The sequence below is a fragment of the Pan paniscus genome, chromosome 1 (assembly GCF_029289425.2).
Source record: "Pan paniscus chromosome 1, NHGRI_mPanPan1-v2.0_pri, whole genome shotgun sequence".
NCBI lineage: Eukaryota > Metazoa > Chordata > Mammalia > Primates > Hominidae > Pan > Pan paniscus.
In genome coordinates this window covers 97889232-97950179 of record NC_073249.2, presented here as the reverse complement: position 1 = coordinate 97950179, position 60948 = coordinate 97889232, and the positions used below count along the sequence as shown (strand labels likewise).

Genomic DNA, 60948 nt, shown 5'->3' with positions numbered 1-60948 from the left:
ACTGGTTTCCTTATAAAAAGAGGAGACTTGGACACAGAGATAGATCTGCACAGAGGGAAGACACTGTGGAGACACACAGAGGGAATGCCATGTGAAGATGGAGGACTGGAATGATGCATCTAGAAGCCAAGGAACACCTGAGGCTCCCAGAAGCCAGGAGGGAGGCATGGACAGCTCCTTCCCTAGCACTTTCAGGAGAATGGCCTTGGTCAACACCTTGATTTTGAACTTCTGGCCTCCAGAACTGAGAGACAATGAGTTTTTGTTGGTTTAAACAATCCAGTTTGTACTACTTTGCTACAGCAGCCCTAGGAAATGAACACAGGCTCCTTCCAGTGATGAAAACCTATGCTGTTGGTAAGAAACAACAGTACAGCCTGGGTTAAAAATGGCACAGTGCTTTAATCTCTAGAATCTCAGACAACAGATTTGAGGTATTCATTCCTATAGGATCTGGCTGTGCTTCCTACACTGACCAAAAAAGATTCATGTGTTCAGATACAACAAAGCTAGCTTTCTAACTTACTAACTTACAATGTATATGCATATGCACATGCCTGTGTGTTTCCCGCCATGTATTTATTCTTCATGCTTGGTTTTCTAGCATTTTCAAGTTTGCAGTAAAAGGTTCAATACACATTTATTTCTCTAGTCTGCAGTGGAGCAGGTAACATATCCTAAGGAGACAAGAGTTTTGTTTGTTTGTTTGTTTGTTTGTTTGTTTGTTTGAGATGGGTTCTTGTTCTGTTGCCCAGGCTGGAGTGATGTGGTATGATCTTGGCTCACTGCAACCTCCTCCTCCTGGGTTCAAGCAATTCTCCTGCCTCAGCCTCCTGAGTAGCTGGGACTACAGGCGTACGCCACCATGCCTGGATAATTTTTTGTATTTTAGTAGAGACGGAGTTTCATCGTGTTGCCCAGACTGATCTTGAACTCCTGAGCTCAGGCAATCCGCCTGCCTCGGCCTCCTAAAGTGCTGGGATTATAGGTGTGAGCCACAGCGCCTGGCCTGAGAGTTGACGATATGCTCGCAGGAAGTGTTTCTGTGTTAAAAAGTTGAGAAGATGGAAACTGAATCCTCTTTGTATTCAGAAGGCTGTTTCGGAAGGTCACTGTTGGCAGGCTTCTCCCTACAGGGATTCAGCAGTGAGCAGAGTATTTGGGGGACAACTGCTTCTTCTGGAGGGGCGAGAATGAGATGGAGTTCACCAGCAGCTCTTTATGTCAGACTTTTAGCAGGATTCAGCTTTATAAATAAGCCTAAACAAACAAAATAACAGCAGATGATTATATGTCAACTGACTTCAATCTGATGGACTACTCTAAATAGAAAGACATATACAAAAGAAGGATTTGATTCACATTTGTAGCTTCAGTCTATCTGTCCACTCTCATTTTTCAGCCAAATTAAGAATCAGCTTTTGACTATCACAATACTGTATTACTTCTCCCTGGGTAACCAGGTCCTCACCACTTGGCCATTTCATGGTTCCTCACTACTTCCATTAGAGATAGCCAGGAAAATGAAAAGAACTAAAATTACAAGTGAGCCATCTGGCACCTTTATGATATTGAAAGGTTTAGTGAGACAGGAAGTACAAACCACAGCCTGGAATGGAGTTCTTAAATTGACTGTGGATTTAAGTTATTATCTTCCACCTGCTCCTTATATCCATCATTCCTGCAAATGCTTCATACTTAAGAGGAAAAATAAATTTCTTAAACAAGATACAAAAAACATTAGCCATAAAGGGAAAAATGTAATAAATGCAACTAAATTGACATTAAAAATTTCTGTTCATAAAGAAGATACCTTAAAGCAAATAAAAGACAACTTACACACTGTAAGGAGGTATGTGCAACTTATACATCCAACAAAAAATTGTTCTAATAGAAAATATATAAAGAACGTCTATAAATCAGTAAGAAAATGAGAACAAATGGAAAAAAAGCTGAACAAACAAAAATTTCACAGAATGGGAAAAAATATGGTCAATAAACATATGAAGAGACACTCAACCACACAGGTAATCAGAGAAATGCAAATCAAGATCACACCGAGAAGTCATTTTATAGTCATTTGACTGGCAAAAATCATGAAGTCTGACTTCACTAATTGCTAGAGAAGATGGGAATCTAAAGAATCTCATATATTGCTGGTGGGAGTTTAATTTGGTACAGGCTTAGAAAACAATTTTGCATTCCTCTGTAAAGCTGAATACTCACAATACTCTACCACCCAGAAATTCTATTCCTAAGTATATGCCAAGCTCTTGCCCATGCACACCACCAGGAGACATGAACAAGAATGTTTATAGCAGCCCCATTTGTAATAGTCAGAGGCCTGTCACTGGAAGAGAGACATTCATTGTGGGATAGTCACATATGGAGTATTACACAGTGGTACAAACAAGTGAACACAGCCAACAACATGGATGAACCTCAGTACTCCAGGGAAGTAACAGGTCATGTGTGTGACTTTCCTGAGACAGTCTACACACACATAAATATAGACATATTTTTCTTATTTATGGTATCACAATATTTCACCATTTTTTAATGGCACACACATACAATATAGTTCATAGGTGAGCTGTAGTACTTTAACCAGTCTCCTATTGATGGATAGCTATGTTTGCTACGTTTTGCCATTTTTCTTGCTATTGCAAATAATGTTGCATGAGTGACACAATCACTGGAACCCGATAGCAATCTAACACATTATAATTTTGCAGTTATTATACCTGTGAGATAAAGTCCTGGAGGTGGGTCAAAGGGCATATCACTTTGTAATTTTTTTTTTTTTTTTTTTGAGACAGGGTCTGGCTCTGTCACCCAGGCTGGAGTGCAGAGGTGCGATCTCAGCTCACTGCAACCTCTGTCTCCTGGGTTCAAGGGAGCCTCCCATCTCAGCCTCCCAAGTAGCTGGGACTACAGGCGCACACTACCATGCCCCGCTAATTTTTTGTATTTTTTGTAGAGATGGGGTCTTGCCATGTTGCCAAGGCTGGTCTCGAACTCCTGGGCTCAAGTGATCCTCCCACCTTAGCCTACCAAAGTGCGGGGACTACAGGCATGAGCTTATGCATTGGGCTGTAATTTTGATAGATGTTGGCAACTTGCCCTTTACTAGCAATGTATAAGAATATCTTTAACTTGTTCTTTGCATGACAGGGAATTAAGAATTTTTTGGCATGTATGGGTTATAATACCAGGGCAAAAAACCAAACCAAACCAAAACACCCCCCTGACCCCCACAAAACCCAAATCAACCAACCAACCAACCAACCAAAACTCCCAACCCAACCCAACTAAACCCCAAGAAAGAGATAAGACCAGCTTCTTACTTGTCGCCTCTGAGTATAGGGTCTTCTCATCAACACTCTGAACATTACAGGAAACAAAAAATTTCCGTCCTTCAACTTTATCAAGTTGGCTATTTATCATAACAACAGAACAAAGAGGGATAGGTCTGCAGAATAAAATGAAAAAGGAAAAATCAGTTTTTATCTGACTTATATAACATTAAGAGATGATCAAGTACATGACAAGGGATAGAAATTTATGACACCTGACAACAATGAGCACTGACTGCCTTAGACAATACATTCCTCAAGGACTCTGACACCAACAGCCTCTCAAGCTCCCCCTCTCCCAAGCACCACTGCTCTCAGGTGGCTCCTGGGCTACAGTCCCTGGATGTCTCTCTGGGCTTGTTTCAAAGGGATTATCAGGAATTCCAGCTCTGTGATGGCAGAGACTATCCCATCTGGATATCCACTGCAAAGTCCTAAGGGAGCTGAAATGCTTTAAAGAAGTGAAAATAGGGCCAACAGATGGTCCCAGGCAGCTTCTCTCATTTCTTCTGTCATAATCAACATTTCTCATTCAATTCTGAGTAATGGTCACTAGAAAGACACCTAATAACAACAAATTGCTGGTAACAGCTTACTGCTCTGTCAGTACTGTCCAATAGAACTTTCTGTGATGATACAAATGTTCCATATCTGAGCTGTCCAACCTGGTAGCCACATGTGCCTAATGAGCACTTGAAATGTGGCTAGCATAACTGAGAAGTTGAGTCCTTAAATTTATTTAATTTGAATTAATTTATACTTAACTTTAAATAGCTACATGTGACTAGTGGCTACAGATGTTTCTGGGAATCCTGGAGATACATATCACAATGAAAAGGATATCTCTTTAAAAGTGAAATTTCAGTTGGTTGAAACAGAAGGTAGAGCACGGAAATGTGTTTCGTGCTCCTATGGTACTACCAAGCAGATGATGGAACTACCCCAGGTAGAAAGGAAGTTATCACTGTGATGATCTCTCTGCCCAGTTTTCCTTTCAATGAACTTTTAATACTTCCACTCTCATTAGCTTTTCCTTTGCTCTTTTGTTGAGTCAATTCAACATTTACTAAGACCCAGGGGATATTAGGTGTTCTCGCCTACCCTTTTCTACTAACATGACTCTCTTCATTTATCCATCCCCTACCCTCCCTTCATTCTCTTCATATCTCTCTCTTTGATATACTCATGTACCCCTTTTGTCAGGGAACCACCTCTCCCTCGTTCTTAGCCCATGTAGGTTGACTGGCATTGAATAATGATCCCTCCACTCCACACACACATAGTGACCAGTTGTGGGGGTGGGCACAGGCTGAAATAGTCAATCCTGGAACTTGTGCTGTAGCCCTTGGGGCTGGGTTCTTTTTCTCTGAGGTGCTAGGCTTACAAGACATAAGCCTGGCTGGCCTGGCTGGTGGCCATTGTGCCACTACACTGGGAAAGGCTACGTAAGGATGAAGCAGATCTAGAAGAAAATGTGGCTGAGATTCCTAATGACATCACTGAATATCTGCACTCAGCCACACCTGACTTCTCAACCATACAAGCCAATATATTCCCTTTTTTGCTTAAGCTAGTGAGAGTTAAAAGTTGCCCTTCTAACAGAAAGTCCTACATTAGTAAAGAGACTAACAGAAAATGTTTCAGAAAATACAAAATAATGCAACAACTATACAGTATAATTTTCTAAATGTAACTAATACTTAGGCACAGATCAGTTTGGTTGGCACAGGAAACTGGCTTTAGCTTGTTTTCCTTCGTTTAGCTAGAACACTTAATTAGATTTGTATTAGAGGCAGAAAAGTGATAACGAAGATAAAAGCAGCATTTAAAAATAAAAAAATTTGTTTTATTATATTTGTATATGTCTATACACACACGTGCGCGTGCGCGCGCACACACACACACACACACACACACACACACACTGGAAAGGCATAACAAAGCCAAAAGATAACTCTTTGAAAAGACTAATAATCTCTGGCAAGACAGATCAAGACAATGAGAGAGAGCATACATAAATACTATTGGGGCCAAAAAGGATATAGATTTAGCTGAAATTTTTTAAAAATTGAGAATATTGTGAATATTATGAATAACTTTATGTCAATACATTTGAAAATGCAGATGAAATAGAAAAAAATTTCAAAAATTTATTAAAACTAAGAAGAAAATGATTAGAAAGCCTGAATAGTTGAATAAAGAAGACACTGAGGCACTAAGCGGAAGGAGGAGTCTCACTCTGAAACGAGACTGGGTCTCTCAATCACTTCATGGGGTTACCCTCACTGACCAGGATAACCACATGGGACTATTAGGTAAACCAAAAAAGCCTATAGGTTTAAAGTAGTGAAATGTAGGAGTTACACTAGCTAATGTTACTCTAATTTACTATAGATTTTTTTTTTAAAGTTCTTTTTTTTTTTTAACCTCAAATTCAATGTGGCCAGAACATTGGCTTGTAAGGTTCTGGTTCTATAAAATCTATTAAGACTTAATTTATAAGCCAATACATGATCAATTTTTGCAAATGTGTGCTGGGAAAAAGAAAGTGTGCTGTTTTCTAATTATTGGATGCAGAGTTCTATGTTTGTCTAATAAACCATACTTGTTATCTTGTGATGTTTAAATTCTCCATTTTCTTTCTTTCTTTTCTTTTCTTTTTTTTTTTTTTTTTTGAGATGGAGTCTTGTTCTGTCGCCCAGGTTGGAGTGCAGTGGCACGATCTTGGTTCACTGCAACCTCCGCCTCCTGGGTTCAAGCGATTCTCCTGCCTCGGCCTCCCAAGTAGCTGGGATTACAGGCACATGCCACCATGCCCAGCTAAGTTTTTGTATTTTTAGTGGAGATGGGGTTTCACCGTGTTAGCCAGGATGGTCTCAATCTCCTGACCTCATGATCCACCCACCTTGGCCTCCCAAGGTGCTGAGATTACAGGCTTGAGCCACCGTGCCTGGCCTAAATCCTCCATTTTCTAATTGTTTTTTCTTTTTTTTGGAGACAGGGTCTCAGTATGTTGCTCAGGCTGCAGTTCAGTGGCTATTCACAGGAGTTATCATAGTGCATTGCAGCCTTGAACCCCTGGACTAAAGCAATCCTCCTGCCTCAGCCTCCCAAATAGCTGGGACTATAGATGTGCACCACCTCACTTGGCTCTGATTTTTTTTTTTTTTTTTTTGTCTGCTTGACCTATCAATAATTGAGAACAGGCTGGGTGCTGTGTCACACCTGTAATCCTAGCACTTTGGGAGTCCGAGGTGGGCGGATCACGAGGTCAGGAATTCGAGAGCAGCCTGGTCAGCATGATGAAACCCTGTCTCTACTAAAAATAGAAAAAAATTAGCCAGGCATGGTGGTGGGTGCCTGTAGTCCCAGCTACTTGGGAGGCTGAGGCAGGAGAATTGCTTGAATCCAGCAGGCGGAGGTTGCCATAAGCTGAGCTCGCGCCACTGCACTCCAGCCTGGGTGACAGAGCGAGACTCTGTCTTGAAAAAAAAAAATTGAGAACAATGTGTTAGAATCTCCCACTATATAAAGGTGGGTTAGTCAACTTCTCCCTATGATTATATCAATTTAATTTATACTCTTTATTAGACGCATATTGATTTAGTTATTATTACCTACTATTGAACTGAATCTTTTATTACTATGAAGTAGCCTTCTCTATCCCCAATATTACTTTTTTGACAGTTCATTATTTTTTCTGATCCCAGTTTTCTTCTGGTTAACTTTTGTGTAGCATATTTTCTCTTCCTTTTAAACTTTTTGGTGTCATTTCAAAAATATGTCTCATACAGTTTCTAGTTTTTTACATTTAAAAATTCAATACTATAATCTGTCTTTGAACTGATGGTTTGGTCTATTTATAGAGAGTCATTACTGATTTATTTAGACGTATTTCTATCATCTTATTTTGGCTTATTATTTGACTCACTTTTTCTTTTTTTTTTTTTTTTTTATTATTATTATTTTTTTTTTGAGACGGAGTCTCGCTCTGTCGCCCAGGCTGGAGGGCAGTGGCGCGATCTCGGCTCACTGCAAGCTCCGCCTCCCGGGTTCACGCCATTCTCCTGCCTCAGCCTCCCAAGTAGCTGGGACTACAGGCGCCCGTCACCGCGCCCGGCTAATTTTTTGTATTTTTAGTAGAGACGGGGTTTCACCGTGTTAGCCAGGATGGTCTCGATCTCCTGACCTCGTGATCCGCCCGCCTCGGCCTCCCAAAGTGCTGGGATTACAGGCGTGAGCCACCGCGCCCGGCCTTGACTCACTTTTTCTAACCCTCTTTTTTTCCTTGCCTTTTTAAAAATTGAGTTTTACTACTTGTTTGATCTTGTATTGTTTTAGATATTAGTTATACACTCATTTTCTCTTATTTTAATCATTCTCTCCACTGAAAAATATGAGGATGTATCAACATTAACTCTGTTCATCTCCTCCCAAACTACATGCTATTGTTATCCAGTATTTTAGCTGTCCTTTTGTTAATCACTATAATTTATTTATTGTAAATTTTTATTTTTATTATTTTTAGAGATGGGTTCTCAGTCTGTCCCCCAGGCTGGAGTGCAGTGGCGCAATCACAGCTTACTGCAACCTTGAACTCTTGGGCTCTAGCGATCTTCCTGCATCAACCTCCCAAGTAGCTAGGACCACAGGCATGAGCCACTGCAACACACCAATCCTCAGAATTTAGACATCAATATTACTTATAGACTCTATTTAGATTTTAGTTATCTACATGTTTACCAATTAATTGGCTCATGATTCCTCCTTTCATCCTCCCGCCTGTTGGGATTGCTTTCCTTCTTTCTAAAGTCCACCATTTAGGAGCTCCCTGGGTGTTGTCCTGCTGTTCCATAAATTCTCTCCATTTGTTTGAATGACAGCACCTTCATTTCGCGCTCATTTTTGAACTTTAGCTTTGCTGAGAGCATGATTTTAGATAGACATTTTCTTTTGGCAGATGTTTTATTGTCTTCTGGCTTCTACTGTTGCTATTGAGAGGTTTACTGCCAGTGTAATGGTGCCCTCTTGCTTCTAAAAAGCAAGACTGCTTTGTAATGGCTGCTCTATCTTAGCTCTGCTTTTAAGATCTCTTTGTCTTAAGTATTCTCCAATTTCTCTATAATGTCTCTAGATATACTTTTAAAACCTAGCTTGATATAGATTGCTTTCTATATTGTCAATTCATGATTTTCTTTAGCTCTTGAATATGCTGACCCATTACTTCCTTAAATACTGGATCTCTTCGATTCTCTTTATTCTATTTTTCTAGGACTCTAATTAGAGCATGTTAGATCTTTTTATTTGTCCACTATAGCTTATGCTCTCTATATTTCCCATTTCCTTTTTTCTCTGTGCTGGATTCAGGGTAATTTTTTTTCTCTCTCTCTCTCTGCTAAACATAGATCTGAAAATAATAATTAAAAAGCTTCATTTAGGCCGGGCATGGTGGCTCACGCCTGTAATCCCAGCACTTTGGGAGGCCGAGGCGGATGGATCATGAGGCCAGGAGTTCAAGACCAGCATGACCAACATGGCAAAAACCCATGTCTACTAAAAATACAGAAATTAGCCGGGCATGGTGGCATGTGCCTGTAATGTCAGCGACTCAGGAGGCTGAGGCAGGAGAATCGCTTGAACCCAGGAGGTGGAGGTTGGAATGAGCCAAGATTGCGCCACTGACTCCAGCCTGGGTGACAGAGAGACTCCATCTCAAAAAAAAAAAAAAAAAGCTTCATTTAACATATTAAGCTGCTAGCTCTGAATACATTAACTGTGATCCTCAAAATATCTCTTTAAGAAAAGTATTATTGTCTTTGGTTAATGGATGAGGAAACTGAGGCCCAGAGAGGTTAGGTAATTTGCTAAAGCTGTATGGCTATTTGGTGGCACACATGGGATTCAAATCCCCAACAGTCTGATTCAAAGTTCTGCTTCCCATTTTGCATTTGAGCTTGTTTTATCTGCCAAATGACTTAGTTGAGGTGGGCATGTTGACGTATTTATGGGATATATCTCAATACCGCACTAGAACAATGGAGCTGGTGACTAATTTAGTGTTTTTAGTAATACAACCACCACCACCATCACCGAGCATATGGATCTGACAAATGAACTCTTGATTAAATTTCAATGGAAGGGGAAAATAACTTGTAGGGAGAAATGATTTGAAGGTTTACTGGGCTGTAAGATTATAAAAATCATGAGAGTTTGCATTAGTTTATTTTCATGCTACTATAAAGAACTACCTGAGACTGGGTAATTTATAAAGAAAAGAGGTTTAATTGACTCACAGTTCTGCATGGCTGGGGAGGCTTCAAGAGACTTACAATCACAGCAAAGGTGAAGGGAAAGGGGAAGGGGAAGCAAGGCACGTCTTACATGGTGGCAGGAGAGAGAGAGAGAGAGAGTGCAAGGGGGGATCTGTCAAATGCTTTTATTTATTTATTTCTTTATTTTTGAGATGGAGTCTTGCTCTGTTGCCCAGGCTGGAGTGCACTGGCGCAATCTCGGCTCACTGCAACTCTCAGGTTCAAGCAATTCTCCTGCCTCAGCCTCCTGAGTAGCTAGGATTATAGGCATACACCACCATGCCCAGCTAATTTTTTTTTTGCATTTTCAGTAGAGATGGAGTTTCACCATGTTGATCAGGCTGGCCTTGAACTCCTGATCTCAGGTGATCCACTCACCTTGGCCTCCCAAAATGCTGGGATTACAGGCGTGAGCCACGGTGCCCAGCCTGCCAAACACTTTTAAACCATCAGATTTCATAAGAACTCACTATCACTAGAACAGCATGGGGGAAACTGCCCCCATGATCCAGTCACCTCTCACCAGGTCCCTCCCTTGACACATGGGGATTACAATTCTAGATGAGATTTGGGTGGCGACACAAAGCCAAACCATATCAGAGTTATAAAATGTCTAACTAAATTGTTAGTGAAAATAAAGGATTTAATTGTGCTTTTTTTTTTTTTTTGAGATGGAGTCTCGCTCTGTTGCCCAGGCTGGAGTGCAGTGGCATGATCTCGGCTCATTGCAACCTCCCAGGTTCAAGCGATTCTCCTGCCTCAGCCTCCCAAGTAGCCTGGCCTTAACTGTGCATTTTAAGGAAACAAGCACTGGGCACGATGGCTCACACCTGTAATCTCAGCACTTTGGGAGGCTGAGGTGGGTGGATCACCTGAGGTCAGGAGTTTGAGACCAGCCTGGCCAATATGGTGAAACCTCGTCTCTACTAAAAATACAAAAATTAGCCAGGTATGGTGGCCTATGCCTGTAATCCCAGCTACTTGGGAGGCTAAGGCAGGAGAATCGCTTGAACCCAGGAGGTAGAGGTTGCAGTTAGCTGAGATTGCGCCACTGCACTCCAGCCTGGGTGGCAGAGTGAGACTCTGTCTCAAAATAATAAATAAATAAATAAATAAATAAATAAATAAAGGAAGGAAGAAGCTTCCAGAATGTGTTGGCTACAAATTAGAAACACAGTGCCACAAGATTATTAAAGTGATCTGAGCTTCTGATTAAAAAAAAATACAGAATGAAAAGCAATCGAAACTGTAAAAAGCAAACAAAACCCAGAAGCCTAGGGATTGTCATTTTCCCTTTTCAAGAAAACTATTGAGTGTATTTTTAAAGCTTTCTTTTAAATTCTTGCAGTGGAGTGATATTTAGAAGTAACTCCTGTGTTATCTATCCACAAGAATTCACATTTACCCCTCTTGTTCTTACATCAGTCAGGTATCAAAGAAACCTTTCTATATAGACTGCCCACAAGGCGGGGTAGTTATAATAGGAAAATGGAGAGAAAGAAATGACATTCCACAGCTTTTGAGTTTCTAGCAAATTCAGAGGAAATGTTCTGACCTTTACCAGCATACCTTTTTATCAGGGTAATTTCTTCAGTTCTATATTTCTGTTCACTTTCAGCTGTGTTTAAATAGTCCTTTAACCTAGTCACTGAGGTATTTTTTTGTTTTTAAACAATTACACTTTCATTTCCTTTTTTTTTTTTTTTTTTTTTTTGAGATGGAGTCTCACTCTGTCGCCCAGGCTGGGGTACAATGGTGCAATCTCAGCTCACTGCAACCTCTGCCTCCTGGGTTCAAGTGATTCTCCTGCCTCAGCCTCCCAAGTAGCTGAGATTACAGGTGTGCACCACCACGCCCAGCTAATTTTTGTATTTTCAGGAGAGACGGGGTTTCACCATGTTGGTCAGGCTAGTCTCAAACTCCTGACCTTGTAATCTGCCCATCTCAGCCTCCCAAAATGTTGGGATTACAGGCGTGAGCCACCACGCCCGGCCTACAATCTCATTTCTCAAAGTTTTATTAGGTTCTGTGGCAAACCTGCCTAATAATTTTTATAGTTTATCATTGTTTTCTCTTTTTGTGATTTCATCTTTTATTTATTTATTTATTTATTTATTTTTCTGATGGAGTATCGCTCTGTTGCCCAGGCTGGAGTGCAGTGGCACAATCTTGGCTCACTGCAGCCTCCATCTCCCAGGTTCAAGCGATTCTTCTGCCTCAGCCCCCCAAATAGCTGGGATTACAGGCACGTGCCACCACACCTGGGTAATTTCTGTATTTTTAGTAAAGTCAGGGTTTTGCCATGTTGACCAGGGTGGTCTTGAACTCCTGACCTCAGGTGATCCACCCGCCTTGGCCTCCCAAAGTGCTGGGATTACAGGCGTGAGCCACTGTGCCCAGTCTTATCTTTTATTTCTTGAACATCTCATACTTTATTCATTTATATTGTGTATTTGATTATCATCATATCTTAGATCCCTGAGGTCTAAATCTTATTTATTGTTTCTGTTGACAGTCACCCTTGGTAGTTTCTTTCCTTGTGTATTTGGTACAGGATCTACTTGTTTTGAAGGAGGAATGTCCTTTAGCATTTCTTGTTTGCCATGTTGCATGAAGAAATCGAATCAGGAGCTTCTCAACTCATGTGTCATGAATGGGTCATCGGCATGCTGAGATACTTACCCTTTCAGCTGGCTTGTCATCACTAGTTTGACCTGCTTTGTCTATTTATCTTAATGTGCTAGGCACAAGGAAATAAATCAAGTGGGATATTTGGATCAGAGGGCTGGAAATTATTTGAAATCATTAAGGAATAATCTTGCTTCTTAAAGGAAGTAAGGTAGATTAAGGCATCTGATGATTAATTGACACTGAAAATTATTTTCAATTAAAATATAATCCCAGGTTGTTACCTGTAGCATCTTGAAGGACTGTCAAGTAATCATATTAAATTTAATGTTATTATTACTATTATTATGAACCTAAATAACTGTATACAAAAAAACAGAGAGTGATAAATATTAAATTCTAAACTACTTATAAAATCCAATACTTTATTCTGGTCTTTAGTCATCAACTAACAGAAGACAATGGAGGCTGTGTGTTGTAGTGAAGAGCATCAGATTTGGTGTCATAAGATGTGAGTTCTAATTCTGACTAAATTGCTCTCTATCCATATGACTTCAGGTAAAACTTCTTTTCAGTATGTTTTCCAATTGTGGGGAACAAATGATCAGCAATGCAACTGATTTTTGTGGATGGTTTATTGGGTGGGACAAACACTAAGCATAGAGTTTGGCAGGTTCTGTTTCCCATTTTGCATTTGAGTATGTGCTTAAGACACAAACACTTTTTGAGATAAACAGCAATCTAAATACTTTGTTTCAGCATGTTTTCAAAGTAACCGTTTACATTTATTTTTTAGGAACGATGTTGTACTTCATTATTCAACTTTATTTGAACATGGAAAAATATTTTTAAAAACATGGGACATGGAAAAATATAAAAAATTTAATTTTTAATATATTCTTTATCATGTTAAGAAAACCCAGATTTCTAGAATCTAATTTATAGTTATAACTAATATGAAATATTGACCATCTGTAAATATGTCAACTTTCCCCAAATTAATCTCTAGAATCAATGTAATTGCTATTAAAATCATTAAAAGGAGGTACAATGACAATCTGGGTTTAAAGGTTAAAAATCTAAGGCACAACTAGGAATAGAAAGAAACTCTCTCAACATAATAAAGGCTATTTATGAAAACCCTACAACTAACATCATGCTGAATGGTAAAAGACTGAAACCTTTTCACTTAAGATCAGAAACAAGACAAGGATGCCCACTTTTGCCACTTCTATTCTACATGGTACTAGAAGTCCTAGCCAGAGCAATTAGGCAAGAAAAAGAAATCAAAGGTATTCAAATTGGAAAGGAAGAAGTACAAAGATCTGTTTACAAATGACATGACTTTGTATATAGAAAATCCTAAAGATTCCACAAAAACCTGTTAGAATGAATAAACAAATTCAGCAAAGCTGCAAGATGTAAAATCAACACAGAAAAAGCAGTTGCATTTCTATACACAAACAATGACTAATCCAAAAAGGAAATTAAGAAAACAATTAAGGCCAGGTGCAGTGACTCACATCTGTAATCCCAGCACTTTGGCAGGCCAAGGCAGGTGGATCACTTGAGGCCAGGAGTTTGAGATCAGCCTGGCCAACAAAGTGAAACACTGTCTCTACTGAAAATACAAAAAATTAGCCAGCTGTGGTGGTGCATGCCTGTAATACCAGCTACTTGGCAGGCTGAGGCATGAGAATAGCTTGAACCTGGGAAGTGGATGTTGCAATGAGCTGAGATCATGCCACCACACTCCAGCCTGGGCAATAAAGTGAGACTTTGTCTCAAAATAATAATAATAATAATAATAATAATAAAATTAAAAATAAAAAAATCAAAAAGAATAAAATACACAGGAATAAACTTAACCAAAGAGCAAAAGTCTTATACACTGAAAACTACAAAACATTGATGAAAAAAATTAAAGACACAAATAAATAGAAAGACATCTGTGCCTGTGGACTGAAAGGACTCGGTGTTTTGTGTGTGTGTGTGTGTTTTTGTTGTTGTTGTTTTTTTTACAGTTGGGGTCTTGTTGCCCACCCTGGAGTGCAGTGGCATGATCCTAGCTCACTGTAGCCTTGAACTCCTGGGCTCAAGCAATCCTCTCAAGAAGCTAGGACTACAGACATGCACTGCTGGGCCCAGCTAAATTTTTAAAAAATTAATTTTGTTATGTAGTAGATGTTGGTGCTCCACCCAGAGCCCCTTGGATCCTTTCTTCACTTGTTTTGGTTATTTTCCCTAGAGTCTGCTTTGCTCAAACACAGAGACCCTTAGAAGTACTTGGAAATTTATGGTCCCTGGGATGGCCCTGATCCTATGACCAATACATGCGAGAGTATAAAGACTCTAGCTCCCTCATCTGAGATGGAGAAAATTCTGAGGCATAAATTTCATTCTAGAGCTCCCTTGTATGATCTGGCTAAAGCTATGCTTTGCTGGACTTTTGAGGGTTCAGCCTTGGTTGACTTCTTCATCTTCCCCGTCCTGCTTCTCCCACTCCCTTGCTAGTTTCCTCTGGGAGCACTTCTTTAATAATCACTTGAACACAAATTATGGTGTCAAGATCTGCAACTGGGAACCTGACTTAACAACACCTAAGGATAAATAGAGAATTACTGTGAATTTACCTTTTATAATTGATGTTGAGATTGGCAGTCATGACGATTCCCCCAGCCATCATTGCACACATACCAACAGTAGAATCAATCATGGTTGCAATGGCACCTCCATGAATGAATCTAGTTACAACAGGAGTGGAGGAGAAATGTTTTCAGAAGTTCTGAAGATAGAGAGCCTCTTGAAAGAGAAAAATTATCCAAGCATCTTCACACAATTTACTTATGAAAGGTCCACTTAGCCCATGTTCAGTGTACTGAATGCCAAATACTATCTATGTCCCCAACTTTGTTTTGTTCACAGCATAATAATAAGTCTTAAGTATTTGTAATAAAACCAGAACTTAATAGTAACCAGATCGCAAGCAAGCAAAAAGCTAAAATGTAATTTAGAAAATTTATATTATGTTTTTATTATTAGTCAAGTGTGGTGTCATGTGCCTGTAGTTCTGGCTACTCGGGAGACTGAGGTGAGAGGATTGCTTGAGCCCAGGAGTTCGAGGCTGCAGTGAGCTATGATTATGCCACTGCACTTCAGCCTGGGCAAAAGAGCAAGGCCTTGTCTCACAAAACAAAACAAACTATACATATTCATTGTTTAGAAATGTAGGTAATGCAAATATGAAAAAAAGAAAAAAAATTTAGGACCCATAATACTACCCACCTAGTCAGTGACAAGCCACTGTTAACACATTAATGATATGCTCTCAAATTATACTCTATTGCCCTATGCCCTATAATATTATAATGCTCATATATATAAATATTTAATCAATATTAATAATATAGATAAGATGTCCTTTAATAATGTATTATAAACATCTTTCCATGTCAATAAATATACATCTATGTGACCATTTGAAAATCTTTATTGTAGTCCATGTACAGGACACATGGGGGCAGTGTAAGATAAAAATCTTTTAGATCCACACTTTCAGGCTATCATTCTTACCCAGGTGGTCCTTCCAGGTAAGGGCCTCCTTGAAATAAGCAAACCATCCTTTTCTCAATGTCATTGTAGAACATCACGTATTCAAAGCCCAGGCCATCATCAAAGCTTCTGGTGAAGAGCTGGGCCTGTGACATTTGTTCTTCTTTCATAAGCTTTGGGTCTATAGAAAATGAGGTGGATGGCAAATGAGAAACAAGGGTGAGAGAAATGCCATGGCAGAGCCAAGCACCTGTACCCTGCTAGAATCACATGTCAATAGATGATTGATTCAAATGTCCACAGGGTGCAAAATTGAAAGGAATGGGAGGGTCTCAATGAAACAGAAGATAGGATCTTTGCCCTTGTGGAATTAACAGTCCAACTGGGGACAGAGTAAACAGACATGAAATCAAAACGAAGTACCCACACATGGCAATCAGGAATATAGTATATAAACGCTAACAATATACTGAATAAAATGGTACGGTAAAGACGGAAATCCTTCTTGGAAGAACTGTGGTTTAAATGCAATTTACAGAAAATAAAAAATGTAACAGAAAGGAGGTTTCCCTGGCCGACATGAGTTGAGTCTGAATCAGCAACAGGGTCAGTTCAGCCCAACACTCATGTGATTGTGACTCTAAGCCCCCAAAACTGGCAGTGAGAACCATTAGGGTTCATGAAATCAGATTGTGGGTTGTAACCAGGCTTCCCTTTTTTTTTTTTTTTTTTGACAGAGTTTCGCTCTTATTGCCCAGGCTGTAGTGCAATGGCGTGATCTCAGCTCACCGCAACCTCCGCCTCCCGGGTTCAAGCGATTCTCCTGCCTCAGCCTCCTGAGTAGCTGGGATTATAGGCGCCCACCACCATGCCTGACTAATTCTGTATTTTTAGTAGAGACGGGGTTTCTCCGTGTTGGTCAGGCTGGTCTTGAACTCCCGAACTCAGGGATCCGCCTGCCTTGGCCTCCCAATGTGCTGGGATTATAGGCGTGAGCCACAGCGCCCAGCCATTAACCAGGCTTTAAAAAGAAACAGAACACTTAGTTAACAGAACCATATACTCTGGGTAAGTAATAGTGCACTTGTTTAGACACAGTTTTTTTTCACTTACACAACTGTGAGCAAGTTGGGGGAACTGGATTGAATCAAAATATAGGTCACTTCAAAATAAAGATTGAAAGCCATTGCTCTCAAGAAATAGTGCATTTATCCTTTTGTATCTATTTTAAAATTTAATCCCCCTACTCACCTTTCTTTCATAGCTCATCATGATTTGCCATATATAAAACTGTTTATTTCTATTGAATTTATATTTACAAACGTGGAAAAGGATACAGATGAGAAGATCCAGGAGAAGTGGGGAGAGGGACAGGAAGGATGCATTTGAATTAGGTCATGAGCATCTCAGGGCAGGCAGCCTGTCTTTTAGACTTTGCATACCCAACAAATGGCACAGATGTGCACATACTATATACACTTAAGCAGTTGTTGAGTGAATTGATGGTTTAGAAGGACAGACAAGGAAACTTAAAATTGGGGATCAGTATTATGGTGCAGTGGAAAGAACCTTGGCCCGTGAGTTGGGAAAATTAAATTATTGGCCTACCTCTGGCCTAGAACTCACTCTTTTGCACTACACTTTATCCATACAATGAGGAGATAAAACAAAATGAGCTCTAAGATCTCTTCCAACTCTGACATTCCAGGACTTCAGGATAAGATAGGTGTTAAGCGCTTATAATTGTTTTACTTAGGAGTTCGAGATTTCTGGTCTAGATTGGCAAACCTTGAGCTTATTTCATAAAAATGAGAAAAATAAGGTCTGGGTTGAGTTAAAATGTAGGTCATTTCAAAATAAAGACCAAAAGCTACTACTCTCAAGAGGATGCATTTGTCCTTTGTGATGGTGAAAGAAGTTTGTTGGAAATGCAGAATCTCAGGTTCTACTTCTGACCTTCTGAAGCAGAACTTGCATTTTAACAAGATTCCTAGGTGCTTCATATTCATTTTTAAGTCTGAAAGGCAAGAGTATTTTAAGAAATGGGATAGCACTGAAAATAGCATTGGAATAACATGATGAGATTTGCATTTTGAATCATTCTGACAGTTGAGTGGAAGAAGGGCTTTGAGGAGGATAAGAATGGAGACAGGAGATGAGACTACAAAAATCACAATCACCAAACTTATCTGCTAGATGGGGTGATTTTCTCTAGCAATGCTTAATTATGTGAAAGCCAGTTCAAAGTAAAGATGGCAGATGGTTGGATTCATCCAGGGCTGGGGTTTTCCTAGGTTAGGTGGGCTACAGAAGTTCAGATAGATGAGGGCTAAGGGACCATGAGAAAGTAAAGGATTCAATGAACTCAGAAGGTCTTAATGAAATAACAATTGTTTCTGAGGGGCCTTTGAACAAGTAAGCTGCTGAAAGGAAAAATGCTGTCATCAGAAAACAGGATGTTTAAATGTACGCATTTGGAGGCTGTGTACTGTCTGAAGATAAGGCTCGAGATGTTCATGGGAGTGTGTGGCTGGGGCTGGGGGATAAGAAAAGTTCATAGGTGATGAGGAAGCACATAAACTGAGGAGCCACTGTGTGGATGCTCGAGTTGCTGAGGATGCTGAATGGAGTTGGGTAGACAGCGGACCAGCTGCTGAAATACTCAACACTGAGGGAGAGGTTGACAGATGACAGCAACAAGGAGGAGAAGAAGAGGAGGGTGACAAAGTTAGATGGTATAAACTCAAAGAAACAGAGGTTTTTTGTTTTTGTTTTTTTTTTGAGACAGAATCTTGCTCTGTCACCCAGGCTTGTCTCAAACTCCTGGCCTCAAGTGATCTGCCACTTTGGCCTCCCAAAGTGTTGAGCCACTGTGCCCAGCCCAGAGGGCTTTTTAAGATGAGGGGAAGTAATGGTTTGAAAACAAGTGTGGGTAGCAAAGAGGATCTCAAACTCCTCTTGATTCTGAGAGGGTCAAATTTTAGTCAAGAGCGAATGAGGGTTGGATGAAGAAATGAGCAAAATGTAGGAATGGAACCCTGGAAAACATTGACATTTAAGGAGCAAGTAGAAGGAGGAGGGAAGATTGGTCTGAAAGGTTTATGAAAGCCAAAAGAAAATGTTTCAATGAGAATGAGACAGGGAGGTCTAGTACAGTAAGTGCTGAAGAATGCACACTGAATTTGGCACTTCCGTCACTAGTGGCTTCAATGAAGACATTTCAGTAGAGCTGTGAGGGTAGAAGCCAGATCGTGCTGGGATAAGGACAGTCAGTTGTGTGATGTGCTAACAGTTGGAAGAGAATAAGTAATATAAACTACACATTTTTCCTCTTCATTTATAAAACAGAATAATTCTTCCCTCGAGATATATCAGAGATTCTGCAAAGAAACTTAAGAACTCTATAATTTTTCTTGATTAGTTTTATTTTTGTTTTATTCATTCCTTCAGTAAATACTAAAGTATCTACCATGAGGAAACTGAGGCACAGAAAGGTAAAGTGCCTTGCTCAAAGTTGCACAGCTTTAAATTGTGGAACCAGAATTTGAACCCAGGCACTAAATTTCAACCATTTAATTAAGAAGTTGTCAACTTCTGGATGGTCTCTAAAGCTGAGAGACTGCATGAGATTACCAATGGAGTGTGGAGAAGAGAGGAGTACTAAGGACTGAGACTTGAGGGCACCCCAACATGAAGGGTTTGAGGATGGGGAAGAACCAGCCCAAGAAACTGAAAAGGAGGCACCAGTGAAGTGGAGAATGTGGTGTCCTGGAAGTTATGTTCAAATAGAAAGGAGTCAACAGCTGTGCCAAAAGCTGAGAGGTTAGCGGACTCAGCAACATGAAGGTCACTGGTACCTTTGGCAAGAGCTGTTTTGAGGGAGTGGGTTCAAGATAGGCTGGGCACAGTGGCTCATGCCTGTAATCCCCGCACTTTGGGAGGCTAAGGTGGGGCAGATCACTTGAATTTAGGAGTTCGAGACCAGCCAGGCCAACATTGTGAAACCCTGTCTCTATTAAAAATATAAAAATAAGCCGGGTGTGGTGGCATGCACCTGTAATCCCAGCTACTTGAGAGGTTGAGGTGGGAGAATCACTTGAACCCGGGAGGAGGAGGTTGCAGTGAGCCAAGGTCACGCCACTGCATTCCAGCCTGAGTGACTCAGTGAGACTCATTCTCAAAACCAAAAAAAAAAAAAGACAAAAAAACAACAAAACAAAAAAACCCAAAACAAAAGAGAGAGAGAGAGAGACTGGGAAGAGAGAAATGCAGTTGTGGCATGTTTATATGCTGATACGAAACATCTAGCAGAGATGGATGTCCTTCAGTAGGCCAAAGAAAATGGAATGCAGCGCACCAATGGAAGGCTTGGTCTCCCTAAGAGTGTGGATGGTTCACTCACAGCAGGAAGAAGCAGAACATCAGGCACAGATGCAGGGAGGAGGATATGTGAGGCAATGGGAGACTGGGAGTTCTCTTCTGACTGCTTTTATTTTCTCTTAGTGAGATAGGAAGCGAGACCAACTGAGGGTGAGAAGGGAAAGTATTAGAGGCATAGGAAGAAAGAAAAAGGCAGAAAATACTCATCCAGTAAGGGAGGAGAGTGAATAAACTAGGGAAACATGAAGTATGGTTGTTGGGCAATATTGAGAGCCTTCTTTTTCTCTTTTTTTTTTGTAGGGGGGAGACAGTCTCACTCTGTTGCCCAGGATGGAGTGCAGTGGCGTGATCTCAGCTCACTGCAACCTCTGCCTCCTGGATTCAAATAATTCTTCTGCCTCAGCCTCCCAAGTAGCTGGAATTACAGGTCCTCGCCACGAGGCCCAACTAATTTTTTTTGTATTTTTAGTAGAGACGAGGTTTCACCATGTTGGCCAGGCTGGTCTTAAACCCCTGACCTCAAGTGATCCGCCCGCCTCAGTCTCCCAAAGTGCTGGGATTATAGGCATGAGCCACGGTGCCTGGCCCAAGGGCCTTCTTAAAAGTCAGTTAAAAAAAACCAACCACCACCTAAAGATGTGTTTGGATGATTAAAAGATAATGAGTAACTCAGAAATATCTGTGAATGATTCAAATGTACTATAATGATGGATATCTGTCATTACACAGTTGTTAAAACCCATGGAAAACATAATACGAAGAGTGAACCCTAAAACAAACTATGGACCTTAATTAAGAATAACATATCAATATTGGCTCATCAATTGTAACAAATACACCACAGTAATGTGAGATGTTAATAATAGGAGAAATTAGGGGTGGGGAGGGGATAAAGGGTATATGGGAACTCTCTGTACTTTAGGCTAATTTTTCTATAAAATTATAATGCTAAAAAAGTATATTAGTAAAAAAACACAGAAGGATAGGAATTGCCATGTGTGTGTTTTGGGTGTTGGGTGGGTTGCCCTGGGGATTTAGATACTGGGAGATGTGGGTGTAACCTGAGTGTTCTAAGCTTCTTAGGGTGATATAACCAGATATGGGATAAAGGGTGAAATGAGATTAGATGACAGCCTCAAGACAGAGAGGTGATGAGGTTGTAGGAGGGTGGAAGCTCTCTGGGGCCCTTTCTTCACTCTTGCTAATGGTGATAAGAATGCCAGGGTGGGAGCAGTCTTATTCTTGACAATAGGCTTTATGCTCTCCAATCTGCAAAATTTATTGTGATTTCTGGTCTATAAAATTGGTGACTATAGAACCATAATCCTGCATTATATTCTTTCTTTTTTTCAGGTAGTAACTAGTACTTCAATCTGTTCTTAGCTTTATATTTGATGCTCAGATATATTAATGGGAAAATGGCTGTTTCTACCAAGAAAACGGGTTTTGAAGTCTTGAATCCTTTCAGTAGGTGTACGTTTATATGAAGGCAAACGTTTCCAGGAGCCATCTTCACATTTCTTCATAAACTGGTCAAAGAGCAGTCTTAGGTCCTTGTTCCAGCTGGGGTTGGGGACAGAACAGTCCTTAAGAATGACTTCCTCAGAAGAAAATGACCTCTAAAAGACAGAAGAAAAAGAAAAGTAAGTAATGGGAGGTGCATTCTATTTCATAACATATTCTCCCAATTTCTAAGATTATCTTGCTGCTTTTCTTCTCCCCATAAGCTTGTCACTTCAAAATGGAAGGGAATTTCAGGGATCACCTGGTCCAACCTCCTTGGGAAAATGAGAGACTGAGAGAGGGAAAATGATTTGCTCAACATCATCCAGCGAGCTATTGACAGAGCCAGGATTATGCTCAGGTCTGCTGATTCCATTCTTTTTTTCCAGACTTTAATCAAGCACAGGTAAGCCCAGCACACTAGAAATGGAGGTTAAGAACAGGCATTATCTTCCATGTTGAAAGTGCTTCCAGTGGCTATGCACAGGAAGTTAGGGGATAAGGGAGAAGTACTCATCTAGGATTAGGGGTTCAGGAAGGGGTCCTTTGACTTGAATATTGATTAGATAAGCAGAAATTAGCCAGCTGGAAACAGTATTACAGGCAAAAAAAAAAAAAACACTGGAATATAGTTTGGATGTGTGTTCCCGCTCAAATCTCATATTGAAATGTAATCCCCAAAGTTGGAGGTGGGCCCTGGTGGGAGGTGAATGGATCATGGGGGTGAATTTCTCATGAACGGTTTAGCACCATCCTCCTCGGTACTGTCCTCATGATAGTGAGTTCTCATGAGATCTGGTTGTTTAAAAGTGTATAGTACCTTGTGCCTTGCACTCTTGCTCTTGCTGTGTCCATGTGAAGTGCCTGCTCCTGCTTTGCCTTCTGCCATGACTGTAAGTTTTCTTGCTTCCTTTTTTTGAGACAGAGTCCCACTCTGTTGTCCAGGTTGGAGTGCAGTGGCGCGATCTTGGCTCACTGCAACCTCCACCTCCTGGGTTCAAGTGATTCTCCTGCCTCAGCCTTCTGAGTAGCTGGAGTTACAGGTGCCCCCCCACCACACCCGGCTAATTTTTGTATTTTTAGTAGGGATGAGGTTTCACCATGTTGGACAGGCTGGTCTCGAACTTCTGACCTCAGGTGATCTGCCCACCTCGGCCTCCCCAAGTGCTGGGATTACAGGAGTGAGCCACTGTGCCCGGCTGACTGTAAGTTTTCTGAGCCCTCCCCAGCAGCCAAGCAGATGCCACCATCATGCTTCCTGTATAGCCTGTAGAAATGTGAGTCAATTAAACTTCTTTTCTTTATAAATCACGCAGTCTCAGGTATTTCTTTATAGCAATGTGAGAACAGCCTAATGCAGTGGGCAAAAGAGGCATGAAACAGTTTTGAGGGGCCTTATTACAATCATATGAAGTAGGTACTATTTATTATCCTCATTTTGCAGATGATGAAATTAAGGCCTAAAAGAAGTTTGGCATTATTAGGGTGCAAGAGTAGGGGCAGATGGCTGCAGAAATGCATGTAAAACCTTAACACTAAGCTAACTGGCTTGAATTGTATCTGCAGTGCTCTCTGAGGGATTTTAAATGGGGGGTAACAAGATTAGATCTTTCCATAATATAAAAGATAGTGGGAGTGTCCAAGGTTGAAATCAGAGGGCCCTATTTGGAAGCTACTAGGGTAACTCAGGTGAGAAATCATGAGAGCATGAAGCAGAACTTGGTGACAATTTGGATAAGGAGGGTAAGGGAAAAAGAGAAATACAAGACCCAGTACCAGGATTCTGAATCCTGCAGTGAGGTGAATGACAGAGCCAATTACCAAAAAACATAGGAGAAAGAGGAGTAGGGAGCTCAGGGGACAAGTTTTTGGTGTCACAGTAACCACAACTTCCATCCATCTATTTCTGTAGCACCAAGCACTGCTATTACTCCAATGCCCAGGCAACAAATGGAACATTGCAGGGATCCTAGAGGACCTGGAAGACAAAGTGTGACTTACTCAGGAGCAGAACAAAGTGTATGCCCACAGACACTAGAAAGGAAAACTGGCTTTTTGGACTGCTGCAGTTATCTTGGAACATGTAGGATCACAGAAGCTATTAACTCCATGGCATTCTACTTTCAGCCACCCTTATCAATTCATTCAGATTTAATGTACCTACAATACACACACTGCACCATAAAACCAAAACGGGGAGGTCACAGTATGATGGGAGAACCAGCTTTCTGCTGACAGGGGCTGGCTCCAATGCTGGCTTGGTGGGAAGAATACAGAGAACCTGTCTCAAAAACTCTATGGAAGAAGAGACAGCCTGGCCTCCCAACCTATATCTTTCTTCCATGCTGGATGCTTCCTGCCCTCGAACATCGGACTCCAGGTTCTTCAGTTTTGGGACTCTGACTGGCTCTCCTCGCTCCTCAGCTTGCAGACAGCCTATTGTGGGACCTTGTGATCGTTCTTAATTATTGTAGGAACATAATATGTGTTGGATTGGGCAGAGTGATTCCTCCAACTTTTTTCAAAATCATATTAGCTGAGCATGTGGAGGCTTGCATTGTGAATTTTAGTTCAAGATTGACTGCAAGAACCAGCAATCCCAAGAGGACCCACAGACCCTCTGAAGGAAGCGGACTACTCCTGCAGGACCGGGAGACATCCCAAATACTGTGAGTGCCCCAACTGTGGAATTGGGAAAGAAAGACCCTCCTCACCTGAACACACACCCCTACTGGAGAAGCTGGTCTGTCTGCAGGAGAAATTTCTGACTTTACCTGGAGCTGAGTCAAGTTAGAGAGCTAAGCTGAGCGAAATACAGGGGTAAGGGAAGCAGCAGAAAGGCCCTGGGAGCTCACTGGGTCCCCAAGCAGCCCATATCTGCCTGGCACCACAGGGATTCATCAGGAGGGTGGCCAAAGGAGCAGGGGGTAAAATTCCACAGGGAGAAGAAATTCTGCGGCTGAACTTTGTAACAGTTTGAACTGGGGAGAAGCTTCCTGGCCAGAACTCGGGGAGGGCGTGAACCCGGCTTGCAGACTTCACAGGTCGGGGAAGAACTAAAGCCCTTTTCTTTTGCAGCTGGGAGGTGGAAAGCCTCAGACAAGTTTTCAAGCCCGTCTTGCCCTCCACCTGGAAACAGACACGGGGATGTTGGAAGGGCATGGTGGGAGTGAGACCGGCCCTTCGGTTTGCATGGGAGCTGGGTGAGGCCTGTGACTGCCGGCTTTCCCCAACTTCCCTGACAACCTGTATGACTCAGCAGAGGCAGCCATAATTCTTCTAGGTACACAACTCCAGTGACCCGGGAATCTCACCGCCATCCCCCACAGAAGCTGCAGCAAGATCCCCCCAAGGAGAGTCTGAGCTCAGATGTGCCTAGCCCCAGCCCCAGGTGATGGTCCTTCCCTATCCACCCTGGTAGCAGAAGACAAAGGGCATATAATCTTGGGAGTTCTAGGGCGCCGCCCACCACCGGTCCCTCACCATACTGCTACAGCTGATGCTTTCTGGAAAGTGCCACCTCTTGGCAGGAGGCCAACCAGCACAAAAGTAGAGCATTAAACCAAAGCTAAGAACCCTCACAGAGTCCACTGCACCCTCTGCCACCTCCACCAGAAAAGGCACTGGTATTCATGGCTGGGAGACCCATAGACAGCTCACATCACAAGACTCTGTGCAGACAACTCCTAGTACCAACCCACAGCTGGGCAGACTCACTGGGTGGCTAGACCCAGAAGAGAGATAACAATCACTGTAGTTCGGCTCACAGGAAGCCACATCCACAGGAAAAGGGGGAGAGTACTACATCAGCGGAACACCCTGTGGAACACAAAAATCTGAACAACAGCCTTCAGCCCTAGACCTTCCCTTTGACAGAGTCTACCTACCCAAATGAGAAGGAACCAGAAAACCTACCCAGGTAATATGACAAAACAAGGCTTGTTGACACCCCCCAAAAATCACACTAGTTCACCAGCAATGGATTCAAACCAAGAAGAAATCCCTGATTTATCTGAAAAAGAATTCAGGAGGTTAGCTATTAAGGCAATCAGGGAGATACCAGAGAAAGGCAAAGCCCAGTGCAAGGAAATCCAAAAAATGATACAAGAAGTGAAGGGAGGGCCAGGTGTGGTGACTCACGCCTGTAATCCCAGCACTTTGCGAGGCCAAGGTGGGCCGATCACAAAGTCAAGAGATTGAGACCATCCTGGCCAACATGGTGAAACCCCATCTGTACTAAAAATACAAAAATTAGCTGGGCATGGTGGCACACGCCTGTAGTTCCAGCTACTCGGGAGGCTGAGGCAGGAGAATTGCTTGAACCTGGGAGGTGGAGGTTGCAGTGAGCCAAGATTGTGCCACTGCACTCCAGCCTGGGCGACAGAGTGAGACTTTGTCAAAAAAAAAAAAAAAAAAAAAAGAAGGGAGAAATATTCAAGGAAATAGCTTAAAGAAAAAACAATAAAAAATTCAGGAAATTTTGGACACACTTTTAGAAATGCAAATTAACCTAATCCAACAAAGAGAAAAAGAACAAGAAAATATGAACAAAGCCTCCAAGAAGTCTGGGATTTTGTTAGACTACCAAACCTAAGAATAATTGGTCTTCCTGAGGAAGAGGACAATTCTAAAAGCTTGGAAAACATATTTGGGGGAATAATCGAGGAAAACTTCCCTGGTCTTGCTAGAGATCTAGACATGCAAATACAAGAAGCACAAAGAGCACCTGGGAAATTCATCACAAAAAGATCTGCACCCAGACACATTGTCATCAGGTTATCCAAAGCTAAGACAAAGGAAAGAATCTTAAGAGCTGTGAGAAAGAAGCACCAGGCAACCTATAAAGGAAAATCTATCAGCTTAACAGCAGATTTCTCAGCAGAAACCCTACAAGCCAGAAGGGATTGGGGCCCTATCTTCAGCCTCCTCAAACAAAACAATTATCAGCCAAGAATTCTGTATCCAGTGAAACTAAGTATCATATATGAACGAAGGATACAGTCCTTTTCAGACAAACAAATACTGAGAGAATTCGCCATTATCAAGCCACCATTACAAGAACTGCTAAAAGGAGCTCTAAATCTTGAAACAAATCCCAGAAACCCATCAAAACAGAACCTCTTTAAAGCATAAATCACACAGGACCTATAAAACAAAAATACAAGTTAAAAAGCAAAAACAAAAAATAAAAAAAAACCCCACAGTACACAGGCAACAAAGAGTACAATGAACACAATGGCACCTCACATTTCAATAATAACATTGAATGTAAATGGCCTAAGTGCTCCACTTAAAAGACACAGAACTGCAGAATGGATAAGAACTCACAAACCAACTATATGCTGTCTTCAAGAGACTCACCTAGCACATAAGGACTCAAATAAACTTAAAGAGTGGAAAAAGGCATTTCATGCAAATGGACACCAAAAGCAAGCAGAGATAGGTATCTATTCTTACATCAGACAAAACAAACTTTAAAGCAACAGCAGTCAAAAAAGACAAAGAGGGACATTATACAATGGTAAAAGGCCTTGTCCAAAAGGAAAATATCACAATCCTAAACATATATGCACCTAACACTGGAGCTCCCAAATTTATAAAACAATTACTAACAGACCTAAGAAATGAGATAGACAGCAACAAAATAATAGTGGGGGACTTCAATACTCCACTGACAGCTGCTGGGGATAGGCCCCCAAATCTGGCCATAAACTGGCCCCAAAACTGGCCATAAACAAAATCTCTGCAGCACTGTGACATATTCGTGATGGCCATGATGCCCATGCTGAAGGTTGTGGGTTTACCGGAATAAGGGCAAGGAACACCTGGCCCAACCAGGGCAGAAAACCGCTTAAAGGTGTTCCTAAGCCACAAACAATAGCATGAGCAATCTGTGCCTTAAGGACATGTTCCTGCTGCAGATAACTAGCCAGAGCCCATCCCTTTGTTTTGGCCCATCCCTTTGTTTCCCCTAAGGAATACTTTTAGTAAATCTATAATCTATAGAAACAATGTTTATCACTGGCTTGCTGTCAATAAATATGTGGGTAAATCTCTGTTAGGGGCTCTCAGCTCTGAAGGCTGTGAGACCCCTGATTTCCCACTCTACACCCTATATTTCTGTGTGTCTTTAATTCCTCCAGCACTGCTGGGTTAGGGTCTCCATAACTGAGCTGGTCTTGGCAGATAGCACTAGACAAGTCATCAAGACAGAAAGTCAACAAAGAAACAATGGATTTAAACTATACCTTGGAACAAATGGACTTAACAGATACATACAGAACATTTCATCCAACAACCACAGAATACACATTCTATTCAATAGTGCATGGAACTTTCTCCAAGATAGATCATGATAGGCCATAAACAAGCCTCCATAAATTTAAGAAAATTGAAATTATATCAAGCACTCTCTCAGACCACAGTGGAATAAAACTGGAAATCAACTCCAAAAAGGAACCTTCAAAACCATGCAAATAGGCCAGGCGCTGTGGCTCATGCCTGTAATCCCAGCACTTTGGGAGGCTGAGGTGGGAGGATCACCTGAAGTCAGGAGTTCGAGATCAGCCTGACTAACATGGCAAAACCCAGTCTCTACTAAAAATACAAAAATCAGCCAGGAGTGGTGGCATGCGCCTGTAATCCCAGCTACTCAGGAGACCGAGGCAGGAGAACTGCCTGAACCCAGGAGGCAGAGGTTGCAGTGAGCTGAGATTGTGCCACTGCACTCCAGCCTGGGCAACAAGAGTGAAACTCTGTCTCAGAAAAAAACAAACAAACAAAAAAACCAAAAAAACCGTGCTCCTGAATGAGCACTGGGTCAAAAACGAAATCAAGATGGAAATTTAAAAAATTCTTCAGACTGAATGACAATAATGACACAGCCTATCAAAACCTCTGGGATACAGCTAAGGCAGTGCTAAGAGGAAAGTTCATAGCCCTAAATGCCTACCTCAAAAAGTCTGAAAGAGCACAAACAGACAAAACCAAAATGCGATACCACCTTACTCCTGCAAGAATTGCCATAATAAAAAAACTCAAAAAACAGTAGATGTTGCTGTGGATGCAGTGATCAAGGAACATTTCTACACTGCTGGTGGGAATGTAAACTAGTATAGCTGCTATGGAAAACAGTGTGGAAAATAAGTCATTATTCGAAAAAGATACTTGCACATGCGTGTTTATAGCAGCATCATCCCCAATTGCAAATCATGGAACCAACCCAAATGCCCAACGCAAAATCGTGGAACCAACCCAAATTCCCAGTGACCTGGATGAGACTGGAGACTATTATTCTAAGTGAAGTAACTCAGGAATGGAAAACCAAACATTGTATGTTCTCAATTATATGGGAGAGCTAAGCTATGAGGACGCAAAGGCATAAGAATGATACAATGGACTTTGGGGACTTGGGGGGAAGAATGGGAGGGGGATGAGGGATAAAAGACTATAAATATGGTGCAGTGTATAATGCTCAGGTGATGGATGCACCAATATCTCACAAATCACTAGTGTAAAGAACTTACTCATGTAACCAAATACCACCTGTACCTGAATAACTTATGGAAAAATAAAATTAAAAAATAAAAATTAAACAAAACAGATCAAAACTAAACTCTATGGAAGCTGAGGCGTGGTGGCACACCTGTAGTCCCAGAACTTTGGGGGTGCCAAGGTGGGTGGATCACTTGAGGTCAGGAGTTTGAGACCAGCCTGGCCAACATGGTGAAACCCCATCTCTACAAAAAATACAAAAATTAGCCATGCGTGATGGTGTGTGCCTGTGGTCTCAGCTACTTGGGAGGCTGAGGAACGAGAATTGCTTGAACCGGGGAGGTGGAGGTTGCAGTGAACCAAGACTGCACCACTGCACTCCAGTCCAGGCAACAGAGTGAGATTCTGTCTCAAAAACAAATGAACAAAAAACTCTACAGAATAAAAATGTCCTGGCTGAAAAAAAGGAAGTCCTGACTTTGGAGTATCAGAGGGTTGGGGATACATGATCAGGGTTGAAACCACTTTGCCCTTAGCCCAGGATTTGTAATCTTTTTCCATATATATATATTTTTTAATTGGTTCATCCTTCCAGAACCCAGCTCAGAAAATTTGGGAAAGAAAGAAAAGAAAAAGTTTTAAACCCACCCATCTCTCCCTCTTAATATAATTAATGGCAAATTTTCTTTCCTCCAAATTTTTAAAATATAATTTTTCCTAATATACTTGTAATCTCAGTAAAAACAAAAACAAACAAAAATTTAAAAATCCCACAATTTTGCTTTCTACGTTTACCACTTGAAATTATTTAGTGTTCACTTTCTCCATAATATCAGTTACCACCATTTTCAATAGCAGAAAAATAGTCCATTAAACTGATATACTATATAATTAGCCATTAAGGTAGATATTTAAATTATTTCCAATCTTTTGCTGCTCTAAATGCAAATGTCCACTGGAACATTATGAATATAGCTTTTCCTCTATTTTGGATTATTTCCTTAGAATCCAGTCCTGATTATGTAACTTTTAAAGGACATGAATCTAGAAGTAACCCAACAAGACAATTCATCACAGATTACTATGTATTGACCAAAACATGTCAACTGAGAGGCAGAATAGTATGTATAAGCTTTGGAGTTACGAATTTGAACTCATCTCATTAGCCACTGGTCTCATCTTAAACAAGTAACACTAGGATCCATCAGTTCCACTGTCCTTTTATGGACCAGTGATACAGAGCTAATTAAATACTTTTAGGAATTAGAATGACTCCCTTAACTGTGGGTTCTCCTGATTTTAACTTTTAAAGTCTGGGATTCAGTTAAATCCAAGAAACTTTTTTTGAGTCCTACTACATGCCCTGGTTCTATGTGAGGGACAGGTAAAACAGAGAGAAGACTTAGACCCTGCCTTCAAGTGTTAGCAGCCTTGGATGTGAAAAATACTACAAGAGAAGTAGATACAGGCATAGAACGGATGACTTTCAGGGAAAACTTTGAAATGATGGAGTGATTTCCTACAGATAAAAAGTTCATTAAGGAGAGAATGGGGAGGGGGACCTGCTCCAAGCGAAGGCATAGGAGATTGAAATAACCGTATCACATTGGGGAACTGCTAGGATTTCAGCCTTCATATATGTAAGGTGGAAAGAGAAGAAGAGCAGCAAGATGTGAAGAACTAGAGGGATCACACCATAGGGCTTAGATTTCAACTTCTAGGTCAGTATTTCCAAAGACCAGCATGAAAAATGATTTTAGGTGGCACAAGGACAAAAATATATGTATTTTAAAATATAACAAAATATATTCATATATTATAAAAGGACATAAGTAGAAAACTCACACGTGATTTCACCAATGTTATTACATAGGATTAAGTTAACTAAAGAAGTGGCGTCTTTAAAGAATCATGAAAGCACTTGAATGATACAGCACCTTTTTCATTTATGAGGAGGCTTAAGGAGTTCTAAGCAAGGGAGTAATATGAACATAGGTTTTAGAAAGCTCCATCTGGTGTAACGAATGAATTAAAATGGTGAAATGCAATGGTAGGGAAACCAGTTAAAAGACTGTTGCAAAGGCCCAGGTCAGATATGGTCAGAATCTGAACTAGGTACTGAGTAATGAAAAGTAAAGTTTTAAGATATTTAGGACATTGGGACTGAGGGATGTGGGGAGTTACTGACTGGGAAAGAGAAAGCAGAAGAGTCTTGAATGATTATCTAGAGCTGTGGCTTTGAAAACTAGGGTGAATAGAATGAAAAGAAAGGTTTTTCTTAGTGTGCACATGTGGATCAGGAGAGAGAAAACAGGAGTGTAACTATTAATTTTAGTTTGGCAGGGGTTGAATTTGTTACTCCAGATGGACACTATAATAATGTAGAAATAGAAATAATAAAGGTTTCAGTTCAAGGTGGTGAAAACTAAGAGATACCTGAAGTAAAGACAAAGCATAGATTATAAATGAAGTAGAAATGTTAGGGACAACGATTATATTTTGTTGTCCTGAACAGAGGAAAGGTCTTGCTTGAGCTTTGGTTACACATTTATAAAGTGGTAAGACAGCGAAGTAAAAAGAGCTCCCCAGAGAACCTCCCATCAGCCTTTGACTGGGAGAACAGGGTGGAGCCACAGAAGTTCATGCCATTGGCAGACGCAAGGAGCCTGGCCTCTTGAGTTCCTGTGTGGCAGGGTAGGAGCAGCTCCCTCTTCCTCTGCTGAGGTTTTTCTCTTTTTCCTTTTTTGCCCAATAAATTCCATTATTCTCACCCTTCTATGTGTCCACGAGACTGATCTTTCCTGATTGTGTGACAAGAACTTAGATGAATTGAGAAGAAAGTCCTTTTTTTTTTTTTTTTTTTTGGGACGGAGTCTCACTCTCGCCCTAACTGTGTTTGGCGCTCAAATATGGGGCCTGAGGAAGTGAGGCAGGAAATTGAAGAAAGCAAAATAAAATTTAAAAAGTGAAAAACAAGCTTTCAATATGAGGCTGACTCATCCCAAAGGCAGTAACAGGCAAAGCCCGGACCCGGGTGTAGTCTTGATAACATTCTCAAAGAAACCAGGGCTCAAAGGATGTGCTCTGGAGACTCTTCCAGCACTCCCTCAACAAAAGGATAAGAAAAAGTAAAGTTCCCCCTCGAATCCCATCCCCCTTCCGTGTGATTATACCTTGCTCTGCAAGTTTTATGAGTTTATAGATTCCTGTTTTCTGTAACTAGTAACTTCAAGTATTCTGTTTTATCTAAACAGCACAGTGAAGGTTATAAGACATGCCTAAGTAGGCCTAGGCTGCGGCCGTCTGGGCACCATAGCGAAGATTATGAGATAAGCACTTGCAAGGCTCTTTTGAGCAAGCCTAGATAACAGCCACCTGGGCTGCATAAGCAAGGGTCATAGTGAGAGGTGACAGTGTGCAGGAAGTCCTCACAGCCCTCGCTCCCTCTCGGCGCCTCCTCTGCCTGGGCTCCCACTTTGGCGGCACTTCAGGAGCCCTTCAGCCCACTGCTGCACTGTGGGAGCCCCTTTCTGGGCTGGCCAAGGCCAGAGCCGGCTCCCTCAGCTTGCAGGAAGGTGTGGAGGGAGAGGCGCGAGCGGGAACCAGGGCTGCGCAGGGCGCTTGTGGACCAGCTGGAGTTCCGGGTGGGTGTGGGCTTGGCGGGCCCTGCACTCGGAGCAGCCAGCCGGCCCTGCCGGCCCCAGGCAATAAGGGGCTTAGCACCCGGGCCAGTGGCTGCAGAGGGTGTACTGGGTCCCCCAGCAGTGCTGGCCCACTGGCGCTGCGCTCGATTTCTCACTGGGCCTTACCGGCCTTCTGGCGGGGCAGGGCTCGGGACCTGCAGCCTGCCATGCCTGAGCCTCCCACCCCCTCCGTGGGCTCCTGCACGGCCCGAGCCTCCCTGATGAGTGCTGCCCCCTGCTCCATGGCGCCCAGTCCCATCGACCACCCAAGGGCTGAGGAGTGTGGGCAAACGGCGTGGGACTGGCAGGCAGTTCCACCTGCAGCCCCAGTGCGACATCCACTGGGTGAAGCCAGCTGGGCTCCTGAGTCTAGTGGGAACTTGGAGAACCTTTATGTCTAGCTAAGGGACTGTAAATACACCAATCGGCACTCTGTATCTAGCTCAAGGTTTATAAACACACCAATCAGCACCCTATGTCTAGCTCAGGGGTTGTGAATGCACCAATCAGGGCCCTGTCAAAACAGACCACTAGGCTCTACCAATCAGCAGGATGTGGGTGGGGCCAGATAAGAGAATAAAAGCAGGCTGCCCAAGCCAGCAGTGGCAACCCGCTCGGGTCCCCTTCCACACTGTGGAAGCTTTGTTCTTTCGCTCTTTGCAATAAATCTTGCGGCTGCTCACTCTTTGGGTCCACACTGCCTTTATGAGCTGTAACACTCACCGCGAAGGTCTGCAGCTTCACTCCTGAAGCCAACGAGACCACGAACCCACCGGGAGGAATGAACAACTCCAGACGTGCCACCTTAAGAGCTGTAACACTCACCACGAAGGTCCGCAATTTCACTCTTGAGCCAGCAAGACCATGAACCCACCAGAAGGAAGAAACTCTGAACACATCTGAACATCAGAAGGAACAAACGCCGGACATGCTGCCTTTAAGAACTATAACACTCACCACGAGGGTCCGCGGCTTCTTTCTTGAAGTCAGTGAGACCAAGAACCCATCAATTCCGACACAGTATGTAATCCTGAATTATGCACCTGTCACAATTTGATGAATTAATTGCCTTTTTTCTGCCTCTGTATCCTTGCTTTCACGCCACTATGCTTCACACCACTGTAAGCTTGTTTCAAGCTAGCCCACCCCCTTTTAGAAGTGTGTATTAAAGTCAAGTGCTGTCTTTGTTCTGGGCCCAGTTTTTGGATGTTAGTCCGCTGGGTCTGAGTGCACTCAATAAAGTTCTCCTAGCCGGGCGTGGTGGCTCACGCCTGTAATCCCAGCACTTTGGGAGGCCGAGGCGGGTGGATCACGAGGTCAGGAGATCGAGACCATCCTGGCTAACATGGTGAAACCCCGCCTCTACTAAAAATACAAAAAATTAGCCGGGCGTCGTGGCGGGCGCCTGTAGTCCCAGCTACTCCGCAGGCTGAGGCAGGAGAATGGCATGAACCAAGGAGGCAGAGGTTGCAGTGAGCAGAGATTGCACCACTGAACTCCAGCCCGGGTGACAGAGCGAGACTCTGTCTCAAAAAAAAAAAAATAAATAAATAAAGTTCTCCTGTCTCACCCCATGGCCTCTCCAGTCCTCCTTCATTCCTGCAACAGAAGGATGAGTGAAATGGGGACTCAAAACCTCTCACTTTCATTTCTGAGCCTTTTGGTCTTATGGCATTCCTCTTCTTTTTGGGGGGACAGCAACGGCACCTATTTTTCTTTTTACGATACTGGAGGTGGTCCACACCCACCCCAATGGTCACCAGTGCACTCACAAGACAGTAGGGTGGGGTAGCTCCCTGGCCCCACTTCTTTACTGGCTGGGGTGCATGGTGGTGTCTGCAGCATGTGTGTGTGGTGTCCAATAGCCACACAGGGCAGGAATGAGCCACAGCCACTGCCCAGGCCCCAAGGCGCCGGCATGGCTGGCTGGCGTTCCCTACCAGGTGCCTGCAGTCTCCCCCTCCCCATTCCAGGGAGTCTAGCTCTGTCCCACAGCAATTAAGCTCCTCTCTCTGGTGGAGGAACCATTTGCATAGGAATAAGAGGTTCTTCCCCCAGGCATCCTTATCTCCTCTCCAACCCATCAGCAGTATACTTTTAAAGGAGGTTTTTCTTTTCCTTTTGGAAGACGTTTTGCTCTTTTAGGAATGATGAGGATTACTGTTTATATTTTCTGTAAAGTTTTGTGAGAAAGGATTTGTGAGGTAAGTCTTAAGCTGTAGCCAATCTGTGTGTTTTGCATGTCTTTCTGTATGCTCCACAGCAAACTTCGCTGCAGGCCTCCATCTTGTTTTACGTCCTTGGGGGCGTGGCCTGTAACCCCATTGCATAGCTTCGTTTAGCCTGGCGTGGCCCAGATTCATCCTGGCTTAGGGAATGAGTCCTTTCTGGTTTGGTATCTGTGTGCCCTTTCGCTATTTGTCGATTCCCCTGCCCTCCACCAACCACCTTGGATTTTCCTTTCTCTGAGCCTTTAAGTAAAGTTTGAAAGCCAGAAATATTGGCCGCTTGGTGGAGCTAAAGTTAGATAATAAGGGTGTTAAAAGAATTTTCTTAAGGAGTGCTCAGCTTAATTAAAAGTGGATATCTAAGTTGTAATTATATTTATAAGGCCTTTATGTTTTCCTTTTCTTGGGCCTTATTTTGCTGGAAAAAGTGTTTCTTTTCGGTCGACTGAGTTATTTTTCTCCATTTTGCCTTGCCACTTTTAATGCCTGCATAAGAGGGGCGATCTCTGTTTTCCTCATGGAACCCTAGGAATTAAAAGCAGATAGATCCCTCTCCCTGTGATGAAAGATCTTATGGCAACTGGGTTTTCTTCTGCCTGTCTGTGTAGTTATATATGTGTCGTGTGTGATGTCTATAAAAAGATCTCTAATTAACTGACCTAAAGGAAGATAAGCGTTTGGATCAAATATTTTTTTAAAGGGAAGATAAAAGCTGTGGTATCTTTTAGTTCACGTCACTTTAATCTTTGAAAAATAAAAACAGCCTCAAATATTATTGGTAAAATACAGATGTTGTCAAAATATAAATAGACGGACTAAATTATGCAGTTCAGGTAGCGCCCTGCCGACCCTGTCTCCTAAAAAACAAAAAAACGGGGTCACCTTTCCATCCCTTTTCTAACGGTTTGAATCTCAGGACTGTATTCCTAGGCCCCTGTTGCTTATGCTGCCCTGTGGTGCCCAGGTGAGCTTTTATTCTGAGATTGGCTGGTTGGGGTATGGATAACAATCGAAAGCTCTGTTACCGCAGGCGTGTTTCTGACTGAGTCCTGCTCCCGCCCCATGCCCGAGGGTGCCCAGACTCACCAGCTCGGGTCGCGGCACGCTTCCCGGCAGGCGCCGGCCTACTGGCGGCCGGCACAGAGCCCACAGCGTGCGGAGGCGCGCGGCGCAGCTCCTCAGCATGGCTCCGGGCCGCGGGGCCGCACTTGCTCTAGCCCTGGACGGCGCACTCTACCTCCGCCACAAGAGCGCGCGTGCGAGTTAACCCCTGGGGTGGACGCAGGGCGGGGCTTGGGGAGGAGGCGGTGCGCACTACTGGCGGCTGGCTGGCCCGGGTGTGAGGCCGGTGGGGTCCGGGTAGGGCATCGCTGTTGAGTCTATCTTCTGGTTCCGGCCTTTTCTTTCCGAAGACCTCCCGCTGCGGCCAAGAGCCGGGCCACTTCCGGGGCTCTCAAAGGCGAGAGGAGCGCGGCCGGAGCGGATCCCGGTTATCGCCTTGGGCCCCTCAGCCCCGGAACCCACGCGCCGACTGGAGGCTTTGCGGTCATCCTTCCCACATGACCCAGGGCGTACGCAGTGCTCCGTGTCCCCAAGTAGTTATCCCTCCCCCGGAAGACTGAAGTCCCTGGGGCGGGTAGGAGCGCACGCTAGGAGTAGTATGAATAAAGTGTTTTCTTGGAGGTCATGGACAAGTCTCTGGACAGGGTTGATAGTGCTGATTTATAGAGGGCAGTCTGGGCACAAAGAGCATTTATACGATCGAAAAGCTGCTTTCCCTGCCAACAGCCCCATACCCTCCCCAGGAGCGCGCTTACGCCTTAAAAGACTCTTTTGTTATGTAAACTGACAGTTAAATTAAACGAAGGTAATGGATACTAAAGGGGTAACAGGTATTGTAACTATTTTACTGTTATCAATGCTTTTGAGGTTACTTACCTCGCTTGTATTCGTATGGTGGGAATACTAGGCGCATACCTTCTGAGCTTCGAATTCAGTAACCTCACTGGGACCTTGAAATCGGACTGGGTTGGAGTATTCCCATTACTCAGATAATGCAAATCCGGGCCATCATAGCCCTTTATTTTTTAATGCTTACCAGTATGCCATAGCCCTAGTCCATCCTAAGGTGAAGACTCTAATGGGTTTTTTTTTTGAGACAGAGTCTCGCAGAGATACTGCTATTGCACTTCAGCCTGGGCAACATACTGATGCCCCATCTCAAAAAAGCAAAAATTAAAAAGAAAACTCCAATGACCTGAATGCATTAGATATTTTGCCTTGATTCCTTTCCCATGAACAACTCCAGCAGTTTGTCAGTAGGTAAGAACACCTAGATACATTTTAAGCCTACGCTATTAACTGGGGGAAGGTGTAACATTCTGAGAGAAAGGTAATTGGGGAGAGAAGGCAATGCAGTTAGGAGGGGCCCCTTGGAATCCTAGAGCTACTGAACCGAAGATCAGGCATAAAGGATGGTTGTTGAGATTCTGTAATTCTAAGAGGTTGTATTCTGATATCTCCTAAGCACCCCCCCCAACCTCCCACATTCCCTTTATCTCAGTTGTCTTCCTTTTTAATATATTAATAGTATTGCAGTTTCCTGGTGGCAGGGATGGGGTCAGATTGCCTTATTAATTTTAACAACGCGCACGTAGTGCTTGAATACTTACTTAGCAGCAAGAATCCAAAGTATCTTTGGTGTCTGTTGTCTTCCCATGTTGTGCGTGCAGATGGAGGCACGAGCATAACGTAAACCTCTAAAATTGAGATGACTACTGTTAATGAATAGAAAAGTTTATTCAGTTAACTTAAAATTGCATCTATTTACAATTTACAGTGTAGTCAAATCAATCAAAACCTATAGACTTCAACCCTGCTAAGATTGTCTATATGATTAATGTACCAATAGCTCACCTAACAGCTTCCTTTTGTTTTTTTGAGATGGAGTCTCACTCTGTTGCCCAGGCTGGAAGTGCAGTGGCATGATCTTGGCTCACTGCAACCTCTGCCTCCAGGGTTCAAGCGATTCTCCCTGCCTCAACCTCCCGAGTAGGTGGGATTACAGGCACGTGCCACCACATCTGGCTAATTTTTATATTTTTGGTAGAGACGGGGTTTCACCCTGTTGGCCAGGCTGGTCTTGAACTCCTGACCTCAAGTGATCTGCCTGCCTCCCAAAGTGCTGGGATTACCAGCATGAGCCACTGCACTCGGCACCTATCAGCTTCTTAAAAGACCTTAGACTTAGGGCAATTAGAGGTCAGTTACACTGAGTTTAAACTTCATTAAATTTTAACTCTAAATTTTTCAAGTAGCGGCAGTGCATTTAGTTAAGTCATCCACACTCTTGCATGGCTTACTCTGGGATATTCGTGTTGACAGCACATATAAAATGTCTGGTCAGATTTGGAAGAGGAAGGGCAGGTTACAGTCTAGAAATAGGATTGATAGGCTATGGAAGTGGAGGAGTTTGAAGCTTGTATGGTTTAGGCAAGGAACAAATGTTCAATCTTGATAGAACTAGGCTTCGAATAAGCCAATGGTATGAAACTTAATAGTCTTCTCACCATTCTTTAATTTGTAGACAGCTTTATTGAGGTGTAGTTGCCATAGGATGGGCACAGTGGCTCATACCTGTAATTCCAGCACTTTGGGAGGCTGAGTGGGTGGATCACCTGAGGTCAGGAGTTTGAGACCAGCCAGGCCAACATGGTGAAACCCCGTCTCTGCTAAAAATACAAAAATTAAGACCGGGCGCAGTGGCTCACTCCTATAATCCCAGCACTTTGTGAGGCTGCAGCGGGCAGATCACGAGGTCGGAAGATTGAGACCGTCCTGGCTAACACGGTGAAACCCTGTCTCTACTAAAAATACAAAAAATTAACCGGGCGTGGTGGCGGGCGCCTGTAGTCCCAGCTACTCGGAAGTCTGAGGCAGGAGAATGGCGTGAACGTGGGAGGCGAAGCTTGCAGTGAGCCAAGATCGCGCCACTGCACTCCAGCCTGGGCGACAGAGTAAGACTGAGTCTCAAAAAAAAAAAAAAAAAAAAAAAGGTTAGCCAGGTGTGGTGGCGCATGCCTGTAATCCCAGCTACTTGAGAGGCTGAGGCAGGAGAATCGCTTGAACCTGTCAGGTGGAGGTTGCAGTGAGCCGAGATCGCGCCATTGTACTCCAGCCTGGGCAACAAGAACGAAACTCCATCTCAAAAAAAAAAAAAAAAAAAAAAAAAGCCAGAGGCAGTGGCTCATGCCTGTTATCCCAACACTTTAGGAGGCTGTGGCAGGCGGATCACAAGGTCAGGAGTTCGAGACCAGCCTGACCAACATGGTGAAACCCCGTCTTTACTAAAAATACAAAAATTAGCTGGGCATGGTGGCGTGCACCTGTAATCCCAGCTACTCAGGAGGCTGAGGCAGGAGAATTGCTTGAACCCGGGAGGCGGAGGTTGCAGTGAGCCAGGATTGCACCACTGCACTCCAGCCTGGGTGACAGAATGAGACTCCGTCTCAAAAAAAAAAAAAAAAAAAAAAAAAAAGAGTTGACATAAACTGAACATATTTAAAGTATACAATTGGATGTTTTCATACAAGTTTACACTCATGCAAACATCACCATAATCAAGATAATGAGCCACAAAATATTACCCACAAATTTGCTCATGCCCTTTTGTAAATCCTCCCTTCTATCGTACAGTACTTTCTGTCACTGTAGATTAATTTGCATTTTCTAGAGTTTTATATAAATGGAATTATATAGTATGTACTTTTTGTGGTCTGGATTTTTTTAATTCACTATAACTATTTTGAGATTCATCCATGTTTTGCTTATGTCGAGAATTTATTTTTTAAAATTGCTGAGTAGTATTCCATTGTATGGATGTACCACAATTTTTCTATTCACCCATGGATGACCATTTGGCTTATTTCCAGTTTTTGTGAATTACAAATATAGCTGCTGTGAGTACAAGTCTTTGTATGGATGTATGCCTTCATTTCTCTTGGGTAAATATCTAAGAGTGGAATGGTTGGATCATGTGGTAGATGTATGTTTAACTGTTTAAGAAACTGCCAAACTTTTCCAAAGTAGTTGTATCATTTTACCAGCAGTGCATAAGGATTTCAGTTCCTCCATATCCTTGCCAATCTTCGGTATGGTCAATCTTTTATGTTTTAGCCATTGTAACTAGATGTGTGTAAGTATTTTATTGTGGTTTTAATTGGCATTTTCCTAATGATGAATAATGTAGGACATCTATGGGCTTATTTTTCATCTGTGTATCTTCTTCATTGAAACGTCTATTCAAATATTTTGCCCATTTAAAATAATGAGATATTTGTATTCTTATTATTGCACTTATTAATGCACCTCTGATAACATTTCACATCTAAATTTTAAGTTAAATTTCAAACCTTGCATTTATAAGAAAACTGAATGACAGCGTGATGCTAGCTGCTTTAATACTTCTTGCTGAATTTTTCTTGGATTTGTTGTCATAGGTCTCACTCTTGGAAAGGATGTATTCTTGAATTGTTATCCATGGGGCAAGGCACCAAAATGAGTCTCCGGCTGGGTGAAGGGTCCATCTTCCCTTTCAGTAGTGGAAGAAGGGTGACTGTGAAAGAGGAGGTTGAAAAGAGGAATTGCAGGCTCATTTTTAGGTAGATACAATTTATCTGCATCATTAATATTTTAATATAATGTACAGAGTTATTGTGTGGTTCTTTTTTTTAACCATCATACAATATGTCCGTGTAATGTTGTATGGTTCTTGAAGTCATTTTAATCACATGGAGGAGAGGGAGATTTCTACTTGTGGGGTGTCAGGTAGATGGTATTGTCATTTACTACCTGTCATATGCTTTAGCTGCACAGGTCTCCTTTCAGCTCCTGGAGTGCCGCAGGCTCTTTCCTGCCCCAGGGCCTTCTTGTGTGTTGATGTTCTGCTTGTAATGCTCTTTCCCCCTACTCTTTCGTAGCTAACTCCTACTAAATTTTTGGTGTCAACATAATTGCCACTTTCTTAGGGAGGCCTTCCCTGAACAAAGTGCTTACTAGGTTTCAGACAGTATGCTAAGTGCTTTATATACATGATTTTATTTAATCTGAATTAGGTCTTCATTAAATTCTCTCAGAGTGCTGAAACTTTTCCTTTAAAGCAATTATTATAGTTTGTAGTTAAATATATATTTGTGTGCTACCTGTCTCTCTGAGGAGACTATAGGCTTTTTCCATGTCTCTTTGGTGTACCCATGCATTCAGTGACGTGCAGATCTTAGACACTCAAAAATAATTGTTGAATGAACTAATGAGTGGGAAACATTTGGAAGGAGGGCTGGGATCTCCTTTTCTCTCTCAACTTTTTCTCTTTAGTTATCTCATCAATTCCCATGGTTTAAATACCTTTTATTTGCTGATGAATCTTAACTTTTTATCTCTAGTTCAAAGTTCTCTTCATTTAATCATCAGGATAATCATGTGAGATTACCATTATTATCCCTATTTTACAGCTGAAACGCCTGGAGAAAATTATATATTCCCATGCCATCATCAAATGTAGGGTTTCATGGATGTTATGATATATTCCCAAGAAAGTTCTGATATATCATTGTCATTACAGAGTGCTGCAGCACCATAAGACAGGGTGAACATTAAAAAAAAAAATTAAAAAATACAGAGTGCTGGGTTGGTCTTTTTCAACATTGCCTTTGTTGAATTCAGAGTTAAGGGCATCTGTAGGATTTGTTATGTAAAGACACCTGGATTGACAGACCAACCAAGCTGTTACATGAAAATTCTGGTAATGAGTGAGGTGGGATGAACTGGATAAGCAGCAATCTTTACAGAATTCTAACTTAAGAAAGCTTATTTTTGCCTTGGTATACTGTGAATAATAAAAAAGTATCATTTATAAGTACTTACAAATGCTTAATATAGATTTTGAGTCACCAACATGTGACTAAAGGAACAAATCCACTTCTGTAGTTGTGGGATCACTGCAGGCCAGACTTCCTTTAGTATTGTATGAAACCATTTAGGGTTGACACTAATTCAAATATCTTAAGAGTCTCAAAAAGAAAACCTACAATAGATGAATAGTGAAACTGTCCTTGTGCAAGTTACTAAATCCCTGAGCAGGTACAGTAGAAGCTAAGTCTTGAGGGACAAGTTGGAGTTGGCCCAGCAAATGAGGCAAAAGAGGACATTGCAGGTTCTGTGTCAAAGGACAGCATGAAGTCACCTGGTAAGTTCAGGACACTACTGAGAGTTTCCGTGGAGTTTGGGCATCCAGTAAGAGGGGGTTGTGGTGAAAGATGAGGCTGAAAAGGCTGGAGAAGCAGGCTGGGGCTTCAAGATCCCAAAGGACTCTATTCTCCTATATGTGCTTAGAGATCACTCTGGAGGAAATGGAGAGCTACAGGGAGACTGTTACTAGAGGACTGGCATTATCTGATTGATATTTTAGAAGGATCATGATAGAGGCTCCGGGGAAATTGCATTGGAATCAAGGAAACACTTGAGTGCTTTGTGGGGATTGATAGAGTGAGGGGATTTGGTAATGGATGAGGCCAAGGGCAGGGGAAAGAAGGAGGACTAAGATGTTATCCAGGTTTCTTGGACTACAAATAGTGGAGGTACCCTTTAGAAAGGGAAAAGGAGGAGTATGTTTAGGGGCACAGGGAAGAAAAGTGAGTTCTTTTCTGGATACATTGTGTTGAAGGTACCGCAGAGATAATAGAATAGTTTGGAACTTAAGATAAAGGCCTGAAAGTGTCCTTTTTTTTAGAACACAGAACATATTAGAGACATCAGTAAGAGCAGCTGAGGTGGGGAGGTGAGGCTGGAGGAATGAGTGGGAGGTAAACATACCAACAGGAGTAGACTGACTACTCTTCAGACCTCTTATAGTGAGAAGAGAGGACAGCAGCCAGAGGTGAAGAAAGGATTGTTTTTAAAGAAACATGGTGCTTTCTGTTTTTTAAATACTGAGAAGAAAGTCTAACGATCAAGTTTGATGAGACTAAATTTATGTTGCAAACATATGAGTCTTATAGTGTTTATCTTTGATAGAAATGGGGGTGACTGTAAAGAGAATAATTATGTTTCTGAGGAAAAACTATAGTACACCTGTTATTAGGTTGTACTCCTATTCATTGTTTTCAAATTTTTATTGTCTACCTGTATACCGGACTGGATCCTGTATTCTAGTTTCCTTCAGTATCTGGCTATAATTTTCCAACTAAGAACAAAAATTGCTCTGTTCCTAAAGCCCCAGAGCTGAAGCTGGACAACTCAATGTAAATTTTAAGGGACAAGCCTCATGCCCGATGTGTGGACCACACCAAGTTCACCAAACTGCCCGATGCCATAACCAGAGACATTCAAACTACAAACCCACATGAGTTGTTAACTTTATCATGGGGAGTTTTTCTCAAGACTGTCGGAACAGCTGAGTGCAATGGCTCATGCCTGTAATCCTAGTGCTTTGGGAGGCTGAGGCAGGTGAATTGCTGGGCCCAGGAGTTTGACACTAGCCTGGGCAACGTGGCGAAATCTCGTCTCTAAAAAAAATACAAAAATTAGCCAGGCACGGTGGTGCATGCCTGTAGTCCCGGCTACTCAAAAGGCTGATGTGGGAGGATGACTTGAGCCCAGGAGGTGGAGGTTGCAGTGAGCTGAGATCATGCCACTGCCACTGCACTCCAGCCTGGGTGACAGAGCTAGACCCTGTCTCCAAAAAACAAACAAACAAATAAACAAACAGACAAAACTGTCAGAACAAGACCCTGCCATAATGAGACTATTATTTCCCTTAATTTTTCCTTGTTTATGCCTATCTTTTTTGTCTGGCAGAATAATGCTATCGTTAGAATTTCACAATCAGTAGCTTCTGTGGGTGACTTGCAAATTGTCATTCCATACTTTAACTCAGTCATGAGATTTTCTATTAGCTGAACAAGAAGGAATCATTGCAGTTGCTAACACTTCTTGTTGCAGAGGGATAAATACATCAGGTATCATAGAGACTGGGCTGAAAAAATAGACTGGCTACTTGGTTAAGATCGATATACTTCTCATCTGGCTCATTCTTCAATCTATTCTATTTTAGTTGGTTTGTTTCATGAGGACCCTAGCTAAGGAGCATACTCCAGACTCTTGATATTATCCTCCTGAGAGTAATAATAGTAGTCTGTCTGTTGCACTGTATGCTCTCAAAAAGTTTTAAATGTTTGTGGCTGGGTGTGGTGGCTCACACCTGTAATCACAGCACTTTGAGAGGCTGAGGTGGGCGGACCACCTGAGGTCAGGATTTCGAGACCAGCCTGGCCAACATGGTGAAACCCTGTCTGTACTAAAAATACAAAAATTAGCTGGACATGGTGGTGCGTGTCTGTAGTCTCAGCTACTCATGAGGCTGAGGCAGGAGAATCGCTTGAACCTGGGAGGCAGAGGTTGCAGTGAACTGAGATCACACCACTGCACTCCACCAGGGTGACAGAGTGAGACTCCATCTCAAAAAAAAAAAAAAAAAGTTTTAAATGTTTGCATACAGCCATCTGTTGAATGTCAAATAGTCTGTCTTTGGCTGGAATAACAAAAAACTCGAAGAAATGCATGATGATGAGGACACTAACCTATGAATGATGTGTTGAGACTGGAAACCTAAAATGATGGTAACTGAGACTAGTGCCAATGCCCTTAGTTTTGGTCAGGTTCTCACTTGAGCCTTGACCAAAAGGGGAAAATTGTTAAATAAAAATTATAGGAGGCCATTGTTTTGGACTAAGCTCCTGCACTAGGCCCCAGCAGATCAGAATAAAAATCAAAATGGAGCCAGTCATACTAAAGTTTAATGTAACCAAACCAAAACTAAGTTGTTATTTGATCTTCCTAGAAATCAGGAGAGAGAGAACAGCTTAATTTCCCAAATGGGCATGATAATAAAGTTTCGTCTGCCCTAATCATTACCAAAAAATGTAACCTGATGTTAACAATTAGTTATTTCTCCATTGTTCTGTTTCCTCTTCTCACTGTACAAGGAAAGTAACTGTGAAATGAGTTATCTGCTCTTTGTTCTTTGTTTCTGCTTTCTTCAGCCCTTCTGTCTGTAAAACCAATCTCCTCTGCTCAGCTCATTGGAACACTATTCTGTTTTATAGAATGAGGTTTTGTTTTATTCTGGAATTGCAAATAAAGCCAATTGAGGTCTTCAAACTAAATATTTTGGAATTGTATCCTTTGACACCCCCATTAAGCACTTTCTATATCTAGCCTCTGCCTGTTTCAACATACTCAAACCTCTTTCACATAAAACAACAGTCATGACAGCAGAAACTCTCACACCTATACCCTTCATCCATTGCTACCCCTCTTTCCACCAAAGACAACATTCCAAAAAAAAAGAAAAACCCAATCCAACTTACATTTAAAAAACTCTTTTTGTTCTGGCCCCAGGTATTATTGAATTGTCATTCACAACTGCCAAGTTTAGTGAATATTTGTCAAGCCTTGTCTTACTTAATGTCTTCACAGCAATTAAGAGTATAAATCACCTTTCTTTAAACTTCCTTTTCCCTTGGTTTCCATACGAACTCATCTAAGTTTAATTCCTATATCTCTGGAAATTTGTTTCTTCATGGAATCACCTACTTTCTTATTAAATTTGGGAACATTTGCCCTTTGGACTCTCTTCTCACATTGTGTGGTCTTCTGGCAACATTAGCTACTCTTTGCCTAGATTCTGATAGAAAGCTTGGGTTTAAATTTGACTCTGACCCTTCCTGGCTGAGGGACTGGATTTTCCAAATAACAACCAATTCTTCAGTTCTCTGACACCAATGGGGTGTTCTACATTTGAATTAAAATCTGACACTAACTACACTGGGTTAGCACAGACCCCATGTTAACCTTGTGCTTAATCCCACAAGACTGCCCTCACTTCAGACACCACAAATGGGATTCCCAGACTACCTACACTTTTGCCTAACCAACTATTAATTCTGGGGTTCCCATGACCTCTTTCCTCTTTAGTAATTCCCTATGTGACCAGAAAGAAAAAAATAGATGCCCCTTTATCAACTAATATGGACCCAAAGGTTAAGGAAACAAAATTACCTATGGGTCAAGGGTTCAGGGCCTGGCTGGCATGGCACATTTTGAAATTCCTATGACTAAACTCCCTAAAAATAGGAGCAATCAGGCCGGGTGCGGTGACTCATGCCTGTAATCCCAGCACTCTGGGAGGCCGAGATGGGTGGATCACCTGAGGTCAGGAGTTCAAGACCAGTCTGGCCAATACGGTGAAACCCCATCTCTACTAAAAATACAAGAAATTAGTCAGGTGTGGTGGTGGTTGCCTGTAATTCCAGCTACTTGGGAGGCTGAGGCAGGAGAATCTCTTGAACCCGGGAGGCGGAGGTTGCAGTGAGCCGAGATCGCGCCATTGTACTCCAGCCTGGTCAACAAGAGCAAAACTTTGTCTCAAAAAAAAGAAAGGAGCAATCACCTCTGATTTACAACCAAGACCACTGCAACTCTGATTGGACACAGGACCAGTCTTACAAACATTCTTTCCTAATAAGCAACTACAGACCTCAAGCCAGTTTTAGCCAGCTTATAGAGGCTGCACACAAACCATCTTTGTGTCCTACAGCTCACCTTTTGACATAAAGGCCAAATTCTACTTCATTTTCATTCTAAAATTCTGCCCCAAAGTGAACATAGGATTTATGTAACTATGTTTACCCATTAAACATATATGGGGCTCCCCTCATAAATATGTATAGCCTTTCTCTTAAACTTGCTGAATATCTATCTATTATACTGGTCCTGTGAGGCATAAAATCCAACATATTCTTTCCCTTTGTTAAATGAAGTTTAGCCTAAAGCTACATATTTTAAGTTCTGCCTAAAGGTTTCTCTGTACATAGTGAACAGTAAGCTAAATGGAAGTGTAAACAGACTGCAATCTACTCTTGTGCCAGCCACTGAGTTTTGGTCAATCAAATGGGGAAGCTGTTCAAATTGTGTTCAAATAAGGCAATTGCCAAGTTGTAACCAACCCACCTGTTTCTGTACCTCACTTCCGTTTTCTGTATGTCACTTTCCTTTTTCTGTTCATAAATCTTCCACCACTTGGCTGCACTCAGAGTCTCTCTGAGTCTATTCCAGCTCAGGGGCTGCCTGATTAATGAATCGTTCTTTGCTCCATTAAACTCTGATAAATTTAATTTGTCTAAGGTTTTTCTTTTAACACCTTGGAAAAGAGTGTTTTCTTTTAACACCTTGGAAGAGAGAGCACCTTTGGTCCACACTGGAGCCTCTCTCCTGGCTTGCAAACTGATATCACCAATAAAATTCTCCTTTCTACTATTTAGCCATTCTCATGGTCTTTTGGATGACACCTAAAATGATTCACAGAGCTCAGGAAACACTATACTTATGGTAACAGTTTTATTATAAAGAATACAACTCCAGAACACCCAAATGGAAGAAGAGATGCATGGGGAAAGATATGGCAGGGATGGGGGTGTGGGGTACGGAGAGGGTGACATAACTTACATGCCCTCTCTGGGCATGCCACCCTTCCAGTACATCAAGTTCACCAACTTAGAAGCTCCCCATGTTATAGAACCGAGCTGGGGTCCACTAGCCCAGTGCAGTAAGAGCAGATATCCACACCGAGGTTTTGCAGCTATGGAAAGGAAGGCATTTGTTTGCAAGGCACCAGACAGCTGGTGCTTAAATCCTGACCCCCTGATGGCTTGCAGGTAATGGTTTTTATTTTTATTTATTTATTTTTTTTGAGACGGAGTCTCGCTCTGTCCCCCAGGCTGTAGTGCAGTGGCGCGATCTCAGCTCACTTCAAGCTCCGCCTCCTGCGTTCACGCCATTCTCCTGCCTCAGCCACCCAAGTAGATGGGACTACAGGCGCCCGCATCAAGCCCGGCTAATTTTTTGTATTTTAGTAGAGATGGGGTTTCACCGTGTTAGCCAGGATAATCTCGATCTCCTGACCTCGTGATCCACCAGCCTCGGCCTCCCACAGGCAAGATCATAAATCAATACATGAAGGCTACATATTGGTTTTGGCCTAAAGTGGCAGGATAACTTGAAGGGGATGGCTTACAGGGTCATAGGTAGACTCAAATATTTTCTGATTTGCAATTGGTTAAGAAAGACAAGCTTTGTTTAAAATTTGGGGTCAGCAGAAAATGTTAGATTTGCTTTGTGGTTGTGACTCCATCCAGGTTCCTCAGGAAGAAATTTAGAACAAAGAATTGAGGCAGGAGCATAGCAGAGGGAACTGGAGGTTGGATAAAGGGTGGAATGAGTAGGAGCAGAAGAAAGATAAAGAGGCAGGTGAGCAAAAGCAGAAGCAAGACAAGAAGCAGAAGTTGAGCAAAACCAGAAGTAAGATACAGAAGTGAGTAAGGAGCCCCATGGTTGGCTAGATCTGGACCAAACCAGTAAGGGGCAGCTCCTAAGAGATGGGCATGCCCGCTAGAGAGAAAATATATCCTTAAAATGACCCCACAATTACCCATGGTGATTAGCTACTTAAGGCTTATGCATATGGGCTGTATATCATGCATGTACTTAAAATTATGGAATGGAAGTGTCACGCAAATGCGCAGAGGCCAAGAAACTGAGCAACCCACCTGTCAATCAAAAGGCACATGCTGGCTAGAGATTAGGTAGTTTGGGGAAGAGAAGAAAAAAACAGGCTGGGCTCAGTGGCTCACACCTGTAATCCCAGCACTTTGGGAGGCCGAGGTGGGTGGATCACTTAAGGTCAGGAGTTGAAGACCAGCCTGGCCAATGTCGTGAAACCCTGTCTCTACTGAAAATACAAAAAAAAAAAAAAAAAAAAAATTAGCTGGGCATGGCGGCGCACACCTGTAGTCCCAGCTACTCGGGAGGCTGAGGCAGGAGGATCTCTTGAACCTGGGAGGTAGAGGTTGCAGTGAGACGAGATTGTGCCACTGCACTCCAGCCTGGGTGACAGAGCAAGATTCTGTCTCAAAAAAAAAAAAAAAAAGACCCAAAATACACCAAACTGATCTCATTTTTCAGAGGTCAGCCTGCTCTTCCCTCTCCGAGAGTGTGTTATTGTGCTTGATAAACTTTTGCTGCTTTGCTATTTGTGCGTGTCACTTCCACTTCTTTGTTCAGGACACCAAGGGCCTGGAACTGTGCAGGACTATCCAGTAACAGAATGGGTGGTCAGAGTTCAGTCTTCAGTGCTCCTGTAACCACCCAGTGGGTTCTCCTTGCCTGCTGCCTAGACAGAGACAGTTTATCAAGACAGGAATTCCAATAGAGAAAGGCTTTAATTTGTGTAGAGCCTCCGTATGGTAGACTGGAGTTTTATTATTACTCAAATCAGTCTCCCCCAAAATTTGGGGATTGCATTTTTTAGGGATAATTTGGTGGGTAGAGGGTTGGGAAGCAGGAATGCTGATTGTTTGGGTGGGAGATGAAACAGGGAATTGAAGCTGTCCTCTTGTGCTGAGTCAGTTTCTGGGTTGGGGCCACAAGACCAAATAAGACAGTTTATTGATCTAGGTGGTGCCAGCTGATCCATTGAGTGCAGGGTCTGCAAAATATCTCAAGCATTGGTCTTAGGTTTTATAATAGTGATGTTATCCTGAGGAGCAGTTTGGGGATATTCGGAATCTTGGCAGCCTCCAGTTGCATGACTCCTAAACCATAATTTCTAATCGTGTGGCTGATTTGGTAGTCTTACAAAGGCAGCCTAGTCCCCAGGCAGGAAGGGGATTTTTTTTATGGGAAAGGGCTGTTATAATCTTTGTTTCAAAGTGTTAAACTCTAACAAGTTCCTCCCAAAGTTAGTTCAGCCTGTGCCCAGGAATGAACAAGGACAGCTTGGAGGGTAGAGGCAAGATGGAATTGGTTAGGTCAGATCTCTTTCACCATCATAATATTCTGAGTTATAATTTTTGCAAAGTCAGTTTCAGTCCCTCCCTTTGGGTTTCTAAAGGCAGGAGTAAATTTCAGGAGTAAATAAGGTTATAAAACACCTTCTTCTTAAGATGTGGGCTATGAAGATGGGAAAGGGTGATTAATGACCGCTCTAGCTTCTTCCTGCCAACATGGGGCATAATGGGAGTAGGTGTTGACCCTAAGGTAAGAGGAGTGGAACTGCTTTGCAGCTGTTTGCACATGCTCAAGTGCAATGGGGTTTCAAGGCTTGCATGATAAAGGCATTAGTATTCTCATTTATAATTTTAACACAACATTTAAGTGAACAGTGAATTAGAAGGTAAATAATGAGTCCTAGGATAAAGAGTGAAACTCCTGGCTTCAGAAATCTTTGTATAATTGATCTTAATCTCTGAGGGATCCAGGTAAATAGCTCCAAGAAACAGTCAGACAGGGGTCACTAGCAGAGAGAGATTTAGGTCAGAGGTTGTTAGACCGATTGGGATAGATGGGAAAGAGCATATTTAAATATACCATTCCATATATTTTTAGTCAGTTTCCTAGTCCTGAGACTAGATCAGTTCAGTTAAATAGCTATTTCTCATATCAGGAGAGTGGCATTGCAGATGGGCTAGGCCTCTATATGTGATGAAGGCACACAGATTTTAAATAAGAGGCATTTCTATGGAACAGAAGAAAAATGTTAATGTTGGGCATAACTTATCCAGATGTTAGACTCAAAATACCTTTAGTTGTAGACGAGGAAGCATGGCAATCTGACACATTTTTGTCAACGGTAGGACAAGGAATAAGCTTTAGCTTGCAGGGCCTCTGGAAAAAGGTAGTAAAAATTTCATTGAGTGGAAGTCAGAAAAGTGGAAGAAAAATTTGAAAGCATTAGTTTGGGGGCTCATAGCCCACAAAGAATTCAGAATTTAGTACAAATTGTAGAAAATAATAAAAACTCAAGAACAACAGACAAGACTAGAATCTTTTTGTTGTTGTTGTTTTTTTGAGACAGAGTCTTGCTCTGTCACCAGGCTGGAGTGCAGTGGTGCAATCTCGGCTCACTGCAACCTCCACCTGCCAGGTTCAAGTGATTCTCCTGCCTCAGTCTCCTGAATAGGTGGGACTACAGGCGCCCACCAGCACGCTTGGCTAATTTTTGTATTTTTAGTAGAGACGGGGTTTCACCATGTTGGCCAGGATGGTCTTGATCTCCTGACCTCGTGATCCACCCGACTCGGCCTCCCAAAGTGCTGGGATTACAGGCGTGAGCCACTGCGCCAGGCCCAAGACTAGAATCTTAACAAGTATACTACAGTTCTTTTGAAACACAATTTTTCTCTCTCCAGCACCCCATTTTTTAAAGACAAAATATAGGACAAATTTACTTGCAAAATAAGTCTTAGTTTTAAGACTTATTATGCTTGGCCCAATTATTTGTATAAAGTAGAGCAAGAGTAACTTTTTTGCATATTAGAAATATTTATTCAGAATAATGGCATTAATTGCTTTTAATAGTTTAGAAAAGACCCATCCCCCAAAGATCCAGGGCAGCTCCTCTAAGTAAACACAATATGCTGTAGTAAACTGTATGCATATTTCCACTGAGTAAAGATTATAAGAAGCCTCAGGTCAGGTCTTACCACCAAATTCCAAAACACTTGGAATGCAGGTAGCCAGGGACATTGGCAGGTTTTGTCTTGATAAGCAGATAAGAATGGTAGGAATGCTGGTTGATTATCACCCAATCTGCTTTTTTATACCTGAAGTATTCACAGCAACTTATTTTAAAAAGCTGTAAAAAGTTATACACCTCCATCCCCTACAACCCCCAATCCAGAATGTGGGACAAGGGTGTTGAGCAGTATGATGGACTTGGTCTATTCTTAACATTTTACATTTAATACTTGTAACCGCTGTGTGAGGTGGGTACTGTTATTTCCATTTTACAGATGTTGAAACTGAGGCAGAGAAGAAATTAAGCTAGGAAGCAAGGATCTAAAAACAATGATTTCTGCCTAGGAAGGGTAGGAGGGGTGGAGCTTAGGATTTGAAAACTGAAAGCTGATCTCTTAATTTATTCTGAAACTTGAAAAGAGACTTGGCAGGCAGTGGTTTAAAAAGTTGTTTGTATCAAGATTTTTGCTATAGACAAGTTCCAGGGCTTGAAAGTAACAGTACTTGTAGGCCATGTGTTTGGTCATTGCAGGTCTTGGGATACACATTCTTAAGGTACTTTCCAGTGTCTGGGGAGTTTCTAGTCTCAGTGGATTCTTGAGAAACATGTGCATTAGTTGGGTGCTGAAGACAAACCAAAGTAGGAGACTAACAAGAACTTAAGGGGGGGTTTGACCCCAAATCTGGAACTTTATTGATCAGGGACTATGGCACTATATAAAACTGTGTGCTTTCTTCCTTAGAGGAAATAGCAAGAGACTAGGGCTCCCTGGGCTGGATGATCACAAAGCACCTTGTAAAATCAGCAAAGCAGAGCAGACTGTTAGTTATTATACAACAGGTCTACGAGACCATTTACAGTCTTTATTGATTCCACTTAGGGGACCATTTTGTTGTAGGAATATTACAGTGTAGCAAGAATAATTATTTGCCAAATAGGCTCTTTTTAAAATCGGCTTTGCTGAAACTTTGTTCTATAAGGAATCTCAGATTATACTTTTTAAAGCCTTGAGTCCAGCCTTGGATTTATCTATGCCTGAAAATATCTGTATGAGTTGGATGAATGTTCTTTCTCTTTTTATTTTTTATTTTTGAGACGGAGTCTCGCTCTGTCGCCCAGGCTGGAGTGCAGTGGCGCGATCTCGGCTCACTGCAAGCTCTGCCTACCGGGTTCACGCCATTCTCCTGCCTCAGCCTCCCGAGTAGCTGGGACTACAGGTGCCCGCCACCATGCCCAGCTAATTTTTTGTATTTTTTTTTTTAGTAGAGACAGGGTTTCACCATGTTAGCCAGGATGGTCCCGATTTCCTGACCTTGTGATCCACCCGCCTCAGCCTTCCAAAGTGCTGGGATTACAGGCGTGAGCCACCGCGCCCGGCCGTGTTCTTCCTCTTGAGGTCCCAAGATAATGTAGGGCTCCTGGGCCTGTCAGAAAGTGTCATTGTTTACTTAACACAGGTCAGGAACTCTGTACAAGGGCTGTGTAGACAAAGTATGAGGCCAGCTATCCCAAGGGGGTTTTATTGGCTCTGTAAGTAAAATTTGATTCCTTAAAGCAATCTGTTTATATTTGAAAGCATGCCATTCTAGTCAAAGCCTTGGTAAAATAACCAGAATCTCTGTGTTCTGTTACAAAGGAAAACAGAATCTTTTTGCACTTATGCAAATAAATATACTGCCGTAAGTTGAGAATACTCACAAAATCTTTCTAAATTCTGGAGAAATCAGGTAGGGAGAAAGCAATATGCTCCAAATTTTGTTCACAGGAGTATACTCAATTGGTAAAGTTGTAAACAGTTCAAAAGAAAAAACTTGTATTAACTGAAAAACAAAAGGATTGGCAATGTTTAACATTATCCACCTCTCCAAGAGAGTCTTAGAAGTTTGTTTTTTTCCCCTCTCTATTACAATGGTGCAATTTCTAAAGTTATCAGAGACTGGTATTCAAGAGTACCTGTCAGAGCTCTAGGTTTAATTATAAACTGCCTTGTGAAAAGGATTAAAGTAGAGAAGGCATCAGACTCCTTTTTGGGGAGAAACCTCTGTTTTCCCTTATGAAACCTCATGAGTATAAATAGCCAAGTTCCTCTCAGATCTTAAACTTCTTGATTTTGTATTGTGCTACCTGATTTTTTTTTTTCTGAGTGAAAATAGTTATTACAGCAGAAGCTACTCTTGGATGTTTAAGATAGGAAAGAGTGTAGTTTAGACACTTAGAGAAATGCCTTTGTCAAAAAAAAAAAAAAAAAGGTGCACTGTAAAAGCATCACTGGGTCTAGCCTCATGAAAATTCTTTTTTTTGGAGACCCAGGATTCAGGGTGGGCTCTGCCCAGAGCTCAGAGATCCTGTTAAAAGATAGAGACTAAAATTAGAACTACCTATCTAAATGAAATTGGTCTCATTATACAACTCTATGATAGATTTCTATAATTTTATGTTTGACTTGGCATTTTTTTTTTTGAGACAGGGTCTCATTCTGTTGCCCAGGCTGGAGTGCAGTGGCACAATCTCTGCTCACTGCAACTTCCGCCTCCTGAGTTCAAGTGATTCTTGTGCCTCAGCCTCCTGAGTAGCTGGGACCACAGGTATACGCTACCACATGTATGCACTACCACACCTGGTTAATTTTTTTAGTAGAGATGAGGTTTCACCATGTTGGCCAGGCTGGTCTTGAACTCCTAACCTCAAGTGATTCACCTGCCTCGGCCTCCCAAAGTGCTGGGATTACTCGCATGAACCACCACGCCTGGCCTGGCGTCTATTTTAATTTTCCTCTAGCACAACAGACTTTTTCTCTCTATTCTGAGATGTAAATTTTGCTGATTTTTTTCACCTAAAAGTTGTTTCCTTTAATATGCAAATTTAAGGCTATCTAGCTGACAACTGCCTATGGTAATGAAACAGGTTATTCAGATATTAGAAGTTTAAAATAAGAGGAAAAAAAGAAGTCTTATGAATCTGTAACATTTACTTCTATCTGTGTGCCTAATATGTCTATGTATTCATATGTTGTGTATATAATATTTCACTACTACAAATATATAAAAGAGCTCTAATTAATTGGCTTAAAGAAAAAAGTGCTTAAAAAATAGAGACATTAAGTCAAATGGTCTTTCAAGTTCACATGACTTAAGTAAAATCTTAAGCTGGCTTTAAAATTATTGGTAAAATAATTATTAGAAACATCTTAAGAATTGTTAGTTTTTTTTTGCATTTATTGATCGAGAGGTTTATACTTATCGCTGCAGAACACTATAAGGTGTCAAAATTTGCCATAAGGATTATAAAACTATAAACCTAGCCCAAAACAGAATGATCTTTGCTTGTTTAATTTTTGATAAATAAGACATTTAATGTTGGTTTAATGAAAACAGCTAAATCCTGAGTTATTGGTTAAATACTCATACTTTTAACCATAAGTTCCTTAGTTAGGTAAATGGCTGAAATTAATAGGTTATAAAAATGATTAACAGGGAAATAACTTTAAATAATGACTGTCACAGTTTTCATAAATAATATAGGTAAACTATCAAATAATTTAATCAGGTAAGTGTAATGGAATAAATGCTTGTAAACAAATTTGTCATAATTTAGAATCTAAGATTATATTAAATATTAATTAAATGTATAATTTCCAATTTAAACATTATAGGAAAACATTTTAAAAAGTGTTCTTATTAAAGGTAAATATTTTTTGTCTAATTCAAAGGTTTTTTTTTTTTTTTTTTGAGGCAGAGTCTCGCTCTGTCACCCAGGCTGGAGTGCAGTGGCACAATCTCGGCTCACTGCAAGCTCCGCCTCCTGGGTTCACGCCATTCTCCCGCCTCAGCCTCCCAAGTAGCTGGGACTACAGGCGCCCGCCACCACACCCGGCTAATTTTTTGTATTTTTAGTAGAGACAGGGTTTCACCATTCACGGGATGGTCTCGATCTCCTGACCTTGTGATCCACCTGCCTTGGCCTCCCAAAGTGCTGGGATTACCGGCGTGAGCCACCGCGCCCAGCCAATTCAAAGATTATTTAAAGGTTATATATAAAACAAAGTAAAAGGAACCAGGAAGTAAGAGAAATGTAAATTTATAGATATAAGGAGGTATTTTGGCTAAGAAAGGTTAAATGAAAAGTGATTTTATATGAGAAAGTATCTTATGTGGTGAATTTTTTTGTACTAAAACAAGATAACTGGTTGCTCCAGAAAGAGAGGTGTTTAGGACAAGCCATAAAGTTGAAGCATGCTATGAATGGCCTATGTAAGTTGTAAATAAGGATAGTAAAAAAAGGAATTTATTTTTAAAAAAGGTTATATAATTCAGTTGGTGATAATTAAATATAATAGACTTTCTAGAGATGAGATTTTGATATTAAAATACACGAATACAAAACTGAAGAATTGGTTAGAACAAGATTTTATTAAAAATATTGATTTACTCTTAATGCAAGAAGTTTTTAACTTTTAAATTCTGTAATCTGTCTCTTTGAAATTCTTCAGATTATTATATCAGAAGTTTAGCTCTTTCTCTCTTTTGAAAAGGCCTGGGAGGTAACTCTCTTCTTTACCTTTTTTTTGAGATGGACTCTCACTCTGTTGCCCAGTCAGTGGCATGATCTTGGTTCACTGAAACCTCTGCCTCCTGGGTTCAAGCAATTCTTGTGTCTCAGCCTCCCAAGTAGTTGGGATTACATGCATGTGCCACCATGCCCCACTATTTGTGTGTGTGTGTGTGTTTTTTTAGTAGAGACGGGGTTTTACTATGTTGGCCAGGCTGGTCTAGAACTCCTGAGCTCAAGTGATCCGCCGGCGTCGGCCTCCCAAAGTGCTAGGATTACAGGTGTGAGCCACTGCACCTGGTCTCTTCTTCACCTTTCGTTGGCCCCTGTAACTTTTCTTTTTTTAATTAGTAATCTAAAGTAAGGGACATAATTTTTTTTGGAAAACAAGCAAATGAAAAATCTTTTGGACTTGCCTTTTTTATTCTGTATGCCTGTTATATCTGTATGTTATATGGGTCATGTGGAAGTGATATTTCACTACCAAACTATGTGAAAGAGTTCTAGTTAGTTGACTTTAAAAAAGTAAGCACTTATCAGACTGCTAGAAGCTAGCTCAGATGCCTTTTAATTCACATGGCCTTGATCGTCTTTGGTAACATTAATTTGGTATTTAATCTGAAAATTCTCTCCAGTAGTTTAAAATCTCCCTAAAATGTATAAAATCAGCTGCGCCCTGACCACCTGGGGCACATGTTCTTAGGGTCTCTTAAGGGTTGTGTCACAGGCCATGGTCGGTCACATTTTGCTCAGAATAAAACTCTTCAAATATTTTACAGAGTTTGATTTTTTGTTGACAGTAGGCTCAGAGACTCTAGCAGAGACACATGGTGAAAGATTTATAGACAGAAAAAGGAACATGATATACACAAAACAAAAGTGAGGTACAGAAATAGCTGGATTGGTTACAGCTCAGTGTGGCCTAATTTAAACACAGTTTGAACAGTTGGCCACCTTTGGCCAAAACTCTGTGATTGTCAGGAGAGTAGGTTACAATCTGTTTAACCTCCATTTAGGTTATAGTATACTGTGTACAGAGAAACTTTTAGGGAGAACTTAAAATATGGAAGGAGGCAGCTTTAGGCTAAACTTGATTTAACAGTTTCCTTATTTTGGTCATCTTCTCAATTTTGAGAAATTGACCAAAACTTTAGTCATTGTCACCATCATAAATGTACTTATTTGGTCTTCAAACCCACTGATAAATAGCAGACCAGTGGGTTTTGTAAGGTGGGAACAAGAACTTCAGATTATTTTTTTGGTAAGGGTTAGAGTAGAGGATACCTCCTCATGCTGGAATCTTCTGTTTACAGGAGAAAAATAAAACTTGGTCTGTTTTACGATCTATCTGTTTCTTAAAGTCTTAGTTTGATGTGTCACATTTAGCATGAATTATTCCATTTTGGTTTGATCTGGTTTGTTGGGGCCTAGAGCCTGAGCTCAGTCCAAAACAATGGCCACTCATAATTTTGTTTAAAAACTCCCCGCTTTTGGTCAGGTTCTCACTTAGGTGAGAGTATAACCAAAACTTAGAGCCTTAACGCTACTCTCAGTTACCATCATTTTGGGTTTTCATTCTCAGCATGTCATTCATAGGTTACAGTGCCCTCATGGTCACACATTTCTCTCAGCTCTTCTCATTCTAGTGGAAGAGAGACCATTTAACACTCTAGAGATGGCTACATGCAAATATCTAAAAGTTTTGAGGGAATACAGCAGACCGGGGAGACTACTATTATGACTATCAAAAGGATAATGCCAAGAGTTTGGTGTATGCTCCTTAGCCAGGGTCCCCATGAACCAAACCAACTAAAATCAAATAGATCAAAGAATGAGTTAGATTAATAGTCTACTCACTTTAACCAAGCAGCCTGTTTATTAATCCCCTATAACTGAGTCTTTATAATACTCTATGTATTTCTCCAAGGGCAACAAGAAGTGCCAGCAACTGCACAGATACTTTTCTGTTTAGCCAGTTAGTAATCTAGAGCCATTCTACTATTTGGCATAACTTTCACAAGAGAATTTATTTATTTGATTTATTTTATTCTTTTTTGAGATGGAGTCTCACTCTGTCACCCAGGCTGGAGTGCAGTGGCATGATCTCGGCTCACTGCAACCTCCACCTCCTGGGTTCAAGAGATTCTCCTGCTGCAGCCTCCTGAGTAGCTGGGATTACAGGTGTGTGCCATCACGCCCACCTAATTTTTGCATTTTTAGTAGAGAAGGGGCTTCACCATATTGGTCAGGATAGTCTTGAACGCCTAACCTCAAGTGATCCACCCACCCTCAGCCTCCCAAAGTGGTGGGATTACATGTGTGAGCCACCGCGTCTGGCACGGAAGCTTGCCTTCTGAGATTCCAGGCTGTTCTCTTTAACTTAGATAAAGACCTTCTCTTTGGATCATCTCTCTTGTCCCTGTACTCCTCATTTTTAAAAACTGCATTCCCTGTAGTTTCTCCCTAGCATGGGTCCCTGTCTTGGAAGGGAGCCTTGGCAAATGAATTTTGAGTTCATAGGGGCCAGACTGCTCCAGCCCTCTTAAGTCCTTACTGTGGGCCTCTTGTACTTACCTCCTATTGGAGAGATCAGATCTTTCCCTTTTCAGCTGTGTCTTCCATACCTATTACTGTTGGAGAGTTCTCAGGTCCATCAGACACTGTCTCCATTTCTTCATTCTTCTTCCTCACACACTGATGCAGAAACCATGCAAGTTTTGTGACTGCTGGTTTGTCCCCACTTGTTTGTATTTTGAGGCTCGTGGGAATACTTTGTCATTTTGTTTTTTTGTAAATGTCTGTAGGGTTTGGTTTTGCTATCTAGTTGAGACTTAGCCTGTTCAGGCTGCTATGACAAAATACCTCAGAGAGAGTAATTTACCAACAACAGAAATTTATTTCTCACAGTTGTGGAGGCTGAGAGGTTCAAGGTCAAGGCACTGGCAGACTGTGTCTAGAGAGGGCCTGTTCTTCATAGGTAGTGCCTTCCATGTGTCCTCACATGGCAGAAGGGGTGAACAGGCTCTCTTGAGCTTCTTTTACAAGGGCACTAATCCTACCCACAAGGGCAGAACCCTCATGATAGAATCCTTTCCCAAAGGCCCTACCTGTTGATATCATCACCTTGGGAGTTAGTTTTCTATATGTGGATTTTGGGGGCAGGGGAGTCACAAACATTCAGACAATAGCAAGTTGCTCGTTTGTTTTTGTGTTAGGATTAGGAAAGATTGAACACCTATGCTGTTGCCCCTGCTGCTGCCATCTTCCCAGAATCGACTATGCTACAGTGTACTTTGCTTTTTGTGTATTTATATATATACACATATATATGTATATATGCTTTTGTGTATATATACACACATATATGTGTGTATATATGTATATACACATATATATGTTTAAATTAATAGACTTTATTTTTTAGAGCAGTTTTAGTTTCACAGAGAAACTGAGTAGTAAGTACAGAGAATTACTATTTACCCCTACCCTCTTCAAACCCAAACAGCTTCTTCTATTATCAATGTCATGCGTTAGTGTAGTGCATTTATTACAATTGATGAGCCAGCAGTGATATTTTAACCAAAGTCCTTAACTTACATTAGGACTCATTCTTTTTGTTGTATAGTTCCATAGCTTTTGACAGCTGTATAGTGCCATGTGTATTATATTTCTGTGAGCGTTAAAAAGAAGAATGACCCTCTGCTTAGAAGCAGCTTGCCTGTTTCTGGTACAGACACCTTAACACATGGATTTATGCAAGGGTTTTCATGGAGGGGATTCTATGTAATGCAACAAATAACAACCTCAAAGAATCCTAACTGTAAAGACAACAAAAGTCTCACAGGGCTAAACCATGTAATGTCTCTTAATTAAGCTGATGGCATCAAATTTCAGTGAAAGAAATTCAAAGGGAATGGAGGAGACCCAGCAGAGGGGGCAAAACAATATAGTACAGTTATTCAGCTTTCTGGTAATCTGGCCTCAGAGAAATATGTACTGTGACTTATATATACTTCAGATAATCTTGCATAAAGTTTTTTGATAGATATTGAGAGGCAGCACCAACAATATAAATGTTTTCTTATTAGACATTCTTTCTCAAATGCAAGCCATTGTTTTGCTTGAGATTCTAAGTCTGGGTTCTCTGCAAGAGGAGAGATGGGCTTTAAACATTGGTAATAGTCCCCTGACAACTGTGACATTTCACCAGCTAGTGTAGAAAAGCATTGGGAATAGCACCAGATTTCTTGTAGCCTTTTTTGTTTTTGTTTTTGTGTGGAACTGTTTGCAGCTATATGTTCCATAAAGTTTTAACCTTTCCAAGTGGTTTTAACCTTTCCAGTGAGACTATATTAATAGTAACTGTTTTCCATTTATTTAAAAAACTTTTTTCTTCCATTTCTTTTGAAATTACCTTATAATACCACTGACTATACACAAGGGGGAGATCACATAATTTGTTGACAATTTTGATCAGTATGTTGTCACCAAAACTGCACATTAACCCGAAAGAGCCAAAAGAGTGTGTATAAGTTTCCTCTTGTTGCTATAACAATTATTACAAACTTAATGGCTTAAAGCAACACAAATTTATTATTTTACAGTTCTGGAGGTCAGAAATTTGAAGTGGGTCTC

The 60948-nt window shown here is 41.6% G+C and overlaps 1 protein-coding gene across 1 annotated transcript; it reads right to left on the bottom strand.

Annotated features, from left to right (window-relative positions):
• Nucleotides 1-382: 382 nt before the first annotated feature.
• On the bottom strand, nucleotides 383-36750 carry THEM4 (thioesterase superfamily member 4). Its single transcript, XM_003817225.6, has 6 exons — nucleotides 36222-36750; nucleotides 21660-21846; nucleotides 15869-16028; nucleotides 14929-15039; nucleotides 3348-3472; nucleotides 383-1260 (listed from the first exon to the last, which is right to left on the bottom strand). Exons 1-6 carry the CDS (start codon nucleotides 36318-36320, stop codon nucleotides 1220-1222), a joined length of 723 nt encoding a protein of 240 aa, XP_003817273.1. The 5' UTR covers nucleotides 36321-36750; the 3' UTR covers nucleotides 383-1219.
• Between the last annotated feature and the right edge of the window lie 24198 nt (nucleotides 36751-60948).

Coding starts and splice junctions, on each gene's coding strand:
- THEM4 (XM_003817225.6), bottom strand. CDS start 36,320: ATGCTGAGGAGCTGCGCCGCGCGCCTCCGCACGCTGTGGGCTCTGTGC. Junction 3,473..14,928: donor CTCAACATCAATTATAAAAG/GTAAATTCACAG, acceptor TTTATTCTGCAG/ACCTATCCCTCTTTGTTCTG. Junction 1,261..3,347: donor CCTATACTCAGAGGCGACAA/GTAAGAAGCTGG, acceptor TTGTTTGTTTAG/GCTTATTTATAAAGCTGAAT.